Source organism: Eupeodes corollae, chromosome 2 (assembly GCF_945859685.1).
Source record: "Eupeodes corollae chromosome 2, idEupCoro1.1, whole genome shotgun sequence".
Taxonomy (NCBI): Eukaryota; Metazoa; Arthropoda; class Insecta; order Diptera; family Syrphidae; genus Eupeodes; species Eupeodes corollae.
In genome coordinates this window covers 152,297,192-152,369,280 of record NC_079148.1, presented here as the reverse complement: position 1 = coordinate 152,369,280, position 72,089 = coordinate 152,297,192, and the positions used below count along the sequence as shown (strand labels likewise).

General features: G+C 32.0%; 3 protein-coding genes across 3 annotated transcripts; all 3 read left to right on the top strand.

The window, feature by feature from the left end:
- Positions 1-12,763: 12,763 nt before the first annotated feature.
- LOC129944111 (cuticle protein 8) lies at positions 12,764-17,291 on the top strand. Its single transcript, XM_056053303.1, has 3 exons — positions 12,764-13,146; positions 15,309-15,437; positions 15,517-17,291. Exons 1-3 carry the CDS (start codon positions 13,141-13,143, stop codon positions 15,793-15,795), a joined length of 414 nt encoding a protein of 137 aa, XP_055909278.1. The 5' UTR covers positions 12,764-13,140; the 3' UTR covers positions 15,796-17,291.
- Positions 17,292-21,355: 4,064 nt separating this feature from the next.
- LOC129944107 (uncharacterized) lies at positions 21,356-22,716 on the top strand. The gene is made up of 3 exons (XM_056053299.1): positions 21,356-21,488; positions 21,858-21,993; positions 22,092-22,716. The coding sequence occupies exons 1-3, from the start codon at positions 21,462-21,464 to the stop codon at positions 22,664-22,666; spliced, it is 738 nt and encodes a 245-aa protein (XP_055909274.1). The 5' UTR covers positions 21,356-21,461; the 3' UTR covers positions 22,667-22,716.
- A 33,685-nt stretch (positions 22,717-56,401) lies between these two features.
- LOC129944110 (larval cuticle protein A1A) lies at positions 56,402-60,327 on the top strand. Its single transcript, XM_056053302.1, has 4 exons — positions 56,402-56,603; positions 59,761-59,961; positions 60,029-60,125; positions 60,188-60,327. Exons 1-4 carry the CDS (start codon positions 56,592-56,594, stop codon positions 60,316-60,318), a joined length of 441 nt encoding a protein of 146 aa, XP_055909277.1. The 5' UTR covers positions 56,402-56,591; the 3' UTR covers positions 60,319-60,327.
- The last annotated feature ends 11,762 nt before the right edge of the window (positions 60,328-72,089 follow it).

The following is a 72,089-nucleotide window of genomic DNA, read 5'->3' as shown; positions in this document are numbered from 1 at the left end:
GGGACATCAAAAATATAAATTACTATCGCTTAGAAAACGACTTAATGTCAATTGATTGGTCTTTAATTTCTAGAATGTTATCTGTCGATGACCAACTTGCATTTATTGATTTATTTTAAGTTCCTTTTTAATGTTCACATCCCAAATAAAACAAAAATCTTGCAAGAGTCCTTGGTTTACCAATAATGTAAAAATACTAATCGATCAACGCAATACGGCATAAAAAAGATGGTCACGTTTTAGACTTGAAGTGTTTCGGAGAGCTTATAACAACTTGAGAAATAAAGTTGTGCTTAAAAAAAAATCAGGAAATCAAAAAATGTGTTTGTAAACATAAAAATAATTCAGATAATGCAATTAACTGTGACGTATTGAATACAAAATTTACGTCTCTCTCATCTTTTGTTCATCATGATAGCTCCATCACTTTAAATTTGGAAGCTGACATCCTATCTTCTATAGGCTTTATCTTTTCCAATGTAAATGAAGAAGATGTTCTTAAATTTTTAAATTTTTAAACCTTAAAACCTTTTACTTATCCCTTCAATACTATTTTAACGACTGGAGTTTTTCCCTCAATATGGAAAAAAGCAACAATCATTCCTATACCAAAGAACCGTAACAAGTACCGACCAACAGCTATACTACCTTTTTTATCGAAAGTTCTTGAGAAAATCTTTAACGTGTCGTCATCAGTGAAACTAGTTTCTTCATACTTAACTTCAAGGTATCAAGCAGTCGTTGCTAATAATCAAACGTCTTCCTTCCTTCCGCTTAGTCGTGGTGTCCCGCAAGGATCAATTTTGAGACCTCTTCTATTAACCATGTGTATAAATGAACTGCCGTCTCTGGGATTCAGCTTGTCATTTCATATGTATGCGTGCGACGTTCAACTTCGATATAAGTACATAGCTTTATAGGTCTAATTGAAAATGGAGGTTATGAGTTAAATGAATACCTAAATGTGGTCCTACACTGGTCTCAATCTAATGGGCTCTGTTTAAACCCAACCAAAACAAAATGTCTTATTATTTCGAGAAACCCATTAGAAACGACATATTTTCCTCCAATACTGCTTAACAATACTCCAGTTTAGTTTGTTGAATCTGCAAAAAACCTAGTATTTAACAGAAACCTTACCTGGACAAACCACATAAATACGACAATTGGAAGAGTGTATGCAGGCGTACAAATGTTATGGACCACTCAAAAAATTACCTTCCATCCCCCTATTACTATAAGGTTGTGAAATTTTTAGTAATTGTGATTTCAGGGACAAAAGAAAGCTTAATGTTGTTTATAACAGTGTGGCAAGGTATGTCTTTGGTCTGCGGAGATATTAACATATTTCTGCATACTAGAAAATAATACATGGCGTCTCTGTCGAAAATGTATTTTCTTTATGAACTTTATTAATGCTTCATAGCAAAATTCAATTTTCTCGTTGAACTAGAAGTTATGATCTGACTCCATGACGATATTTTTACCTTGTTTCTTATCGTCAATTGGATGTAGCACGCTGTTCAAGACGCGACTTAGACAATACGTTGGAGACTCTCGATAATAAACTTTTTCGATTATATTTTCATTTAATTTATTATAATTTATTTATAATTATGATTTTGCATTTTTTCATTAGTTTTTGAATCTTTCTTTTGTAACGTTAATCAGTTTTTTTTTTTACTTAACATCATACAATTTTTTAAAAAGTATGTTAATACTGAAACCTGTGGTATTTTAAAAGATATTGTATCTTTGTGTTAGCTAATTCTGTAAAAATAAATAAATTACCTATACAAACAAAATTTTATAAGTATCTGTTAAAAGAATTGTAAGCACGCCATTTCGGTAGCAGTTCCAGACATTTCTTGGAACAAACAATCCTATTTCAGAGTATACATTTGATTTACTTCTTCAGTGGTTTGATCTTATGAGACAATTAAGTTTTAAAGAAGTTGTAACTTCAAAGTAGGTTTCAATTTGACATTTTTTGGAATTGTGTTTCTACACAAAACTAACACTTGTCTGTACAACAGTCTATTGGCATTGTTATTTTATGACTCAATTCATTTAAGGAAACTTTAAAGGCTTTGTCAATCTAATCTAACAACACTCGGTTTACATCAGACGGATTAAATTATGCAACAATAGTCACGATTATATATATGTTCTATAAGTCTCTGCATATAACCCAGAGACTAAGTCCGTTTTGTAAGAGAGTTGTATTAAAAGTTCCAAACTAAAGTTCCTCTAACTGACATCTTGAGCTTAAACGAAACGAAATTGTCTTATTGGATATTGCTTCGATTTTTTCTTCAACAAAGTATATCCTCTAATTTACTTTGGTATACCTTACTCTTTTACCTACCTCTTTGAATCACGACCACTAAAAGTCATGATGTTTATTTTTGGTCTGTTGTATTTTGATACTGTGTATAATTACACTACACTACATAAAGTTCACAAGTTGAAGAGTGGTTCCTGCTGGCATTACCAATGTCATCATACTGATCTAACAAGAATCATGAAATTGTAACAAATAAGTTGGCGATGATTATTTTGCATACAGAATTAAGTTTAAAGTTTTACATGTTGGTTTAGCTTTGAAGTGCAAAGCGTGACTTAAGTTCCATTGAAAAGTTCAGATTGAAATCTTAACGAGTCTGTTCTTTAAAAATAAATAAAACCTTCTAAGTTCTTTAAGAAATCATTTGGTCATTTGAATCATTTTAATTGAATGCATAATTTTTCATTTTTACCGAAATTTAAACTTCCAAAACAAACTATCAGCTTCCTTAAGTAAACTCTTGTAAGTATAATACAGACAATTAACCTCTAAGTGCAAATTTTCAAAATTATGGTTTACATAATAATCTTCTTCACGCATTCGCATTTCTACTTAAGTTAAGGAAATATTTAAAATAATTGCCTGTTATTAAATATTGACTTCTGTAAGTAATTACCATACCTATGAGCACAGCTATTCAAAATTAATGACAGCTAGTTACAATCGTTTGGCTTCTGGTCTTTTGTGAATTTACTCGCTTTAAAGCTTTATAAACCTGAAAGTATGGGCAATCAAAGTTAATGGGAACATCATTTAATTTCAATTTTGATACAAAATTTGCTGCATGGATGTTAGAAAAATAAAAGAAAATTTTTGTAATGTCAATAATAATTTCAATGATTAATGATTTCAGTGATTCTACTGATGCCACAAAGGATTAGATACGTACGGAAAATAAATGATTATCGGATACGAAAAGGAATTGAATACGGTCAGGACATGATAAAATACGGATTCGATAGGATTGTGTACGGATAGGAAAACACTGGAAATGGATGATATTAGAATATTAGATGTAATCAAGAAAATGTCTGCAATAATTTTAGACAAAGCTGAATTTTGGGGGAGAGTTTCTTCTGTACGTTCCTGCCTCTTCTTTAAAAATGCTTTTATGTTGGAGCAAACAAATGAAATGGAGCAAACCATTCAAAAATTCACTTTGGTACGATTTGTGATATTAAAAATTTGGAGATTTCTCGTCGTTTCAAGCTCTTAAGAATCTAAGCTCATGAAGGGGTTGGTGGAGGTCTTCCCAATCATTGCAGTGTGTGCCATGCGGAACTTTTAGCGATAAAAGAAGTCTTGTCCTGGCTAAAAGAAAACGTGATATTAACATCTGATATCCGTATCTTCTCAGATAGTCAGGCCGCTATCAAATCTCTGGACTCTGTCTCTACAAACTCTATAACAGTCCATAGCTAGCGATCATCTCTAATGAAGATGGAAAAACAGTTTAATATTCACCTTTGCTGGGTGGCGGGCCATAGAGACATTCCAGGAAACTGGAATGTCAAATGCTGGCATACCAATCGCTACTTGTAAACTGTTGCTAATGCAAGACGCTATGAAGAAGGGAAACATCAGGTCGAACAACACCACCACGTGTCAGGTCATAAAAAACATCTTGCCAACAATAGATTCAAATCGATCAAGTTGCTTGATATCTCTAAGCAGATCGGGCACTATGTAATAGAAAAGCACGCCACGCGGCCAGACGTATTCTCAAATGACTTTTGCAAAAGCTGTATGGATGAGGAAGAGGAGGATACAGTTTTTCACCTTCTCTGTACATACCCTGCTCTAGCTCAAAAACACAAGAATTACCTAGCAGTATTCTTCTTTAACGATCTAAACGATCTAAATCATATTAGCATTATCAGCCTCTCACGTTTCGTAAGGGACTCAAACTATTTTTATTGAGCTTAGGAGGAAGTCTCAAGATTCGTGTGGTATCACATTGGACCATTAAACTGTCCTAAGTGTGTCCGATTCCATCATGGACAGCCACTTTAACCTAACCTAACCTAAGCCCATGGTTTTTATAAAAGATTTCGTAAATCGGTACATCTGTTCGAGATACGTTTTTTAGCTGGACATATCTCAAGAACCAGTGAAGATTTATATTAAAACAAAGCTGAATATATCGTCCATGTTTTGAAAGCTCTGGTTTTTTATCGTGAGCCTTCGATTATATTGAAGAAGTTTGAACCTATTGGACCATTGATAAAATGCGAATCGTCTTTGTAATCTTTTGTGTTTATTTATATGAAGTGAATAATAATGGATCCGAGTGTCTTGTTGGCTTATTTAATCATATTTTCATAATCATCAAAGAAAACAGAGAGTTTAGGCAAGTATTTTATAATTGGAAGTCAAAACATTATTTTTGGGTGTAAAAGACATTCCCTTACATTTGTCAAATAAATAGTAAAGGTCCTAAGTGGCTTCCTTGTGATACGCTAGACTTGGAGTAAAATTGTGATGACTTGTTATATAAGTAAAGAAAAACCCACATACAAAATTGATTGTTAAACACAAAGGTCTTCATTTTTTTATCAAAGGCCTTACTGCAGTCGTTTTTTGAGCGAATCGAACTCATGTTCACTATCAAAAATTATAAATTTACAACTAAACGAAAGGATTTTACAAATAATGGACTTAAATAGCTTAGAAATAACGAAGAGTCTTACAATGGAACGAAAGTTTTGGATTTCATTTTTACTTCCATTTTTATGGATTGGCGTAATGTAAGAACTTCTACGAAGTTCTGGAAAAATTGAAGATCGGACCGATTGATTTGAAAAGAATAAGAAAAGTGTAGGATGAATTGGACACTCATCTGGTCATCTGTACCAAGGCTAAAACGAACGTAAAGCTTTGAATTTGTATGTAGCTAAAGTAGAAAAATATGACCTTACAAAAATAATACTAAATGTTCTTTTTCGACTGAATAATCTTAAAAACAAATTGAGGCATTGACTTAAAATGTATTTATTTTAAGAAAATATTGGCTTTAATATTTGATTATTTTAAAACAAAATCTGATTGACAGTTTTTCAATAAAAAAAGTTGTTAATTATTGGTACACTTTTTAGAAAATCCAATTGACGGGGTTTGTTTAAAAAAAAGATTGACTGTTTTTGTTACAAGAAAGTATGGCTCGCAAACACATAATTAAGGTTCAAGAGTTTGTGATGTTCTTGCAGAAACATTATCTACACTTAAATTGTGACATTTCACATAAAATTATGAAAGGTTATGCTAACGCATTGAATTCAATAAACAATATTCAATAATAAAAGTATTAACAACAAATCTAACCTTTTTTTCTTTCACAGCTTACAAAACCATTCTCTTTTATCTTCATAATTAACCATTTAAAGTAAAATAATCTTCGCCATATTTTTGGCATTTAATTTAATAATAACACTCATTCATTCGTTTATTATTTTATAGTGAAAGAAACATGCGTCAAAACACCAACCATCAGCTGCTGCTAGGATGTCTTCTCCATCTTCATACAAAAGATCTTTCCAACTTAAACAGATACATAGCCTTCACTATGTAGCCCCTTGTGATCATCTCAAGAAGAATTTCAATTGTTATGAACAAAAATTGATCTCGGTATTGATTAGCACTCAATCGGATTCCAAAAGTCGATGTTGTAGTTTCATTGATCCTCTTGCCTCCTACTTACTTATACGAGTATCTCAGGTCTTGCAACCATCATCAGCACAATTCCAATAAAATCTTCAAATGATGTTCTTAAGCAGCTTTTGTTTGATTTTATTGCCATTTTGTGTATATTTATATGCATGCATAAAACTGTGCAGTGCAGTGCATAGCGTGCTGATGAAATTTGTGTTAAGACCTTAAAATAAACAAACCAGACGAAGACTTGTTGACTGAACACCTACAACAACTAACCTGAGTACTAATGCCACAGCTAAGCTACAGCCAAAGCCAGAGCTGGAGTCGAAGCTGGAGCTCCTCGATCGATGTGAAAACTATTCGCAAAAACTTAGCAAAAAGAAAAAAAAAGATCGAACTCTGGAGGTTGAAGTAGGTTGAATTACTCCGAGGTGCTGGCGTTGAGTTAACCTCTCGCTGTCTCAATATGCGCGATTCGATAGTTATGCAATATCTTGCTGTGGCTCTGTGGCATAATTTCTCAGCACCACCATTGAACACGGAGGGTACATCATCTTGTAGAGGTATCTTGTGGATACGTATTTCTTTTTATCTTTTTGAGCTTGCTCTTTTGTAGATGCATATACATAGATACTTGTTCGTGTTGTTTCCCTACTTGGGAGTTGGAAATTGCAAGTTGGGAGAGACGAAGAAAGACCATGCACCAGCATGCAATGCTTATAAAAAAGTGGACAACTATTCTTGCCCCCAACAACAACAACTGGATTTTTATAGACGAACTAGGTACATTCACCCTAATGCAAATATCGCTCTGGGGCACTGTTACAGTGGCCTATTATAGAAAGTAATAGTAAAATTGGAACAATCCCGAACCCGAATGTCTTGAAAAATATAATATTTTTATAATTTATTGTTGCTTTGGAATGTACCATAAGTAAGGTATACCTGATCTGCCACTGGCACCCGCCATTGTCGCCATGTTTGTATCTCAGAGGATAAATATAGAGGATTTTAAACGGTTGCTGCCTTCGCAGCGTAAGTCGTCGTCATGATCGTTGACGAAGTCGTCGTCTTCGAACGCGGCTTGGCGTCGTCGATTAAAACGAAAGATCAATCAATCGAGATAAAGACACATAATCTCATTGGGTAATTAAAATGACATAATAAATTCTGTGTGTTTGTCATTAATGGCGCATAGTATGATGTTATGAAGCTGATAATTTTAATCTTTGAGCGCAAAATTGTGACAGATTGGGTTTGATGGAGATCCTCGATAAAAAAATCGTCAGGATTTTAATACATCTTATGCTTTGTTAGAGATGCAGGTCAATGTTTAGTTGATACTGAAGGGGACATTGATCAATTAATTTTAAAAGTTGCATAAAATGTTATTACTTAAAGCACGTTTGAATTACAGCTTAGAGCAGCAAATTTTAGTGTCCAATTATATAATACCAACAAAAAAAAGACCAACACGCACGTTTTTTAAGTTGTATTTGACATCGAGGGGACAGAGAAATAAGGTTAGCTTACAAAACACTACTCTATAGCTTTGATTCCGTCAAAAAGTTTATGAGAGTTTATGATTTTCAGAAGTTGACAGCAAAATGTCACTTTGACATCCTGTTTACGGGATTGAATGGTCTGAGATTTTAATTTTCTGAATATGCCTAAGCAAACATTTTACAATACAATTTACAAGTTAAGACTCAAGAACTGTTTTAAACAACATTTTTAATTTATGAGATTTTGATAAAAAATGGAAAGTATTTTATTTAATCTCCAAATCTTCTTCTTCAACAACAATAATTGACTTCATGAAGGGACAAAATTCCTTGGAACGAGATATTCTTGAGATTCAGTACAAGTTATGTTGTTCCTTAAGGTTGTGGGTTAGTTTCGTCAATGCTTGGGGTGTTATAAAAGAAAGACAAATTGTGGAATAGAAAATGACTTCGCGATATTACTACAAAAGTATAAATGCTTGGTAAAATTAAAAAAAAACATTCCTTCCAGGACATTTAGGAACATGGTTTGAAAACAGTAAAAAATGTCAAAAACTAGAAGAAACAAATATATTTTTATAATCTCTTTAACATTAATTAACGTTTAATGTTCGAATTAACAAGAATATTACCAATCAATTTTAGGATATTACCAAATAGTTTAGTTTATTTTTAGGAAAATACAGACTGTGGCTTTACATTCGTGTAGTACGACTTAAAAACGAATCTCTGTGTTTCACAATAGGACTGAGGGTAAGTTGATGAAGTAAAAAAGAAAAATATGGTTAATCTGTTTAAATAAAGGAATGCTGAGGGCTTAAAAAATGAGGACTGCAAATGATAGCTTCTCTTTTTGTGCCCTTTCGAAGGTTATTTTTTTTGCAATCTTAATCTTTTATTTTAAGCTGTTTTTTGTCGAGATTTTCGGGAACAACAACTTTGAATTCAGTTTTTAAAACAACAATGCTTTCGAAAGATGAAATAAGTTTGAAGTGAAAATCATTATTTGTTCTCAAGACATTCGAGTATAAAATCGATTTCTACCAATTTTTTCAAACTGTCTACTGCATTTTTTTAAAATTTTGTAAGATATTGAAACACCAAATTGGCGCGTGAAACTGAAGAAAATACCATAATTACTTCACAAGATATTTGAGTCGAAAATCAATTTTACAAATTTTTATAAATATTTCACTTGTCATAGTAAAAAACAAGCTTTTGTTTTTCAAAATTAATTTTTGCATTTTTTTAAGTTGTTATCTGTAAACAAAATTAATTTGAAACTTATGCGTCGCGCACTTTTTTATTATTTATTATTTATTTTCATTCCATACTCTATGTACAATTTTAACAATGTTAACATAAATATTTCTTTAGAAAAAAAAGTAAGTATCATTCTATAGTTGAAAACTACAGGCGAATAAACCATATCATGAATTTCAAAGCATATGTATAAAACGAATGATTATTTGGGGTATTTTGCTACATGCAAATAGCAAAAAGTTTTAAAAAAATTATTAAATGAAGCAAAACAAAAATTGGAAAGAAAAGTAAATACAAAGCTAAAAAGTTATGGTATATTTAAAAACAGATTTTTGACCATCGAACTGTTCATTTCAAAGAGTCATCTTTTTACTGGTTTCAAAAATAAATAAGGATGTCGCAGGTTTTTTAGTTTCAAAAGGCAATTGATTAAAAAGTTTAGGTGCTGTTGCAGTATAAAAATTTGAGAATTGATTTCTATTAGCCATTGGAATATTAACTAAAAAAAGAGTATTAATTCTTAAGCTATGCGTATTTGAGTTTCTGAGTACCTGATGACCAGATCCACTTCTCATGAAATGAACTTTAAGAACTTTATATACATAAAGGTGTTTCAACGGCAAGATACGACGATCTTAAAATAAAGGCCAACTACTACTACGGATAATACAGGGTCCGGCAAGAAAAACCTCCCGTATTTTTAGACGCTATATTTAATGCTATTTACAGATAGGATGGTATTCCTGGTATAGATAGGTAGGGGTCTTTATGTCGGTTTCAATAATCATAATGGCGTGGCACGGTGAGCATCGCGCATATGTCTAAGAGGAATATATCCGTAATGGCGGTTCTACGATTACTTCACAGCGTGCATTTTGCATTCGATTTCAACTTGGATGATATGATCCTGTTCCGGATAGAAAAACAATTCAAGTTTGGTTATCAAACTTTAGAGCAACGGGTTTTGCGCTAAAGATAAAATCTTCTGGCCGACCTTTAACCGCAACAACGCCAGAAATCTCCGAGGCGTTCAGCACTTATACATGCAGCTAACCTTGGATGGTCTGATAGGAGTGTAAGACGAATTTTGCACACACATCTTCATATGCATTCCTACAAAATGATGATCGCACAAGAATTAAGTGTTTTAATTTCGTCTGACGAGGCCCATTTCCATTTATTGGGTACTGTAATTAGAAATTCATCAACGACCACTTCACAGCCCTTATGTGACAGTTTGGTGTACTGTTTCTCAATTTGGTGTGTTAGGTCCGTATTTTTTCAAATAAAATGGGCAAAAAGTTACAGTTAATGCGGATTGCTACTGTCACATGATTGAGACCTTGCTTCAACCAAACTTAAATCAGTTTACTAGGAACCACAAAGAAGTCTGGTTCCAACAAGATGGAGACACAGGACACACTTCACGGGGTTCACTAACCATTATGAGAGGAATGTTTCCAGGGCATCTTCTTTCTGTACGAAGAGACATTACCTGGCCACCAAGGTCCCCCGATTTATCACCTTGTGATTTTTTTCCTTGGTTATATTTAAACGCCCAGGCCTACACTCATCGCCCACCATCTTTGGCAGCACTTAAGGAGGCAATCACTCAAGAGTGGCAGCCATTAGACCACAAATGACTCGACGAGCAATGAAAAACTTTTGTCGGACTCTGTATGAACGAGCCCAAAGTCTATTGTTGTTAATAGATTTTTTGTACAAGTTCGTTTTAATAAGAACAATTTACGTGTTACGGACATTAAGTTTTTTTTTTAATTCCCCAGTATGTTGTTTAAAATTTAAATTTTTTTCAATTGTAACTTCTAAATATTTAAAACTATTGACGAATTCGAATTCGAATAATTATTGGAACAAGGTATCATATGTTCAAAGCTTGAGCTTAGCTAATTTTCTTACATGTTTCAGAACGGAAGATAATATTACAGTCCAAGATTGCAACTGTTTGTTTTAAATTGCAGACCATAATTTTTGTTTTTTTCACTTAAAATGAACTCATGCCTAGAAAACCATTGTCCTAGTACATTTAAATCTTTTTGTAACATAGCGATCAATTCAAATAGCGAATTGCTAGCATATGTCAGAGCCATATCATCAGCGAGAGCTGTTATTTTGCTAATTGATGATTGTTTGATGACAGAGTTTATGTATATAAGAAACAATATTGGACCTAGCACAGATCCTTGAGGAACACCGGTAGTAAGCTCCTGAACATAGCTAAACATTCCATCGATTCTAACTCTCTGATATCTTGGGGATAAATAGGAAGCAAACCAATCGAAAACCGGACACCTAAATCCAGATTTATAAATTCTTCCTATAAGGATCTGATGATTGACCAAATCAAATGCTTAAGTCAGATCAATAAACAACGCTATAACACTCTTATTATTGTTTAAACTTTCACTCACCTCACTGCAAACATCTTTAAAAAAATTATGTAGCTAGTTTCTAAGGTCAAAATTTTCAAATTAAATAAATTGGATCGATTACAAAATAAGGGCCTTAAAACATGAGTTAACAAAAAAATTTAAAAAAACCGCAAGCACTTGCGTATCTTATTTAAAAAAATTTCTTGAAAACGGTCCCGTTTCACATGATTTTCGGAATCGGAAAACATGAGTTGACGAAAAACTATTTAAAAAGCCCCAAGCACTTGCGTATCTTATTTAAAAATGGTCCCATTTATCACAATTTTCGTTAAAATAACTAAAATACTTCAAAATATTCTCCATACTTTTGTTAATTAATTCACAAAAAAAACTCTTAACAAATTGAGATATACTTCATGTTTATATGTGCTCTAAGAAAAATTGAAAAAATAAAGTTCCACATACGCCCGGGTGACCACCCAGGGAATACTATCAAAATTCACGAATAGTTTTCTTACATTGTAATTAAAAATCTATGCACACGTCATATTATGTTATTTTACTTTTCTTAAACAAAAACAATCACCTTAAATGGTTAAGTACGTATCAATACGTATCATAGCTATGCCAATAACAAATTTCATCGATACAAAAAAAAAAACAATTTAAGTAAACAAAATTCACAAAATTCTTATCATCAAAACTAGAGCACGTAAACAACTCATTAAATCTCGCTCGATATCGGTTTGATATGGTCGCTTACGCTTATCCATTACGGTTATGACTATAAGGCAATCTCATGGAAGGAATATTGCATATTTTTGCTTTAAACGATCTTGGTGACACCACAATTGGTTATGAAAAAGAGTCCACCAACAAAGGCAAGTCGGACCCCAGCACGAACCACGATCGATGCTTCCAAATACAATATTTGCGATTTATGCTCCCTATGCATTGCATATACATAATATGCATGCATATGTAGGTTAACATAGTTACTTGGTTTAATTTTAAATAAATAAAACTAGTTCAAAACATATCGCTTAGCAAAATATATGGCAACTTGAAACCGATGACAAAATGAAGAAAACAAAAGTACACGTTAAGGTATCTCGCGCAGCGCGCATGTGCAGCGGATCCCATTTACTCAGCGTCAGCTTCAGCATCCCATAAAGTGGCAGAAACCTATGCCCACTATAACCACCTAACATGCTCTTCGACATTACAACCACGCTGCAACAGTGGTGCTGCATCAGAAACGTGTCTCTGAATCTGAAGTCTCTGAATTGGAATAAGGGTGGGGATTCGTAGCAAAGTCGGTCTTGAGGATTATGCTGCTGCTAGTGATGGTGCTGTAGCATGCATTCAGGGGAAAAATTGAAGATAAAAATGAATGAAGAAAAGCATTAGGATTTATAGATACATTTTTATCGAGGAGAGTAGCGAGGTATAGATGCTGTGTTGTGGAGGGATGTCAGGTATATCTCAACAGCAACCATACACATTGCACGATGGCAATTTACCTTACCTTTGCATGAAATGAACAAAACCTCGCTCGCAAGCGATGATGGTGTATTCGAGTGCGGTGCGTATAGTTTTGCAGATACTTTAGTTAGTTTATGTTGAACTTTTATCCTCCCCTATTTTTGTATTTTCTAACTCCAAACAGCTGGTGCCCCAAAAGATTTGTTTTTGTTTTTTAAATTTTTTTTTGCAAAGAATTTGAAAATTTCGCCTATATAAATGGTTTTGGACATCGAAATAGGCATCAGTTCAACAGTATCTTACAAACGGATTACATCAGGTTCACAGTTCGAGAACTATAGAAGATCACCACCATCAGTTAGAAGGAAGAGATTTGTGTAACTTTATAAAGTCGTACAGTGTAAAGTGTGTGTTTTCTGTAGTACTTGGGATCGGTTTATTCTATTCTTCTCTTTTTTTAAATTCTTTGTTATAAACCAACAACAAAAAAACCAATATGAAGGTACGGAGTTTTATTTCAAATACTCAAATATTAATATTTAGCTTAAAAATAGTGTGTTTTATATGTGAACTTTTGAACTTCTTATAATGACTCTTTAAAAAAAAAACAGTGATCTTGCAATTCATTAACTACCAAATTTATTTATTACACTGATAATAATTAAGTGGTTTTAAAATTATTCTTTTGACTTAACGAGTTTTTAATAGTGAAATAAATTTGATTTTAAGTGCGTTTTATGAACTTATTTGGGTTTGAAATTGTTCCAAGATCATAATTTGGGAATTACTTAAAAGATCATAATTGCAATTAGTTAAAAATTACCATCTCCTAGTTTTTGAAATTAATTTTGGCTAAAAAATTCAAAACCCGTATATTCAAAAAACGCTTTAAATTTTGTTTAACAATTTTAAAACTTACATTTTTAGCAAGTTTCAGTTCCAAAGTAAACACATATATCATTATTTGTTTAGATAGTTAGATAAGTAAAAGGTCGTGCAGTTCTGAGAATAAGATAGCGAAAAGGTCATAAATTTAAGTATATTTTTGTTTTATTTATGAGGAACATAGTTGATTTTTAAAAAGTTACGGATGTACCTTAAAAATATTAGTCGTACTTTTACCCTATACAATTTAATTTGAAGAGACCTTTTGGCTCATCTTTATTTTATTTTAAGCTCTTACAGCCAAATTATTGATTTTCTTTAAAACTAATCGATCGGAACAACAATTTTCAGAAATATGATTTAAATGTCAATACAATTAAAAATATTGAAAGGATAATTACTTTTTGACATTAAAATGGGCAATTAAATCCCTGAACTTTCTTTAAACTAGAATTACAATAAATTTGGTTTTGAGTGACTTGAATGAAAAGGTATAGCTGTCAGATTATTTTTGCATCTTATTATAAAAATATCATAACTTGTTAACCAAAAAAACACACGTTTAAATTGCTCTGTTATAAATTAAATTCAATCTTTTAAAACTGAAAATTAATTAATAATATATAAAGCTATAAAATCTTGTAGCGGTTAACTAAAGTACAAACTTAAGTGACTTAAGTGATCTAAAGACTTTTTTAAAGCTGCACCAGATCCCTGAATTTTATTTTTATTTAAAATTTTCAAAGCAATACATTTTGTACCTTAAATTCAAAGAGTTTGGTAAAGGGAATTGATTTTAAAATTCTGTCTGAAATTCAGTACTTCGAGAAAAAATCTAACTTTAAAAAATTGAAGCAATATTTCTTTCAGAATTAAAAATTTATTTTTGGTACTTATTTTGCCTCTTAAAGACGAGATTTTGAAATTCAAGTTGCATTGCATATATAACACATTCCTTTGAATTCTTATGTTTAAGTAGTATTGAAACAATATCCTCTAAGAATTCTTCCAATCTTCCGAAATTCGCAGCGTGAATAACTCCAAAATTAAGTTTGTAGGGCACTTTCACTGTGACTCTTTTTTTCAAGAAGCAAAATTTAAGTTGAAAAGAACCGTCCAAAACTATTGGCGTCTACATTTTTTTTTTAAATAGGACAAATTCCAATATTTAATAATCTAATAAAATAGAGGCAGAATAAATAAGTTTTTTAGTTCTTTTTTCAAAATCACTGACTGTTTACGATAATTTATATAATTTGTAGCAAAATAGCGGCTGGACAGCTTTTTTTCTGTTGACTTCTTCTTTTTTTTAGGAACAAGTCCGTACTTCTATAATTTTGTTTTTATTATATTTAATAGCTGCTATAAAAGGACGTACGATTTTTGTGATTAGAGCCAAATTTGTATGTCTAAGACATCTACAAATATTTGTCAAAAACCAATGAACTTTATTTTAACAATTGTTCTACTTAATTCGAAGATAAATTTATTTTACTTGATATGTTTAAATTTCAAAACGGCTTAAAAATAAAATATTGAGATCAATACGTTTTGAATTTCGAGTCGTAGCATGTCGGGAATAATTTTGCAATTGCTTAAATACTTAAATCCAAGAACCGAGTACTTGAAAGTTTTTGTATTTTGTGTTCCTAGGGTTGTCTTACCCCTTAAATTAGTTTAACTTCCAATTTTACTACATTATTCGCAACTTAAAACAACAATTTCTCATGTTCCATCAAAATTTTCCATTTAACATAAAATTTATTTCTCCATTTTCAGTACGTCATTGCTATCGTTCTCTTCGTCAGCGTAGCACAAGCCATTCCCATTGAATTGGGTCATTATGGTCATCCAGCGTTGCTCTCACATGGTCCTGTTCTTGCACATGCCGTTGCTCCTGAACCTGTGGTAAGTCATAAACAACATTCTAAGTCAACCCCCTTTTCTAAGTAATGTTTGTTTTTTTATTCCTAAATTTTAACAACAGGCCTATCCCAAGTACTCCTTCAACTATGGCATCAAGGATCCCCACACTGGTGACATTAAGTCTCAAGCCGAAGAACGTGATGGTGATGTTGTAAAGGGTCAATACTCCCTCGTGGAACCAGACGGTTCAGTGCGTACAGTTGACTACACCGCCGACGATCACAACGGTTTCAATGCCATCGTTCACAAATCAGCCCCAACGAAGGTCGCTGTCCCAGTCATTGCCCATGCCCCAGTGCTTTCCCATGCCCCAGCTGGTTTATTGCACCATTACCGCTAAGGAGTTACACTTTCATCGTTTAACATCACTCTGACCCAATGAAAACATTGCTTGCTTTTTGTGTGAGAATGAAATGTCAAAATCAAAATATCAAGCGGCCACAAAACTCTCATTCACTTAATAACCGTTCATCAATCAAATCATTGTAGATTATTATTATTTTATTTTATATCATTTTGTTTGTTTATTATATAATAATTTTAATTAATTGATTATTATTATATTCTTCTTCTCGTTCGTGTGTATCTTGTATAGTGATGTAAGTAATAATTTTGTTTCATATTCTAATCACTTTCTATGTTTTTTCTATGTTTTTATTTTTATTGCATGACACCGAGAAAGAGTTCGTATAAATCGTATGTTATATGTACCTACGTAATATTGTAAGTGATATAAAATTTATCAAAAGAGAGTCTCATAAAACACAATCTTTTTATTCTCTTTCACTTCATCTTTCTTCTTCTCTATATTTTATAGATATTGTATTTCATAATTTCGTATATGTATTTTTATGCGAGCGCGCGATTTCTCTTTACCACTTTTGTTTATAGTTCTTCTTTGCTTTCTTCTACTTTTCTTTTTTCTGCTTCTTCTTATATTGTGTGCTTATTTATTGTGTCCATCTTTGTTGTGTAATGTGTGTCACTTTGAGACATCAATACGAATGATAAAAGGAAAAAGAATATGAGAAAAATGTGTAGTAATTATACAATAATGCAGTATTAATGTTTTTCTTTGCGTCTTTTTCTTTTCTAGCCATCAGACCCCAGGCCCCAAGCTTCGAGGCTTGCAGACTTGCATCACCACCGATTTAACATAAAATGATGAAAAATTAAGCATTTCGCGTAATCTGACAATCCAACTGTCATTTTATTGCAATCGAACAATATTAATTGCCACTAAGTGCCAGTGTCGCTAGTGTCGCCAGTCATTGTTTTGTTTGTTTAATGTTTGTCTCAAGCGGGCATAATTCTATATTCCTTTGCGATGACCGAACGACCAACTGACGCATAGCGACATTGAGTGACGACGGAGCTAATACAAACTATTAAAAAGTGTGTAGACATCTTGTGATAGTTTTTTTTTATCGGTTTGTATGAATAATTCTTTGCGCAACTGTGCCGGACATTGTGCATTATTATATGGACAACAATTATTGAGAGATTTTAATTTATCACTCTTATTATTTTCGTCCTTGATGTTAATTTAAAACAATTTTGTTAGTATTAATAAATAAAATGTCTACTTTCTATCGTTTTTATTTTCTTTGTTCTTAATTTGAGTTGACACTTTTGTTAATAAGTTTTCAATTTTGTTGTTGTGTGTGTCTCAGCTAATTTGCAAAGAAATTTATATTGTTTAAACAAAAATAAACATTTTTCTTTTTATTAAAATGTATTTCTTCTCATTTTCTAATTTTTTCTTCTCTTATGTTTTATTTTTCTTAAATTAAAACATAAACAGCTTTTGTCTATGATTTCATCATTTTGAAAGAAAAACAAAACAAACTTCATTTTCATTTTCATATTTTAATATTTTAATATTAATAATATTAAACAATATTGTATTATATACATATTTTTATATATTTTGTATTATTTTTATATAAATAATATTTTTTATTTTATATATTTTGTACTTTTCAATTTAATTTTTCCTCTCAATTTGTATAGATTTTTATATGAGGCTCTATGTCTTTTAATGTTTTTATATAGACCCAACTGTATGCCCGGTTGTGGTGTTATATGAATACAGGATGTGCCTTTTTTGTATAAATAATTGTATATTTTGATTGGAAAATTATGTAATGTATTCTTTGTATTGTAAATAAATAAACGACTTAAAAAAAAGTAAAATGAATAAAAAATATTGAAAAAAATATGAATTTCTTTAAATTATTTAATTTGATTGAGGTTGCTTGTTCTATTGGCTCGTTCGTTTTTGATATTTGGCTTTGAATATTTTCTTCAAACTCGGTTTTTAACAAGATATATTCGATTTAGTTGATTACAGCACAAAATTTATTAAAAAAATTACCAAGCCTTTTGGTTACTTCCTTTACTTTGTTTCCTTCGTTAGTGATGTTTTAAGATTCTGAACAGTAATAATATTTATTTTCAATACATCAAACATATACAAATTAGTACAGTTTCAAAACGATAAAATAAACTAAGTATTTAAAAACAAATTATCAAATCTCAACTTTCAACAGTTAGTTCTGAATTAGTTTTGAAAATTCTTTTGTTTATATTCGTTTTGTAACATTATTTATCATTAGCAATGATTGGTGAAAGATTTCTACTACTGATTTAAGAAAAAAAAATCTTAAGAAGATGCATACCTCAAGAACTTAGATTACATTAATCAAAAAAGTCAAAAACTCCTGAATCGATTTCCATTACTTCTAATAAATTGGACTTAATGTGACCTGCAGATTAAATATTTAAATATTGGTAAGATTCATTTACAAATTCACAAATTGGGACAAATTATTCATAGGTCTATTACTTTACGATGGTACACTGGGCTTATACTCATTTTAATTACTTTGAAGATATTAAATAATAGTCCTTTCATCTTTATTGAGGAGTTTCTTTATTGCTCCTCTGTTTCGTAGGCTGAAGAGCATGTGTCAAGCCTTTATAAATAGGTGGATGGAACATTCAGTTTCTATTTCAAAACTCTGAAAAATAATGACATCCCCATACAAAGTTATATTCGTCTTCTTTTCAGGTCCCCATAAAAGCCGCAAAGAAAAAATAGAATTGATTAAATAAGAAACCATTGTCGGTACGTAGACATATACGGCCGTTTTTAATGTTCACTAGAAGTTCCCTGCTTTTACAGATAGTTCTAGGCGGAATCAAACATTTTTAAACTCAGAAACTGTAGCTATTTTGTAGTAAGGTTATTGAGTAATTGAAAAGTCCACTGATTCTGAAACCAACGGAATAAAATTGCAAACACTAAACTTTTAAAGGCCCTTTTAAAACTTAAAATTGATATTAAAAGTAACTACAATTTTAAAAATTTTGACTGGCCTTAATGTTATTTTACTGGAATTTTGATAAATAAAAACATGATTGGTCTACAAAATCGATGTTTGTCGGTTTCATTAATTTTGAGGTGATTACAAATTCTTGGAAATAGGTTTTTTAAATACCTTACTATTTTTGAATTATGGAAGCTCTTAATTTCTTACCAAACAAAGTAAACATTTCTTAAACTTAGAGATACTAAATTCAGGTTTTAAACGCTAATTGTCAATTTTTAGGGAAACCAACAACTAAAGAACTCTTTAAATAAAAAAATCTCCACTCAATTGGAATACAAAATTTGTTTACAAAATGAAAAATAACCCAAAGGAGGTAGTTAAAAATTTTTAAAGTAACATTTGAAATCCTAGAATTTTGGGCATCACTACAAAATTGTTACTTTTGTATGTTCGTCTGCTAGGAGCCAGGTCTCCACGGGGGAATTCTTTGGAGTACTGGAAGAGCTAAGTTCGTCGCGTAGGGTGGTTCTTGCCACCTCCCAGTACACCTCCTGCTTGACTAAACATTTTTTTATATTCGTGCCTAAGGTAAATACAAGATGTAGCTGAAACAAATCTGAGAACATTGACGATATGTAAGAGAAACTAGAAATCGATGCTTCAAATTAAGTTAACCTAAGAAAATACTCAAAAAAAAACTTTAAAAAAAAATGATTATAATAAAAAAATTAATAAAATGAAATGATAATAACAAAATAAAAGAAAACTAAACCTTAAACTAAAGCTTATTATAAACTATAAAAATGTAAGCTTTTTATCTAAAGCTCCTCTTTCTTACCCCTTTCCATACCGTCACACCGAATCCCAAACGTTCGTCTGGTGTTATCGACGAAAGTCTGACCAATCCACTCAAGTATCGTGAAGATACTTCCTTCGCTATTTAGATGGCCGAATGCAGTGCAAAAAGCCCCTGAAATTACTCAACCAGCCACAAATTAGTCCGTTTAGAAAGTTAGTCTGTCATGTCCCAAAAAACCTTCACATACCCTTAGCTATTAAATTAGTACACCATTTTTGTTTACTACAATACCAATTCAAATCATAACTTTATTTTCCAATTTCAAATTCATAACAAAAAACTCAATCGACTTCTCCCACTTGTTTCTTTACTTATCTTATAAAAATAATTAAAATAAAAAAAAGTGAAAAAAAATAATCTAATAGATTTAAACCACACCTCACTAATAAACTGACCTTGGAGGCTTTTTTTAAGATCTTTTATCCACAAAAAAAAATTTTCTTACTCATAGTTTCCTGGTCCCTCGTCGTCCTGCCGGCAGCACGTTGTTAAACAGAGGAAGCACATTCGCCACCTTGAGTATTTTTATACTTTTTTTTGTATGCTCAAAAAAAATTATCAAGGATAATTTGTACAATTTGGATAAACGAGCTATAACATTGATAAGAATTTGCGAGCGTAGAAGGAGCTTTGCTTAGGTATTTAGTTAAGTTTTAAAAAATATAATTTTTTAATATTATATCTGAGGCTAACATTATAAGTTTAATTAGTATTTAATGATGCCCAGTAGCAGATGGTGTGAACAGTACCATGCGTCCTTTCACTGTATGAATTCAATTTTACATAATAGTGAAACCAATTAATGAGAATCAACGAGAACGAAGTTTTCTTTAAAATGAAGAATAAACTTGAATATTCTCTTGTGCGTTCATTTTCTTGTGGTAGCTTCATTCTCCACCCTCCAAGGAGTTCTAAAAAGAACTGCAATTTTTCCAAACTAACAGCTCCTTAAATACTTTCCATTTGGTTAAATATAAATCGAAATTTAAATATTTTATCAAGCAAACCCAAGTCCTAAAAAGAGTAGTGATAATAAATAGGTACACATTTTTAAAACAAATTTTTTAAGGAAGAATATGATTTTCTTAATGTTTTACATTTTCTCGACTATTAAAACTCTTAATGTCTCATCTTGTTTGATTCGTATTTTTAGTGTTTGGTTGGATTTTTGGAAAATTTAGAAATTATAATGGACAAAAAACTGTTTTAAATATGAAAAAGGCAAATATAGGTCACCAATAAATTGAAATACCTACTGCAAACATAGTCAAGGTTCATATCTAACGTCTTTTGCAATCTATCTATATTTTGTACAAAATAATTAAAATTTTTAATGAAAAACATTAAAACACTGAGTCACAACATTATTTGAATTTAAAAGACCATTTTAGAAAAAAATTTCCGACAACTATTTTATTTTTTTGCCAAAGTAGAACGCTCTAAACAATCTCAAGTACTTTTTGGTGTTAATTAATTTGTGACTGTTTTAAGATTTTTCAAATTGTTTTTTCACACTCCCATGAGTCTATTAGAATTTATTTATACCTTATTAGATACTTTATTTGGGTAACCGAACCGCATGTCTGTACAGTACACAATAATCACATAGGTATTTTAATTTTCTATTTGAGAAGCCGACGAGAGACGAGTGACGGCCGGCGCGACGCACAACACGCTTTTTCACGCCGACAGATATTTGTTTCCAAATAGGTTTTGAAGGAAGTTTTAAAGAAGTGAATCTTCAGTAGAAAACATTCATTATTCAAAGTTTGTATAAGATAGAAGTGCCTTATCAGCTTTAAGAAAACAACTATGAGCTTCACATTTTTAATAATTATTGTGAGTTGTAAACTTTTTTCGCTAGTTTTTGTCTAAGCTTAAAAAATTCAACTAGCTGACTTTGAAAATCGTAGTTGATATTTTTATTTGTAATTTAAAAAACGGTCTCTTCTTAAAAAAATCAATCTTGCAATACTTTGCTATGAACTTAAGAATCCAGTGGCCATTTTGAGACTTCCTGCTATTTTAAAACTAACTAACAGTGATTCTTGACAGGTCCTACGCGCGCTGTTGATAAGCTTAGTAGCTTCAATGGCACATATAAAATGATTAATTTATTAAAAAATCAAGTCTAGCTTAGCTTTTAACTAAGCCAATATTCCATAGCTTTTGAAGTGTAACTTAAGCATAACTTTTCTCTCTTTGTAGTTTATTTTAACATCATCGCCTAACTTACTTCTTCAAGTCTGCTCCAACTCAACAACTGCAGCAGCTTTAGAGGAAACAGTAAAGTCAACTTCAATTCCTCCTAAGCAGACATCTTACTTTTACCAAGAGCCAAAAGGTATGCATGCAAATAATATTAATTTTAATGAAATGAACTACAGTAAGTGCCACAAAAATTAATCTGCTTACAATTAAATATATATTTTCTTTATTAAGGACCTGGAACATATGAGTTTGGTTATTATCTAGAGGACAAACCAACAAATAATACTCAATTTCGAAATGAAACTGGATCTTCAAATGGAACTGTTATTGGATCTTATGGGTTTTTACGAGCTGATGGATTATTTACTGTCATAAATTATATCGCTGATATAAACGGCTACAGAATTCGAAAGAAGAAAATTGGCTTTAAGAAGAATGAGCTGTTATCACCGTCGTCTAAGATCTCAAATCAAGCAGCAACTTCTAATTCTAAACCAATAACCACAACTTCAGCTACAACCACAGAAATTCCAGGCTTAAATCTAACTTCTGGAACTCTACCACCAATCCTTGTGGATACAGTTATGGATAAATTTCAAATTGATCTAAGTCCAGATGCTAGTCCTGGTGATATTCTTCATCCAAATATTTCGGAAATTATAAGTGGAGACCTTCCATCGATGAAGACCGATAAAAAGAAATCACAACTTGGCTTTGATGTTGTACAAAATTTTATTCCAAGCAATTTTCCTATAGCTCCTTTTCAATTGCCAACTGAAATGCCAAGTAAATTGAAGGATGATTGAATTTAATATAAAATTAAGTAATTGTAATTAAAATAATAGTCGAAATATCAATGAACCACTTTAAATATATATAAAAGTTCCTGTGTTAATTTAAAAAAATCCTGCAACTATTTTAATATAATCAACTTCTTTTACAGCTTCATGTTAAAAAGTTAAGAGACTTCATATAAATCTTGGGCTGTGTTCACATTTGAAACTTGTCACAGTGACAGAAAAATGGGAAGCAGACATTCTATTAAAAACTTAGATGATCAAGATAAACTGATGAAAATTTATCACAGTGTCAAAGTCGTTTTAAAAAAAGTCCATTCAATTCTTTAATAATAACAAAATTTGGATAAAAGTAACAGCAGTGATATACATATTTCTAACTTTGGGAGGTGTTCACATTACGCTGTTTTAAATCACATTTTGATGTTTCATAATTGTATCTTCTTTTATTTAATAGTTAAAAAAAAAAACAATTGAAGAAGACATTTTTAGATTTTAAACCGAGTGAGAGAGAACGTAAAAATTATTATGAAATGTCAAAATGATGTGCTTCAACAAATAACGAAGTGAACTGAACCCCTTCTTGAATAATAAAGACATAAGGTTCAAAGTGACAGCAAGAATATAACTATCTCTTTTTTACCAGTTTACTTTAAGTTCATATAAGGTGAATAAAGTGATTTCGAGTGACTAAAGTCAATGAACCATTTGATTGTATAAAAATTAATTTAGAAAATGACTAAATCAATGAAAAACTCACAGAAAATAGACTTAGAAACATAAAACCTCTTAAATGGTAAATTTCAATCAATTTATCACCTCCGCCAAAAAATACGTTTATAAATTTACAAATAAAAAAACGTCACTTTCATTCGTGTCACGTTTGACATTTTACATTGGTTTTGAAAACTTGAACACGGGCATGTGTCTTGTCGCTAATTTTATCACCCAACAAAATCTGTCACTCGGCCAAGAAATGAAATGAAAAATCGAGTCCAATGTGAATGCTAATGTCTGGGCGTATCCATCTTTCTTATAAGTTGTCTGTGTTTTGCGAAAAGTCAAGACTAAAAAAGTGGAATTAGTTAAAGAAAAAAAAAATTTGAAGCTAATTTTCTTCTTCCTCATAGCAGCATCAGCATTCAGGGTTCGAATTACGCGTTGAGGCTTTGGCGATGTTGTGTTCAAAATTAAAATGGAAATGCACATAATTTAGCCGCCGCGTCGCACTTAAGTTTTTTTTCCACTCATTCGAACTTTAATGCAATAGAAAACAGAAACGGAAGATAAACTGAAGCTCTTAAGACATATCGAGGAACTCTCAACAGACTGCATTATTTAGATTCCATTGTGCATGGAAGGGGTAATCTGTAGAGTTGAAAGTGAATCTTCTTCACGGTCGGTGGTGGACGATGCACGGTGGCTTGGCGATGGCTTTAGCGGTGGCGCTGAAGTAGTGATGTTGATGTCTGATGTTGATCTGCATCGTAATTTGTTTGGGATTTTCCCTGAAGATTTGCATAACTTTATAAAAGCATTTAATTTCCAATACTCTCAGTTATAATGATGAGGATATACAAAGATTACCACTCTTAGTCTTGATGTGATGGCTACTAGATGAATGTGAATATCAAAATACTTGTTGCACTTGACTACGGCAGTGGCAGTGTAATGTCTGTTGCAAAATAAAATATAAAGATGCTAGCAGAATGTTTTGGTACTAAATTTGTTCCAGACATCAATTGATTCGGTTGAATTGTCAGTTTCACTTTGTGAATTAAAGGTATTTTTTTACATCACTTTCAAAACTAATTTTAAGTAAAGTAAAAGAGATGATTTTAACAAAATGAGTTACCGCTAAAAGAAAAAATATTTCAGACGATTTTTCGCCAGTGAATATTTTAAAGACAGGTTTTGAAAGGATACGTTTTGTTTTATTCAAGATTTTTTTGTTGGATTTTCGGTGAAGATATGAATTTCTATAAAAGAAATTACTAGGGATTAAAAAAATACTATAATGATTGTTTGAAAAAATTATGTTTTGTTATATTTTCTCTCTTAACAAAACAATGCTAAAAATTAAAATAGAAGGAATCTGAAACGTTTTTTTGAATAGCGTTTATAGCAATCAGTAAATTTAATTAGACATATTGAGTAGCCACGAGCTTCGCGCCTTAAACCATTATTTTTTTTGTTTATACTTGTGACATTGGTAAAAGTTTCGAACTCGAGATTTAGATAAAATATGACATTACGTCTATCCGTCCCTCTGTCCTCACCTCTAAAGCCCAAAGCATTTTGTCGATTGACTTCAAATTCGGAAATTAAGGTTTTGAGTCGATTTGCGTTAGGCGTTTTTTTTTTGTTTTTTTAAAGAATAAAAATAACAGTACCTCTTTTATTGTCTCAATAATATTTAATGATCAAAATCGTCATTGTTTTTATATTTGATTTAACAAAAATTAACATTTTGTTTTGGAAATTCAATATCTCGAAAATGGGTCATCATTTATTTACTGATTTCATCAGTAATACATATTTTAATTGATGTCACAGTAAGAAATTGAAACACCATATGTAAAAAATTGAATTTCATTGGAATTCGGAAGTCTGAATGTTTGATCAAAAAAATTATTGAAATTATAATTTATTAATCCTTTGTTTAAAATAAGTCTTTATGGAGCCAATTACAACTATCATTGGTTTTCAAAATTGAAACCAATCATTGGATTTTTTTCGACAGTTTGGATATAGCTTTTATTGAAAATGGAACGTTTTCAGTAGAACAGTTATAGCCATTTCACACCAAACCCAAAACAGGGTTTTCGGCAAAAAGTTTTCGAAACCCAGAAATCATTTACACCGAACATTTAAACCTTTCTAATTTGACATTTAAATTTGTTTAACATCGGCTGTCAAATTTTCTACTGATGAAAAAAACATTTCAGAATGAGCCGCGGAACTTTCGATATACTCTGCAACTCTGAACTAAAGGATCTGGAAATGCAATATAAGTAAAAGTAAAACGCTTTTATAATTTCTAAGTATAGACTTTTATTTAACGATTAAAGTAAAGAGACACTTATGCTTCGAGTGGCGGCTTCCAAAAAAGTAATCGCCGATTCCCCAACCACTAAATACTTGTCCAGCAAAAAACACAGCAGACCAGCGATTATACAGTTGATGTCAAAAAAGAGAGCATGACCGTACGGTTTACTTATCAGCTTCTGCGCATAATCCAGCAATTGAATAATAAAATATGTCTTTGCTGTAACTTTTATAGCAAATAGCAAATTACAGGGTGTTAAGGTGTTAACTGCTCCCGCTTCAAACTCAGCCGTCCTCGGTAGATTCCGTAGATTTAATATTATTCAAAAACAATTTTCAATTTAATATTTTGTGACATAATTAGGGTGTTGGTATTGTGTCTTTCAATTATTTTATTTACATGATTTTATATAATATGATGATTAATTTTATAATTAAATAATGGAATGATTAATTTAAGCAACTAAGGAATTATTTTCATTGATAGAATTAACATATAAAAAACATAAAAATACCTAGGAGAATTTAATAACAAAAGTCAATGTTTTCATTTTAACATTTATAAAAGTATTTACAAACATTATCGATAATACATACCTACAAATTATAGTTATTTTATAGTTCAAATAATTCATGTTTTTAAGTACAATTAGTTCAACATGTTGTTTTGTTTTTTACACATTAGAAAATAGTAAATTTAGATTTAAAACAAAAAAAATCCCATTCAAAAAAATTAAGTAGAATGATGTTTGCGAGCATCAGTTACAAAATAAGTTTTATCTTAGATTGCTTTTATGTACGATTCTATCGTCGATCAAAACCGTAGATCCTCTATCTTCTTGGATTATTTTTTCTACGAAAAGCTTCCTAAATTTATTTCCTATACGTTTATTCGTTCTCACCTATACTTTTTCACCAGGTTTGTATGCTTTTGTTTGTTTGTTTCTGTTATGGTATGTTAAACTTTTGTTCTGTCCCTCTAAAAGCCTTGTCTTAATTTCATTTTTTAACTCCAAAGAGTTTGAATGAATTACTTCGATAGGTTTGTGTTTTATAATTGAATGGATTGTCCTGTTATATTTAACTGTAGAAAGTAAGATAAGTTCGATTGTGTCATTTATGCCCTGTTCTAATTTCGTACATCTCGCGATTTCTGTCAACGTGCTATGAAATCTTTCAACCTGTCCATTAGATGTACTATGAAATGGAGGTATGGTAAAAATTTCGATTTTAAAATGGTTTCTTAATAATGTCTTTATAGTTTGAGAATTAAAGGATTTTTCGTTGTCGCAGACAATTGTCTTTGTATCTTTGAAAAAATTTACAATTTCTATCAGAGGTTCTTTAATGTCAATGATTGCTCGAGATTTTATTGGAAAAACGGCTGCAAATTTTGAATATTTATCAAGGCACGTTAAAAAATGCAACTTATCCGTTGAATAAATATCAACATGCAATATCTCACCTGCATAAGATGGAATAGGTGTTTTTCCTATTTCAACTCTAGGTGGATGCCTTTTGTATTTTGATTCATTGCATACTCTACAATTTGTTATCATCTCCCTAAGCTTTTTTCGGATGTCTGGAAAAAAATAATCTTTTAAGATTTGTTGTAAGTTCTCGCGCAGGGATCGATGGGCTCGATTGTGTTCTACAGCGAGAATCTCCTGTTGATCATTTTCATTGAAAATATCTATCACAAATTTTTCCGAGTGGATAAATTTGGTAGATGGAAATGATTTGAGTAAATTGTCTTTTACAAATGCTAAAACATGAAGTTCGCAGTGCAAACCATTAATAACATTTGGATTAACAACTTCGTCAAGAATTTTGAATAAATAGTCCCGATCCGAAAATGTTATGACATATCTGAACTTCTTTTGAAATAATATCTTCCTAACCATTTTGTTTTCTGTCCCTTTAGTGATAAAAATTTGATTTCTAAAGCAGTTAACTGGATTGTCAACTGTACGAATAGCTTTTGTTAAAGACACCTCGCTATGTCCAGTTACCGAATCTGAGTCACCTGAATGGTCTATGATGTTAATATTTTGTCGAGATAAAGCATCTGCAACAAGATTTTCTTTTCCAGGTTTATAGTGGAACGTTGGTGAGAACTCTTCCACAAAGGCCATCCATCGTTTCATTTTAGTATTGGGGTTTTTGTCGGAAATAGAAAACGTCAACGGCTGATGATCGGTAAAAATATTAAGATTCCTGCAGCCATACAAATAATTGCGAAGCTTCCCTAAAGCCCACACTATAGCTAGAAGTTCACGCTCGTTTGTTGCGAAGTCTTCTTCTTTGGCAGACAGAGTGCGAGATATCATCGTTATTGGTCTCCCATTTTGCGACAATACTGCACCTAATGCATGAGAAGAAGCATCCGTTGTTAAGTCGAAAGGCTTAGTATAATCAGGGTAGAGGAGCAAAACATCTTCTGAAGCTAAGATATTTTTGATTCGCTTGAACCCATCAATAGTATCTTGATCAAATTCTATAGCTATGTTTTTCGATTGCCTGGCACTAACATTGCCATTTTCTCCACGTAAAAATTTTGTAAGTGGCTTGGCTATTTTGGCGTAGTCCCTTATAAACCTCCTATAGTACCCGGAGAGTCCCAAAAATGCCCTTAAACTACGTAATGTCTTAGAAATTTCGTACTCAACTATGTCACTTACTTTATTTGGGCAGGTTTTTATGCCCCTTTCGGAAACAACAAAGCCCAAAAATTCGACCTCTCTCTTAAAAAAATTTGATTTTTCTTGAGAAACACGCATATTGGCATCAAAAAGTTTTAAAAGAATTCTATCTATATCGCTAATGTGCTGTTCTTTTGTTTTTGAAAAAACAATCACGTCATCGATATAGACGTGACAACATCTTCCAATTTCATCCCTAAGAACATCATCAATGGCTCTTTGAAAAATGCTTGGCGCATTTTTAAGGCCAAATGGAAGCCTACAAAATTCAAATTTGCCATTATTGACGGAGAAAGCTGTTTTTTCTCTATCTCTCTCACATAGCCGTATTTGGTGAAAACCAGATTTTAAATCTAAAGTGGAAAAGAAAGAAGACTGTCCTAAATTTGAAAGTATTACGGTTGTGTCGGGAATAGGGTACTTATCACTTACGGTTTTGGCATTTAATTTCCTAAAATCAATTACTAGCCGCATTTTTCGACTTCCATCCTCGTTCAAACCTTTCTTATCGACAACCCAAACAGGGTTATTGTACGGCGATCGGGATGGTCTTATGATACCAGTGTTAAGGAGATCAGAAACTTCTTGATTGACAAATTTGACGGCCGCAATTGGATAAGGATATGCCTTTGAATAAACGGGTTCATTGTCTGTCGTCTTGATTGTGGCTACTACTTTCGTATTATAGGGTAATGCTTCATTAGGATCGGCAAAAACTGTAAGTCTATTACCTAAAATTAAGTCAAACTGTTTGCGTACATCCGGAGGTACAGAATTATTGTCAATCGAAATGTGATTAACGTTTCTGCAAAAAAGGTAAAAAAGTTTTTCATCTCTACCGTCATAGCTTATAATTCCTTTTTTCAAATCTAACTGCGCTCCTATCTTGTGTAAGAAATCACAACCGATGATGCCATCAAATTTAGAAAGCTGAGGAAGAATGAAAAAAGGTGTATTCTGGTTAAACAGATTTATAATACACTTAAGTTCAATTTGGTTCGATCCGTGTAGAGATTGAACAATAAAAGGTCTTTCGACTGGTTTTATGCCTTTCAGATGACTTATGTTCTTAATATAATTTTTAGCCGCTCCAGTGTCGATCAAAAATTTTATTTCTCTCCCTCCTAATGTTCTCCTAATGTATGGTAGGAGGGACCGTTCCCTAAAAAATTAATTTCATCTTCAATTTCGAGTTCATCATATTCATTTCCCTCGCTTTTGCGAGAAAATGAATCGTCATCAAGATAGCTGTCATTGTCATAATCATTCTCATACTGACCATGATTGTTTTGTTTTTGCTGACTCTGGACTAGATTGTTTACTCTTTGAATTTTAGGTTGTGGTCGCTGTGTTGATTCATTATTTTTTATGAATGGTCTATTGCGAGAGTATTTATCGGAAGGGCCTGCTCTTTTATTGGGTAGTCTATTGTTGTTATTGGAGTTAGAAGTTGAAGGTTTTTCGTTTGCGTAAGTGGAATTCTGAGTTGGAGATCTGTAATAAGAAGTTGATGGGTCTACTTCCATATCTTGCACTTGGGATTGCGGAGGTCTAAAATGCGTGGAATTCTGTAAATCATATTTTTTGTTTGATTGAGTCGGTAACCTAATTGGACGCTCATTGTAGTTGGCAAATGAGTTTGCGAAATTATACCTTGTCTGATTAGCCTCCAGTTCTTGTGCAAGAGCAAGAGCAGTTGGCATATCCGTAGGCCTTGCTGAAAACAAAATGTCACACATTGGTTTCCTCAACCCAGAAATAAATGTTCTAAGCGCATCCTGCCTATATTTAACATTGAATGAATGTATCAGTTCGGCGTTACCCTCATTGGTCATTAAAGTTTTATTGATAAGCAATGTAAGTTTGCGCTCAACTGCCTCATAAAATTCAAAGATGGATAATTTTCCCTGTTTAAGAGTTGACATTTCTTGTTCAATCAGGTAAATCGGTCTCTTGTCCGCATAAGTGAAATCAAGACGACTAATTATTGCTTGAAAATTAAGGATCGTGTTGAATGAAGAAAGCACTGCGTCTGCAGATCCCACTACTTTGTTCCTGATCAGAGCTACAGCTTGGTAGTACTTTGAACTGCCTTCATAGCCCTCGAAAACTTTATGGGCAGCAAAAGCAGCCTGCCTCCATGAAACATAACTAAGGTGGTCGTTCTTAAATTCTGGAAGGGATTTAACTAGATCTAAGGTCTCTTCACATCTTATTTGGCGGTCAATAACTACAGGTTTCAATTCTATGGCCCTTGACGGAGTTTCCAAAAAAGAGATTCTATTCGTTAGATCGGCGATAGAACTATCTAAAGCTTGTTTGGTCTGTAAAGCTGCAGTCTGAACAGCAACATTAATAATTGCACGAATTTGTACCTCATCCATTTTAAATTTCTCTTAAAGTTCTTTAAAAGTGGGATATTTTATACAACTCAACGAAGAAGGAATTAAAACCAAAAATTAACAAAAGAATGTCGTGTGAAATAAAGGTTTTATAAATTATTTAGAAAACAAAGAACATAGAATTTTAATGTTTCAATATAAAAGTAGGTATTATAATCTTAAATGATAATTTTAACGAAATTCAAAACATAGAAAAAAGAAAAATATTATAAATTCACAAATAAATTCAGTATATAATAATAAGATTTAATAAATGTATAATAAATAGTAATTTATTATATAGATAACAGTTTATTTTTTATCAGAATTTTTAACGCAAAAAAGTATTATAAATGAAAATTTTTATCTTAACTCAGAAGATGGCGAGATAACAGTTAATTCGTAAATAAATGGAATATGTTCCTATATAATAATAATTTTTTTAAATTTTACAGGTTTTATAAATTAATTTAATATAACAGTATTCTTCTTCCAAGATTTTTCTTGCACTGTCTTTAGGAATTGATGAATTGGATATGCTTTTATAGCTGTATAACTTATACATATGTTTTACCGTTTTTTTCTTTGTTGCTTTTTTATTGATTTTATTTATAAGATTTCATTAAGTACGTTTTTCTAGGAATTGTCTTTTGGTGATTAGGATGCACTTTTTATAGCATTAGTTTTTAAGGTTTTTTTATACTCGTATTATTGATTTTAATACTGCACTATTGGCTTTCAAAATTTCAATTTTCGAGAAGTCTAACTTTGGGTAGCGTTTTTTCGTTTTAAATTTTTTGTATGCACTCTTAATAATTTCTCACAAATCGTTCAATTTAGTTCTTAATTGCGGAGTTTTCTAGTTCCTTTTGAAATAATTTTAGGAAAAAGCAAAAACTTCCGTCAGAGCACGTTGGGCGCCAGTAAAAGTAAAACGCTTTTATAATTTCTAAGTATAGACTTTTATTTAACGATTAAAGTAAAGAGACACTTATGCTTCGAGTGGCGGCTTCCAAAAAAGTAATCGCCGATTCCCCAACCACTAAATACTTGTCCAGCAAAAAACACAGCAGACCAGCGATTATACAGTTGATGTCAAAAAAGAGAGCATGACCGTACGGTTTACTTATCAGCTTCTGCGCATAATCCAGCAATTGAATAATAAAATATGTCTTTGCTGTAACTTTTATAGCAAATAGCAAATTACAGGGTGTTAAGGTGTTAACTTATACAAACTGTAGCCTTATGTAGGTACTTATCAAGTTGATTTTCAGGAAGACAAAGATCTATATGAGCTCCAAAAGAACAAATGGGATTAAGTCATTGAGTGGTTTAACAAACGTTTCGATACTATCATACAAAAAACTCCCATAGAGCAACATGGCAGAGCAGACAAGGCCGTAACACTAGCTCGTAACACTAGCTCGTCCCGAAGAAGAATTTCAACTGAAGTACTGGTGGATTGGTCTCACGACATGAACCAAGAAGAATTACAAGCTACAAGCTCGCTTGGCTGGAGCTAGCCTCTTTGTTCACGTCAACCGTTCCGAACAAGAAGATTCGGAACGATTTCGTGTAGGTCCTTGTGGCCTGATCAGAAAAGTTGAATTCCAAGTTCCAAATTCGTACCAAAATCACACTCATCCAGAGCGATCAATGAAGCTTTTATGATGGGCTGCAATATTTCCATGACTATCTCTTTGGCTTATTCCTTTGAGAACTCGCCTGGCTTGTCCAAAGCATCGCTGTCCATCAAGGGGCGATAGTCCACTGTTGTGGTTTTATTCATTGGAACAATGATTCCCACATTGTGGAATGTTTTGGCACAAATTTTCTTAGTTTGTCTCTGCAACAAATAACACAATTATTTTAATAATCAAATTTGAAAGACATAATCTTATATAAAATTAAGTTTTAAATATTTCGAAATTTTATTATGTTCCGAAATTAACATACAAATTTTTAACTTCCCATTGGAAATGCCGTTTTTTGTCTTCCAAATTACAAGAACTAGCAGAGATATTGACTTTAAGAAATATTTTCCTAAAGATACTAGCATCAAAATGTGCCAAAAATTTTTCGTTAAGTTATATTTTTCTTATATATGTAAATACAAAAAAAAAAGAGGCTGGGATGCGACCCACACTGATAACTTCCCATCCCGTCTGTCGATTTGTCTTGCTTAAAAGTTTGTCTATATGTACTAGTATCAATTTTACCAAATTTGCGTACTATTTTTTATAGATTTTATTTTTTATGAAAAACGGACTGTTGGGTTTTTATATAAAAATCATTGAATATCGAAAACAATATTTTCTGTAAAATAAAATAAGTTTGAAGACAATATATTTAATTTTTGAAAAGCTATTTGAGTCGAAAGTAAATTTTTACCAAGTTTTAGTATTGTTTTTTTTAGAGTTTTATTTTTTGTAAAAAAACCGTCAATTCGATTTTCTTCAAAATTCTATCGAATGTTGAAAACAATATTTCTTATAAGATAAAATTAGTTTGAAGCCAATATTTTACAGTTTTGAAAAGATATTTGAGTCGAAAACCAATTTTTACCAACTTTTGTAAATTTTTTTTTTAGGCATTTAATTTTTTGTACAAAAACTATCAATTCGATTTTTTCAAAATTTTACTAAATGTTGAAAACAATATTTCTTATAAGATAAAATAAGTTTGAAGCCTAAATTTCAAGTTTTTAAAAAGATATTTGAATCGATATTTAATTTTTACGAACTTTGAGTAATGTTTTTTTAGATTTTTATTTTTTATAAAAAAAAACTGTCAATTCGATTTTTCTCAAAATTTTATCAGATTTCAAAAACATTATTCTCCGTTGCTCAAAATTGTTTTGGAGATGAAATCATATATTAGTCGTTAGATTTAAGAGGTGACAAATTTTTTTTTCAGTTTTTTTTTTGATTTAGAAAAAAACGGTTAGATAGATTTTTTTCAAAAAATATATTTTTTTGAGATCACCTTACAGTTTATTATATAAAATTAAATTCAAGTCTCTAGCGTTTTTGGTTCGTAAGATATTTAGGGTTAACCAAAATATTCACCTTTTTTTTAAACTGCTATGGTAAAAAAACCACCCACGCAATTTTCTTGAGATCCCTTTCTGCATCTTTCTACCTTATTATCTGTATAACAAAATTTATTTGAAGGCGATATCTCTTCTGGTTCTTGAGCTATGGACGACGAACGTACGTCGCGCACGTACGGACGTACGAACGTACATACACACGCACGCACAGACATCTTTCTAAAAATCTTTTATTTCGACTCTAGGGACCTTGAAACGTCGAGAAATGTCAAAATTTTCAATTTGACAAATCGGACCCATTACAATAACTTCCTATGGGAAGTTAATAATTCAACCAAATATTGGCCACCTCGAAAAAAATCTTCTAAGATTATAATGTGTAAAATGACAGAAAGGGTCAAACGATGCATGTTAGGCCAGCTTGTAACAAAAGTAATTACTATTAAATTATCAGCTGTCGCTATGAGCAGAGCTCAGACCAAGCCTATCGGAATAAAAATTTAAATATCTTCTCAATTCGTCTTGTTCAAGTGGTTTTCCATCAAACCTCTCTATTTTCTTCTGTTTCCGAAAAGTTTTAATTTTGATATGAACTTTTTCTAAAAAAACGCTCACAATATTTGGCAACAGGCGTTTCTGTCATCAATTTAACTTACTGGTTTCTTTTTACAACAATATTATTATTAGGAACTCTTTTTGCAACGCTCCACATCAAACTATCAATCTGCTCCTCCTCAAATTCCATAAGCCACACAAAAACACAAAAGCCTCGATGAATGCACTAGAAACATGAAAAATGAAAAATCTAGACTGACTGCGATTTCCCACATTCCTTATTGTTATTATTAAAAACCTATTATGCATTATCATTATTATGCTAATATTATGTAATTAGAAAAACACTCTCACATTACGACGCTATTGGCTGATGGCTTGACTTGGCTTAGCTTCTGGCTGTTAAGCTGTTGTTAGGCTCTCTTTTGCTTCCATTCACCTTAATTAGACTATACGAAAATAAAGTACAATGTAAAGCTGTTCGCGTGTGTACGACTACTAGACGACGAACGCTCGATTGAACACACGTCATGTCAGTCTGGAGCACTATTTCTGACGCTGCTCCCGCTATACACTCTCTGGTGCATATTGTAGCCAACATACCATCAGGAGTAAAACTGCTTTACATTTCTGCAATCGTGTATTATTCAAACACAGAAAACAAAGAGTTCCGTCTAAATTGCTTTCTATTTCATTGTTGATTGTTGGAAGTCTTAAAAAACCATTTGTGGTCAAACAGAGAAAAAAGAAAAAGAAGTATAACCACAAGACGTTTAGTCTCGATATCTTTCTCCAATTTGCAGCTACCTCTATCTAAATCTCCTACCAACTAGCCTAAGCTAAGTTACATATGCCACAGAGACAGTAAAGTACTGTGCTCTATCTCTGCCTCCAACTGAGATATATTTAAAACTCCACATCGACTATACAAGATCAGATCCCTTTACTCAGCGTCAGCTATGTGGCAGCATGGTCGGTAGAAAACCACAACGAAGGCGCCACACAAATTGCAAACCAATAAATACATTTTGGCCTAGTAGAGAAAATAATTTGTACGATCTAGGTAACGAGGCAATCACATATGTGCACGAGTTTCTTCAGCTAGCTGGTAGTTAATCTTTGAGAAGAAAAATTATTTCCTGATTGTCATCTATTATAAGCCAATATTTTCGAGTGTCGACAAAAATTAACTTCTGCTTAAATTACTAACAGACACTTTGTTTAATCTCTGGTAAGTCATGGAATTGCGTTCGTTCGCAACGCACTAGGCATGTGCAACAGATCCTTGAGAAGTGGGGTGGATGGGCACGTATTGTGCTGAAATGTATTTAATGGTATAACCACCTATCATACCTAAGACTTGAAGGTGACTTAAAGTGCGTGTTTTCCCACCTAAAAATCCATCCATGACCAATTTTAAAAAATCATTGCATAAAGTTATAATTAGGAACTTATGAGTTCAATCGCTTCGTCACGCAATCTTCAACGAAAACTGCCTAGCGTCTTTTAGCATTTTCACACTTTGTCACCTATTTTTACGTGTTATCACGCTTCCTGATTAATTCTCATAAAGCTTAAAAAATTATGTTTTGAAATCAAAAATGCTGCTTATTTCACTTTTCAATATCTTCAAATTTGACCGAATTATCACTTCTTTTCTGGTGGTACACCACTTCATTTTAGTCATATAGTTGATCCACCAACTAGACAAACTTTATTGAGCCTCTAAATATGATTAGCACATTATAGCCATTAATTTACACTGTGAGTGGTAATATTAAGCCTCTTGTATCGGCTGCTTTTTTTAAGAGCTTAAGACTTTAAATAAATATAAGAGGCGAAAATATTGTCCGAGTGAAATAATTAAAATTGAAGGTGTATAAGGCTTGAGGATTGTTCTTATTGCACATATAGAAATTCGAAAAAAATGTAACCATAAATAAGATTCATCAACAAACTCAATTCTTCGCGTGAAGAGTTCTATGAATTCCGTACATGAATTTATTTGTTTTTAATATTTGTACATTTCCAGTATTGCCAACTCAATCTTTGTATTCCCTAATGTCAAGCTATAGACAACAACCATCGAAACTCATCATTTAAAAAAACACCCTTTTTTATTATATGTCCTTCTTCCTATGTATCAGTGACATAACCACCGAGCCTTAAAATACAAAAATTAATTGGTGATTCAAGTATGACGTAAATATCAACAGAAATGAGGTTCGTAATTTTGTACCAAAAGGTGAAAAAACCTCCCAAGGGTACCTACCAACCACGAAGCGAAGCCTGTAAGGACGATCAGTTAAACATCGTAATAGAACCGCAGTCTATGTTGAGAATATGGAAAAACCACTTCTCCAAATTATATAACGACGATGACGAACCGAATTTCGCTGTAAGGGATATAGAACCACTCAACCTAGGCGACGCAGATAAACAATTCCGCCAACCTGACCTTGACGAAGTGAAGATAGCTATATCTAAACTGAAGTCAAACAAAGCTGCTGGAGCTAACGGAATCGCTGCCAAACTATTCAAAGCAGGAAGCTTTGACTTGATAGGGAGCATCTACCAACACATCTGCAAAATATGGTCGGAAGAAAGCATGCCCGATGGATGGAATGAATGCCCGATACATAAAAAGGAGACCCATTAAATTGCGCCAATTTCAGAAGCATCAGTCTCCTTCTCTCTGCAGTATTATGTGAAGCCGCTCGTCAACAACCTGATAGATCCTTGTAAGTGTGGCTTCAGACCAGTTTAGTCCACTATCGACCAAATATTCACACTACGGCAGATCTTGGAAAAAACCCATTAGCTTCAAATCGATATCCACGATCTCTTTATCGACAGCATCTACAGGGAAGAGCTCTACAGAGCAATGTCTTGTTTTGGCATGCCTGTCAAACTTATCGGTTTGTGCAGAATAAAGATGGAAAATGCAAGCTATTCTATCAAGGTCAGAAAAGATCTCACCGATGCATTTGATGTCAAAAAAGATTTTAGACAAGGCGATGCATTGTCGTGCGACTTCTTCAATATCGTTCTGGAAAGAATTGTACAAAACTCAACCCTAGGCACAATCTTCTCAAGGTCCATCCAATTACTCGGATACGCAAATGATATTGACATAATTGGAAGATCAAAGCGTGATGTCAGTGGAGCGTTTTTGAGCATTGCGACGGAAGCGAAGGAGATGGGTTTAGTGGTTAATTTGGGCAAGTATATGCTGTTCTAAAAAGGACAATGATCGTCTACGTCTTGGAAAACAAGTCACCATGGACAGCTATAACTTTGAAGTAGTTGAAAGCTTTGTCTACATAGGCTCCGGTACAAACTCAGACAACGACACCAGCGCTGAAATCAAACGAAGAATAACTCTTGCAAGTCACTGCTTCTTTGGACTAAGAAGGCAACTGAGTAGTAAAGTCCTCTCTCGAGCATCTTAAATCACCATCTAAGACACTCATCATCCCGGTTCAGATTTATGGCCCTGAGGCCTGTAACCTGTCAAAGATAGATGAGAGCTTTGAGAGAAAAATCCTTCGGGTGATTTTTGATCCCGTATGCAATGAATGGAGAATGGAGGAGAAAATATAACGACGAACTGTACGGGCTGTACAACGACACTGACCTAGTTAACAGAATTAAAGTCCAACGGCTAAGATGGCTAGGTCATGTAGAACGGATGGACATCAACGCTCCAGCCCTGAAGGTCTTCGAATCCAATCCCGAGGGACGGCGCATAAGAACAAGACCGCGACTCAATTGGCGCACTCAGGTGGGTGAAGACCCCAACCAACTTGGCGTGCTAAACTACAGACAGCTAGCTAGGAACCGAGCTGGATGCAGACGCATGTTGGTTGAAGCCCAGTTCTATCCCGGCTTGTACAGCCACCTTAAGCAACCGATAGCTTAATATTAAAAAATATTTTTTGATAATACCTAAGATGCTTAGACTACCTACACACCAAGCGTTTGATGCTTTTAATGAAATTTTAACAAATGTTATACTGTCTTATTTTCTTCAAATGTTTTGGATGTAAATATAATCGTTCGGATGAGCGAAAATCAATACCCATAATATTGAGTTTCTTCATAACCAATCTTTCTGTAAATCTAGTTTTAAAATGGTTTTGAGTTTTAAGTTTTAGTTTAGATTTGATTTGTTAATAAAATATTGATAAAATTATTTTTACTCAAGAATATTTAAATTTGATTGACATTTAAATCAATTTTTTGAAAAACGTATAACTAGAAAGTATTAACATTTAGTTTTGATCTACATAGAACTACATCGGCATAAGACTTCAAAACTTTGATACGTATTTAAATTTATATATGTTTTAATTTGTTCAATTAAAACATCTATAACTTTCTTATAGTTTTTTTTGTCTGATATTAGTAAGTGAAATATGGCCTAATTGCCTCGTAGTGTTGCTATTAAATCTAATGTTTTTCTGTTTGATTACGATATTATGCATTACTGCTCTACTTTCAATTTTTCACCTAAGACCATCATAAATGCCATTTAATCATTATCTGTCGAATTAATTTGCCCATAACACACAAAATCACTTCATATTATAAATATTACCACATCATAATAAAATTTTCTTTCTCAACGGTTAATTGATTTTAAAGTTAAATTAATTTCACTGGAAAACATCAGGAAAAAAAAATAATTATCAATGCTTGAGTGAGTGGTTTTAAAAACAAAAAAACTAAATCCATAAAACCTTCCTTTTTCTTTGGCTCGTTGAATTTTCTTACTTAACACAATTACCATCATGGAACCACTTTTTACCAGTACTTGTGGTTTTGTAAAAACAAAAAATTTCCCATCTCCACAATATTTACTGCTACTGGATAACTAGGTGAGTAGGACTCCCACACACTTCATTACAAAAATATTACAAGTATGGATACTTCTCTGTCCATGTCCAGTCAATTCATTCAATTTGGATCACATAACAATTTCCTTGTGTCAGACCATGTTACTTCTGCAACTTTGGCCAAACCGTACCTGAGTGAAATAGTGCTCAGCTTAAAGGTACCCCATCCATCCAGCCATCTGTAATGTTGGTTTTCGACTTGGATTTGGATTATAAGATTCAGATTTGGAATTCAGTCTATTCAATCCTTGTCTGCTTTGGTACTTTGTGGTGGACAAGTGAATAGAGATCGGAGAACTCTTTAAAATATCGTGCTTCTGTCGATGTTGTGGTTGCACAAAGATGTGTAATCCAGCGGGACAATTGTGTCACAAAACCGTAGACATGATTGTTTGATTTAGAGCAACATCAGAAAAGGAAAACTTTAATGAACTGATTTAAAGGTTTTTTTTGAAGACATTTCTGTGTGTTCACTACATTTGCATTGATTGAAGGAAAATGGAAAAAGATAAAGCGTGGGATTTCGGCTTCCCCAGATGGTTTGAAGCTCTAGAAAAGAGAGGCATTCACGTCAATGATTCCCTTGCGATTTCTTGTAAGAAGTTTCACGAAACTTGAAACATTGTTGGTGTAATCTTTAAGGATTCCCAGAATAACTTGTGCTTAAAACCAAACGATGTAATAATCACCTGATACAATTAAAATAATTGAAGAAATTTATCGATAAAGCAAACAACATTAAATCCTCTCTCAAAGAAACCGCAGCAACATTAAATTATGGTCGACTTGACGACGACGACGTAGTTTGTGCAGATCAAACAATCCAACAAAACCAATGTCCACCATGTCTACTGTGGAGCCAGTGTTAAGTCAGAAGTGTGGTAAAGCAATGATTAAAAGCGAGTATAGGCAGGTAAGGTATATAACCTACAATGAACTAACAAGCACCTTACTCACGGAAATACCATCGCATCGAGCGCATGCCCCATTGGCACTTCAAACATTTTTGTGCCACTTGACTGCGATTTCGTTCAATTATATACTTAACAAGCCTTCATTCTTAGCACACCACGTTTAGACGCAGACTTATAGTATGAATATACAATGATATGTATATAGTTCTGAGGCGAGACTTACCATAAATGACCAGAAGCAGGTCCATTTTTTTGTATTGTGTATAGGTTATGTAAGTTTTTAATTTCATGCAATTAACCACAAATTAATATTTACATAAAAAGTTTATTGGACTTTTGAGAAAATGTTTAGGTTGCAAGTTAATAATGTGGCTTTTGTGGTTATTTGAGCTTGCGATACATATCATGGGTAATTGATTGAGTGATTGTTGCTTGTTAATAGGAAACTACTTTTATTCTACAAACTGTAGGGTGTTGTTTTTAATAGCTACGTGATAAGTTTCAATGGTTGTTGTCTATGATTTGACAGTTGAGAATATCAAACTGTTTTGACATTTCTATTGATTAATATATTTCAATTTACCATAAATTCTTTAATCTGTTTTCAAAGTTCATATAGCACTTTTACCGAAGAATTGTCTTTATTATTTTAAAAAGTAATACCTCAAAAATCTCACGCGATATATTCATTTTTTGAAGAATGATTTAAGTTAAGACCAAACCGAATAGTGTTATTAGAGCTTGGTGATTTTTCAGAAATATTGAATATCTTATCACATTCCATTCACTTAAACATAAGTGAAATATTTGCGAAGGTGCCCTAAAAAAATGTTTAAGACTTTTAGATAGAATCCAAAAAAAAAGTGTAAAACGATAGAACCTTTACATCGCTCGATTGCAATATTTCATGTCTTTGATTGTTTTACCAATATTTTTACGAAAAATGTTTTCTTAATTTGGCAGTTGCATCTAATACAAATCATTCAAACAATTCAGCGGTAATACTCGCACTTTCTACATGATCATCTGTTTACTCTTAAGCTCAGTTCCGAAAGTACTGTCAAGTATAGCGTTTCTTTTTTTAAATGCATATCGAGAATGTGGAATGCTTTATAAAAACTTAATTCGTTACTTATTGGTGACAATATTATATAGAACAAAATTATAAGAGAAATAATATCTAGGTTTTACTTTTTCAACTTATTTGCAAGGCAGTTCGCCGAAAATTCCACTTTACCAGATAGTGTCATGGCTCCCCCAGTTTTTGAATGTATAAATGATTCTATTTGACCTTTTTTTTCGTACTCGAACTGTGTGCGAGAGTTCTTAAAGATCTCAACCTTCATAAATCCGCTGGTCCAGATGGTATCCCCACTGTTATTCTGAAGAGGTGTTCTTCCACGCTAGCAAAACAACCACTGCGTAAGCTTTTCCATCTATGCTATTCTTCTGGGCACGTTCCGAGTAGTTAGAAAACTGCATTTGTTCAGCCAATCCCAAAAAAAGGCGAATCTTCTTCTCCCACAAATTATCGACAAATAGCACTAATCTTTCCAAGAACATGGAAACGCTGATTATTTATCAGTTAAAGAAATATCTTGAGGAACGAAAGCTTTTTAATGACCTCCAATATGGCTTTTGTAGCAATAGGTCTACTGATGATCTCATCGTTCATCTCATCGAAAAATGAAACAAATATTTACATGGTTTTGCAGAAAGTAAGATAATTGCACTTGATATTTCAAAGGCATTTGATAAAGTCTGGCTCTTGCTCTTTTATCGAAAATGCGTGATTTTAGTATTGATATCCCTTCTGCGTTGGATAAGAAATATTCTTTAGAACCATTCATTTCAAGTTGTTTTCGATGGATTGAATTCTGAAACCCATAAAATAAATGTGGGTGTGCCCCAGGGCTCCGTTTTGTCTCCGACCCTTTCCTTATTCCTGCTATTTCTTATCCAATACATTAGAGCGTAATACCCGCGCTCTTAGGAATCCTCATCAGTTTACCCTTGAGCGTAACTTCGGCCGTGCTATGAAGAACAGAAATTAATTACTTGCCACGCTCTATCCTTCCCTGTCTTTGGAATGTTCAGTAATTCAAAATCAATGTACACCGACACCTCCAATCTATTTATTTATTTATTAATTTCATCAATTGATCAAAGATCTGCTGACTACAAAATTACTACAAAATAATAAAACTAATAAGATTCATACATATTTACAAGGAATTTTAGATTAAATATAATTAATTATTCAATTACATATTTCAAGAATTGTTTTCTTAAAACAATCTTTGTTCATAAAGGTCAATTTCATTATAAACCATATTAAATAGATACAGAGAACGCGTTATTGGTTCATTAAGACCATAATAAGTCCAATGAAGAGGAGCATAAAATAATACATTTATGTTGCGAAAAACTCGTGATGGAACATGGAATGGAATTAGTGAAGCAAATCACAAGAATTTATTCTGTTATCAATAATATCCTTGATAAACAAAACACTTTGAACTTCTATCCGACATTTAAGCGTCTTTAAGGGAATAAGAGCGCTCCCTGATTTATAATCTGGTAAAGGCCCAACCCAGTTAAGTTTTCGAAGTGCATGACGAGTGCATCTGTTCTGAACTCTTTCTATTCTCAAAATATTATTTCCATAAAAAGAAGACCAGACAACAATATTCTAAAACAGGGAGAACAATAGACATAAATAAGGTCTTCAAAGTGTATGGATCTTTAAAATCTTTGGAGTTTCGCTTCAAGAAACCTAAAAGTGAATTACCTTTATGTACCATATAATCAGCACGAGATCTTAAGTCAATCTTTGAATCAAAAATCACCCCAAGATCATTTACTTCAATTACCCTCAGAAGACTAACATCATACAATTTATATTTAATGTCAATAAGTGATAAAGACTTAGATACACTAAAAATTTTACACTTCGAGTAATTCAGCTGAAGATAATTGTAGTTGCACCAGTTAAGAAAATTGTTTATATCCAGCTGCATTAATAAGTAATTTTCATGTGAAGATGTTTCTGTGAAAACTGTTACATCATCGGCGCACACCAAGCAGTTACAAAATTTAAAAACAGAATTTAAATGATTTATAAAGATTATAAAAAGATTTGGACCGAAATGACTGCCTTGTGGAACACCCGAGACCATGTCTATAAGATTTGAAACACAATCATTTATTTTAACAGCTTGTTTTCTATCAGAAAGGTATGAATTTAACCACTGTAAAAATGAAGCATTCAATCCTAACATCTTAAGCTTTTGTAGGAGAAGACCATGATGCACGCGGTCAAAACCTTAACAAAATCAGTATACAGGACATCAACTTGTCTACCCTTGTCAACATGATTATAGCAATAATTGGCAAATAGATTTAAATTATAACACGTTGAACTAGCCTTTACAAAACCATGTTGTTTTTGAGACAAGAAATTCTTGACAGCAAAATAAAGTCTTTGGGTGACCATTTTTTTCAAAAAGTTTGGGAATAACTGAAAGTTGTGATATTGGTCTATAGTTCTTCACTAAATGCTTAACACCACTCTTATAAATGGGATCTATATAAGATATTTTCTAATAATTAAGAAAAAGACCAGTTTGAAAAGATTTATTAAAAATAAGGGTTAAAACACTACAAAGTGAATACGAATATTTTGACAAAAGAATAAGAGGAGGAGACATCAATTTCTTTTCTGTTCTGAAAAACTCTGTAGTTTAAAACTAATCAAAGTAGTTATATCAGGATACAAACTTCTAACATTTGTTAATATATCACAATTATAAGAAGTTTGAAAGAATCGAGCAAATAGGTCACATGAGGACTGAATATCATTGGATGTAATTTCATCGTATTCCATACATTGAGGAAAAGATGAACATATTTTTTAGAGTTCAGAAATATCCAAAAAGATTTTGAATTATGTTTTATATTTGATTCAGTATTTATAATATAATGTCTACACAAAAACTTGTTTCGAAAATCAAATTCTTTTCTTAACTGAAAAAATACTGCACGATAGTCCGAAGAATTTGTTACTGTATAACGCTTAAATGCCTTATTTTGAGCATTCTCTACATTTTGTATCCTTTTGTTAAACTATGGAAGCTTAAGCGGCTTTTTCTAAGTTAAGGTAGGAACAAATCGTTCAATGCCTTCATTAACAATACCTTTTAAACTTGCTAACATATCATCTAAAGGCTTGCCTTCCAATAAATCCTTTCAGTTGACAGTATTATACAAATTATTTAATGCCGTGAAATCTGCCTTTGAAAAATTATTAACTTCCCATAGGAAGTTATTGTAATGGGTCCGATTTGTCAAATTGAAAATTTTGACATTTCTCGACGTTTCAAGGTCCCTAGAGTCGAAATAAAAGATTTTTAGAACGATGTCTGTGCGTGCGTGTGTACGTACGTTCGTACGTCCGTACGTCCGTACGTTCGCGACGTTTTTTTCGTCGTCCATAGCTCAAGAACCAGAAGAGATATCAACTTCAAATAAATTTTGTTATACAGATAATAAGGCAGAAAGATGCAGAAAGGGCTCTGAAGAAAATTGCGTCGGTGGTTTTTTTACCATAGCAGTTTAAAAAAAGGTGAACATTTTGGTTAACCCTAAATATCTTACGAACCAAAAACGCTAGAGACTTGAATTTAATTTTATATAACAAACTGTAACGTGATCTCAAAGAAATATATTTTTTGAAAAAAATCTATCTAACGGTTTTTTTTCTAAATCAAAAAAACTGAAAAAAAAAATTTGTCACCTCCTAAATTTAACGACTAACATATGATTTCATCTCCAAAACAATTTTGAGCAACGGAGAATAATGTTTTTGAAATCTGATAAAATTTTGAGAAAAACCGAATTGACAGTTTTTTTATAAAAAATAAAAATCTAAAAAAAACATTACTCAAAGTTCGTAAAAATTAAATATCGATTCAAATATCTTTTCAAAAACTTAAAATTTAGGCTTCTAACTAATTTTTTCTTATAAGAAATATTGTTTTCAATATTCAGTAAAATTTTGAAGAAAATCGAATTGACAGTTCTTTTACAAAAAATAAAAACCTAAAGAAAAAATTAATAAAAGTTGGTAAAAATTGATTTTCGACGCAAATATCTTTTCAAAACTTTGAAATATTGGCTAAAATTTACTTTTATCTTTCAAAAAATATTGTTGTCAACATTCAGTAAAATTTTGAACAAAATCGGATTGACAGTTTTTTTTATAAAAAATTAAAAACCGAACAAAAATTAACAAAAGTTGGTAAAAATTGAATATGGATTCAAATATCTTTTCAAAAACTTGAAAGTTAGACTTCAAACTTATTTTATCTTATAAGAAATATTGCTTTAAGCATTCTGAAAGATGTTAAGAAAAATCGAATTGACAGTTTTTTTTACAAAAAATAAAAACCTTAAAAAAAAAATTTATAAAAGTTCGTAAAAATTGATTTTTAACTCAAATATCTTCTCGAAAATTGTAGATATTGTCTTTTAACTACTTTTATCTTTCAAAAAATATTGTTGTTAACATTTAGTAAAATTTTGAAAAAAATCGAATTGATAGTTTTTGTACAAAAAATTAAATACCTAAAAAAAATTTAACAAAAGTTGGTAAAAATTGATTTTCGACTCAAATATCTTTTCAAAACTATAAAATATTGGCTTCAAACTAATTTTATCTTATAAGAAATATTGTTTTCAACATTCTATAGAATTTTGAAGAAAATCGAATTGACGGTTTTTTTTACAAAAAATAAAACTCTAAAAAAAACTTGGTAAAAATTTACTTTCGACTCAAATAGCTTTTCAAAAATTAAAAATATTGGCTTCAAACTTATTTTATTTTACAGAAAATATTGTTTTCGATATTCAGTGATTTTTATATAAAAATCCAACAGTCCGTTTTTCATAAAAAATAAAATCTATTAAAAATAGTACGCAAATTTGGTAAAATTGATACTAGTACATATAGACAAACTTTTAAGCAAGACAAATCGACAGACGGGATGGGAAGTTATCAGTGTGGGTCGCATCCCAGCCTCTTTTTTTTTTTTTGTTTTTCGAGAGGGACAGAACCATTATTATAATTTTCAAAAGAGAGAGAAATAACCTTTTGATGAATAGAGTTATTTAAAAGATTAAAATCAGAAATTTTTAAGGAATACTTTAAATAATTGTTAATAAAAACTAAATCCAATATTCTGTTTAAACTGTTCTTAACATTATTAATTTGAAACAGGCCCATAGAAGAAAATGAATCAACTACTAACATTTCTACATCTCTATTTGTATTGAAAAGCGTCAAAATATTATCTTCTTCTATGGAGCAACAATCGATACCACCAATGTTGAAGTCGCCAAGTAAGCAAGGAAATTGGTGACGTATTAATTCACTTACTATTGCTTGAGCATTAGAAATATGTTCGGTATATAAATCTACTCCGCTCGTTGGGCGGATATAAAAAATAAATCTTTATTTTCAGCAGAATCTTCAGAACTTACACAAACACAAAGCTGCTCAATATCATCTGCATCATTCTTTAATTTGTATTGAGTACTGTTGAAGGTTTTTAGGATGACAATCAAAACACCACCTCCTCGATCCCATCCTGTCTTTGTACGAAGAATCAAAGAGCTCAAACGATGCAAAATTTGAATTCAGCCATGTTTCAACAATGATAATGATATCGAACGCATGAAGAGATGATGATAGAAAAAGCTCGTTATTTTTCGTACGTAAACCACCAGCATTTTGAAAACATACGCGAATAGATAAAATCACTTTAAACTTCGGATCAGCTCTTTCAACCCATCCAACCCTTCCCTCTTTTAGAATTCCATTGATAGAATAAATCAAAAAAGTTTAAAGAACATCCATCTCATTCAAAGAATTTGAAAGCATGATTTATGTATTTTACTTTAAAGTGTATTTTCGAATTATGTTTAATTTCATAATTTATCGAAATGTTGAACATTTTAAAAATAAATTTTGTTTTTCAATATCACTTTTAATCAATTTTCAGTCTTACCATAACTATATAATTTACAAATCTTTGATACGTAACACAATTTAAATTGAGTTCCCCAATCGCATTATTCACTTCTATTTTGTCACCCATTTAAATTATCCTTCTTGATAAATTGTCTTCAAATTATCATCATCAATCTTACAAAACTAACTTCATTCCGTTTGTTGTTTTCTTTCTGTCTCCTTGTTTGTTGCAATAAAACATGATTCACCTGAGGCTTTTTGAATGTAATCTAATTTATATTTCATCATAAATTTGTCATTCTTTCTCTTTTACAATCATTATATTGGCAACTGTAAATAATTCAATGGATTGTCAAACCAGATGAACCCTCAAGCAAAAAGACAATTATTTGAATCATTATAAACAATTTGTGAAGATAGAAGTAGCGAGTATTGAAAGAGCTCATTGTGAAATTGCAATGGTATAAACGATTGTAATCAAAAGGTCATTATTTTTATTTTATAACACACTCTTTTTTATATATAAATGGTAAAATTATAATAAATCCAATTAAATGATTTATAAACAATATAAGACTACAAGAAGAAAAAAAAGATGCTAATATTGAGCTCTAGTTTAACATACAACGCTTTCGAAATTTGCTACTGATCATGAGACGAGCACAGAATTACAAATAAAAACAATAGACTTTAAGTCCAAATGATCAAGATTACGGTTAGGGATGTAGAAATCTCTAACTACAAATGTAGTGCATAACATTTATTGGATCGATATTATAAAAGTTTGTTCAACATCCATCATCATTACCATTATCATCATGTTTTCCTCAAACCATCAAAAACTAACATTGCCGACCTAAAGAAAGAAATTACATGATCAAAGCATCCACCACCATCATCATCGTCGACTTATCATGTAGTCCAAGAGCAAGATTTACTTGAAACTTATAGCAATGGGAATGAAAATGATTGAAGATGAAAAAGAAGAAAAAGATTGAAAGATGCAATACAAGATTATGTTAGGTAATCGATTTTCCTCATGTTTTCCAATCAAGCGGGTAGCATTTAAAAAAGATTGCGAGGACGATGCAAAGTGCGTGGAGAGTAGTTATTGAGGTCAATGAGCACATTTTATGGGAGATTTAGGAAGGGGGTGGTTATGTCGGCAGCTTGTTCTTGTAGTACTGTAATAAAGTGAAATGTGGTCAATATTTAAAAGAGTCTTGAATGAATTTGAAGCAAAACCTCCTGCAATTGGAGATAAAAACCCAATAAAAGATGCAAAACAAACGAGTGATTCAGACGCACTAAAGGAGTATACCCTTAACATTTTTAAAAACATCGTGAGTGTAAGAGAAAACACAAGCATTTAGGAGCAGATACCAGTGCCCATTAGTCTTGAATATTAAAAAGGACTGGAAAATCACATTTGGATACAGCACTCAATCTTCTTGATGTACGGCTGAAAAAACAATCTATTTACTTTAAAAATTGTCGGAAATTGAGGAGTTGAAGGGTAAAGACATGAAACATTGCGGCGGCGGTGTTCAAGAGGTGTAACATTTTTGGTTATAATGTTCGCCCGTCAAAGCTCCTTATGGATTTTTTCAAAAAGACTTAAGCTTGCTATAAATTTGTAAAGTTGTTCTTAAGTTTTGGACAAATGGACCTTTCTAGCGAGACAAGAAAGGGTTAAGTTGATTTCACCATTTCAACAGTTTTAAACCATTTATGAATGGAATCCTTATAGATTGCGGATAATAGATTTGTATATAAAACTAAAACCCGTGATTAATTAGTGTTAAAACTTTTTACTTGCTTTTAATCACATCCTGTGTCTACAATTCAATATGTGACCAGCAAAACAAAATGCATTCAGTTATTCATAAGCCGATCATCTGTCAACAATTTATTGATTCCGCATCTCAGCAAAACATTGATTACATCAAACAGTTATAGATAGTTAGATGACTTTAAATTGCAATTGAAATCTATCAAATTTTGGAGAAAGTAGACACACGTTTGGTTTTTTCCCCATGAACTGGATTTTTCAAATCAACAAAATAAAAGAAAAACAAAAACAAAAAACAACCATAAACATCCTAACAAAACGGGTACTTTTCATGTTCATCATCTCCTATAAAGCCCGTTTATAGGCAGGCAACTTTTCTTAGTAAAACTCAGCAACGTATATTTCAAAACATCATCATCATATCGACTATTTATAACCAACCTTCGAATGGCACTCCTTACCCCATTATTTCAATAGCAATATGGCGATCGCACTAACCTTCGCATTGATACATACCCTTTGAGCGCAAAGACTAGTACCTACCGAACTAGTATTGAGCTAACTCATTTTATGTTGTTGGACTAAAAAGAAATAAGACATAAGTTGGTTGGTGAGAAAGTCTTTTATTTTATTGATATTCCAAAAATATTGTAATCTCCTACGAGAGATGAATTATGGTGAAGCTGAAAGTATAGCCAAGTATTAAAAACGAGATTACAATACGCCATCACCATCGCCATAGCCATCACCTTCGCTGTCGCTATCGCCCAGGAAAGAGAAATATAAAAATTGTTACGCACGATTTTCAAGCTGCTCTCAAGACTCTTGACAACTTAATAGATTTATTTTTAATTTTACATATATATAGTGCAGTTTACTTTTATACATTTATATATCTTCTTTGGTAGAAAAAATGGAAAAAACGTAGATACGAGTAAACCTAGTTTCATTGAATAGTTGTTAACCAACAAGAAGTAGCTGCTGGCTTTTTGTACACCAAGGAAGTAAGTGAAAGAAAGTTTTTTTTTTTCATTTCTACACACATTTTAATTATCAACCAAAACTTATTTCAAAACAAGTTTTCCATCCAATATGCTCGCAAAGTTTTCTTTTTTAATAAGAAAATAAAATAAATAGAAAAATCAATACAGTAACAAATTTAATGCAATCTTAAAATCAAAAAGGAAGGAAATTGGCTATAAACGAAAGCATTGATGTGTAATGAAAAGGAATAAACCTGAATTTAAATGATTTTATTAAAATGTTTTTATTTTGTTTGTATTTATATTTCTATTGAACATAAATAGGAACTAGTTATTTATTTGTGTATCTATTTCTGAGTATAAAAAACCAAATCTAAAAGTGGTAGGTTGTTAATAATGTTGCAATAAAAATGTTAAGACTTTAATTTGTTGTGCCATTATCGCATAAAGAGTGTGACAAGGTGAATAAAATTATTAAATACAAATAATTATGATAAAATAAAAAAAAAACAATAAAACAGAGATATGGTCTGTTAAATTTTTATTTTTTTTTGTTTTATTTGAATTTTCTAAAGAAATTTTAAAACAAAAGAGTTGAGGTGCGAACCTTAAAATGAATTTTAATCACAATTAAAAGTGAAATGAACTTTTCTTTTTATTAATTGAAATGTAAATTAGTTAAAGTTATTAATAAAACGTTGCTGAATATAAAAATAATTCAATCACAATAATTGAAATAATGAAAACAATTAAAATTGGTCAAGGTAGATTTTTCAAGATTAAAAGGGAATCAACAATATTATCTGACTTTTCTGTTATTAAGCAGTATTTAATAATATTTCTTGGACAAATTATTGATTACGCTGGGCACTAAATTATGCTTGTCTCAAATTCATACTAAATTGGGTACTAAAATGGTTCCTAAGGTCTGCGTTGAGTAGGTAAGTTTGGGTTAATCACTACGAATTTCCAATTTATCAGCACAGACTAAATCTTCTTGAAATAGTGAGGCTTGAGAGCTTTGTGTTTATTATTAAATTCAAAAATGGAAATATTGACTCTTTGCACAATTTTAATATTCCCCAACAAAAATGTTTTCGAAATATTGCAATAGCTTTACTTTACGAGGGCTCTTTGTAAAAATGAACTTCAAACAAAAACTTAAATTAAGGTATCTGATCAATTGCTGCTTAAAATGTGATACAGAGTAAAAAGGTAGCATTTTCCAACCTCAGTAAGATCAACTGACAATGGCAGTATAAAATCTAAATTAAAAAAACTATGTTGCACTTTTTGACTGTCATGCCAGAGATCAATTGAACCTAAACATAGCTCTCTCTTAATAATCTTAATGCGGTTACGTCAAGAGATGTTTCATACTGTCGGTCGTTGGAGACGGTCACGTAATTTTGTGAAGAAGTTGAAAAATTCAACGAAGTACAATTTTTATAATAATACATTTAACTTGGTTTTGTCGTCAATAGGAAGTTAAGAAAAGATGTCCAAGTTTTTCATGATGATTTATAGAATTTGATATGTTCTCAAGAACTGTAAACAGCGTCTATATTGTATTGTCAGTAGTGGTTCAGAAGAATATCAAGTAGGAAAAACAATCTTTTTTATTACATCCAAAAGTACATTGACTTGACTTGACAATCCAGGCTTTATTAAAATCCTCTCACCTTTTCCACTTTCTGACATAACTCACATCTTTAACACAATTACAAAGATCCTTACATATATTCCACTCCTTGAAGGTATTACAAATTATCCCTATCCCAAAATAAGGAAAGAAGAGGGAGTACAAACCCATAGCTATCCTTCTATTTATATTTAAAGCTTATGAAACTCTTATAACTAATCAATTTAAAAAAAATAAATTTAAGACAAGCAACATCTTAATCCTCTGAAGTCTGGATTTTAGTCTTGACATAGTTGCGTTTTTAGCTTTACTTAATGTATAAATGATGATGACATAACCCATTCTTAAGATAAAAAACTTACTATTGTAATAACCCAACTTAACTTTTCAACCACATTTGATTGCGTGAATTCTTATCCTCTCTGTGGTAAATTGATGACTTATTTTAACCTCTTTAACACATCTAACGTAAAACCGTGGCGTGATGGTTAGTGTGTAGGACTGTCATTGCTCCCTGTGCCACATAAAGTTTTGTTTGTCACGGGTACTACCTTTGAGAGGAATCGACAAATTCTCTTGTCATGAAAAGTGCCTTTTCAAATTAGCCGTTTGGATTCGGCATATAAAGTGTAGGTCTCCTCAATTCCTCACATGACTTTCACTTAGAAATGGTTGAGGCCACGGTTCTCTACGGACTGTTGTGCCACCTTATTTATTTTGTAACACATTTAAAGGCCTTTATTATTTATTTTATTGATTTTATTCATATTTGACCATTCGTATACATAACATTTCTTATAATGGTAAACTCAATTCGTTCTTTCTTGTTCATACTGGCGTACCTCAAGGATCAATTATTGGACCTTACTGCCTTCGTGTGATTATCACTAGGCTCAGAAAATAAATGTATCGTTTAATTCAATTATTCAATTTGTTTTTAATCTACGTAGATTTTGTCATTCCCCTTTTCGAGCTTGTCAACTTTTAAATTTCCTTTTTTAACTTATAAGTTCTCTTCAAATATTCCAATATTTTTGTTATATTTTACTTTTAAATTGTATTGTTCAAAAGAGTCTAAGGCCCGTTTTCTGATACTCTTCTTCAAGCTGTGCCATAACTAGGTACATCCTAAATTCTAAGAATAACATAATTTATTTTTGGTTGTCAGAAAATTTGTGTGTTTCACTTTACTCAGCTACACATAAAATGAAATGTAGCTAACTTCGTTTAGATGTAAAATGTAAAAAAAATTCGAATTGTGTGAAAGTATGTGTGATATTTCTAAAACGGTAAATTTATAATAAGATTGTGATTGTGTGACGTTCTGTGTTTGTTCTTAATTTATTAATAATGGCTGACAGAAAAAGACGAGCAATCCCAATTTTTCCCTAAAAGAAAAGCGAATACTTTTAGAATGATCATATGAAGAAAAAACAATAATTAATAATAAAAAACAGATGAAGTTACGTGGAAGGAAAAAGAATCAGCTTGAGAGAGAATAACATCCACAGGATGATAAAGCAACTAAGGATTGGGGAAAATACAAACCCAGTCAACCCAGAAACCCGATCCATTAAATTAAAAAGAAGCCATGAGAATGTATCTGATAAGCAGAAGCTACCTTTGAAAATATTTATGACAATAACCCAAAAGCTAACATTCCTATGTCCAAAGGATTTAAAAAGTAGATCAATAATTCGATCAAAAAAAAAAACAGAAAATAAAAGTAACTGGTGTGTAAGTCGCAGACCAGTTGCTTCAACGTTAGCAAAATAACAGCAATATTCACAGCTATCAGAAATAAAAATTGAGCGATAATATACAGCCTGTATTTAACATGAGTTAAAAAACGTTCTTTGGAATTGGATATTGAAATAAAGACGGAATATCTTAAAAAAATCAAAAGTAATTCGTTCAGAATGTGCGAGACGTGTAGTATCCTTAAGAATTTGAAAAACCTTTATCCTAAATAATAAAATATGAATACTACATTCCCGAAAAAAATTCTTATAGCTATAGATACATACATATGTAATTCTAATTTTTTAAATTTTTATTTTGTTTTAAAATTAAATGTATGTTTTTGTTTTGTACAAGAATTGTTTTTTATTGTGTTTGTTATGTTTAAGTTATGTGTTAATAAAACTGAAGATTGAATTAAATACGGTTCTTTCGAAATAGTTGTTTATCAGGTCTTTGCGCTTTTGCATACCGCCGTTTGATGAGGTTTGGTTATCGTTTCCATTCTGCGAAATATTAGTGAATGAGATCTTTCCTGATTTTATAATGCTTTGAATGTGTTCTGGATCAAGATCTACGCTCTCAGGAGATTCTAATAACACACCATTATATGGAAGTATGTTGTGCAAAATACATGTTGCCACAATAATTATCAATGTCGTCTTTGATTGTAGACAACAGCAGTGTGCCAGTACAAGAAACCTTTTTCCATTCATAAATATTTCCGCGTTGGGCCCCTGACACACTTTTGATTTCGTGTGAAATGAAACCATATTTTATCTTACCTGCAGACTGAATTTTAACAAGTGTTCCGTCAACAGCACCAATAACAGAGGGAAAAGATGCTATATAAAAAAAATTCCTTTTAACTTGTCAAACTTCTGATGATGATGATGTATGTAGATAGAATTTTAATATATTTCCTATACAGCTTTGAAATTCCTGTGGAAAATTTTGAAACTATTCTTAAAACAGTTGAAACATGCATCCCTCCAAAATCAGCAATAGTTAAAAGATGATTGCCTGTAGCTAAGAATCGTAGAGCTACCAATAGCTGGTTTATGGGTGCAATTGAATTATTTCTAGAAGATGGAAAATTTTGTTCAACGATTATAAAGTCATGTATCAAACATGTTATAAGGCCGTTCTAGATCCTTCTCGATTTAGTCTAATATATGGATAGTCATCTTTTTAGTCAAACAAGATCTTTTGTAGAAGGCCAATTCATCGAAACTAAAAAAGTACTCATTCCTATCATTAAACAGGAAGTTCCAAGAAATGTCTTCAAAGCGTTTTTCGGATTTGAACTGAAGTACAATTTTATTTTATTTGTTTTTATTAAATTATATTTGAAATCCATTTTCTAGAAACTATTCTTGATTGTTATTTCTTTACGTAGTATAGTTTGACATTCAATAAAGGTTCAAAGGTTCCAAGGTTTCCTAACGAGTCCGACGAGATGATATAATATGAAGTTTTATGAAAATATCTTTTTTAAAATTTTGAGATTTCTTGCTAAAAATGTTGATTATCCAAAGCATTGGCTATTTTCACTCAAAAATGCCCCAGTTTCTTCATAAACCTATACAACTTAAAAATTGATAACCTATTTTATCTTCCACAGAATTACAAACGATTTAGCTACACAGGAATATAGTGATCTAGTTAATTATTGTTTTTACGTGCTCCTATTTAAATTTTATCATTAAATAGAAATCTCCTAGAGTTTAATCATACATCATCACTCTAAAAAACCTATCAAGCATAATTTTAATATTTTTGTTTTTGTTTGTTTTGGTTAAATTTTTGTTTAACAACAAATACCAATTCTGTATGACCCGCATTCCATGATTTAATTGCTTTGAAAATTGCACCAATTAATATTTTGCAACACGGCTGTCACGTCGTCGATGATCAAAATCGAGCTAGACGACGAACGACGACTACGTCAACAAAGACATGCATCCAAACATTATGTGTTACACCACACAAAAGGAACACGAAACAGTTTTCATCCAGACACAAACGCCACAGTCTAGCGATTCTATGGCAATGTTTTGTTTTTATTCGGACTTTTGATATAATTATAACAATAAAACAAAAATTGCATATAAAAATAAAGAACACATACACTCGATGTCTGAAAGACTGCTGTGATGGTACTAGTGCTGGTGCTGGCCACTCTCCATTATTATGCCTTTATTTCCGTCTCTGGAAATAAGTGTTGTTGGTGGCTCCAACAGCGTTGTGGCTAATCCATAGCAATGGTCTTTTGTATCATAAATATTCACCTTCTCCTCTCTCCTCCTTTTTCTCTCCTGAAAAAAAAATGTAGATGGCGCGCAAAACTCTTCGGCTTTCCACAAATACCCAGTAACATTTGACACGCGAGTATTTTTCACCTACAAAGCGCGAAAAAACGAAAAACGATGGAAAAACGAACGTTTCCCTCTCAATTAAGATCATCCCCTTTGTGCATTAAGTATGTGGTCCCACAGAAATAAAAACAACCTCTCACACTATAACCATACGTTTATACGACTTCTGCAAGCCAAAGCAAAGCCAAGTTAAACCATACCATCGAACGCACAGCTTTTACCATCCATCCATGCAGGTGCGAGTGGACTCATTGTCTAGTGTTTTGCTGTCATCCGTTCAGATAAACATCAATCTGAATTTGAAGGGGGGTGGGAATGGCATAGGGGATCCATACTGCTTCATACCGCCACAACTTATCGACTTGGAGAAGGGGGTTGCATAGACTCGTATGAACCAAAAGTTGCGCTACCAAACGCCGCTACAGCTACGCGACGACGACGATGAACGACGCGCTTACCAATATAATAGTATGGTTATGTTGGACTTGAAAGAATAATTTTTGTGTCTGCATTTTAAAATGCAGATTTGTTGTTGTTGTTGTTTTGTTAGCTTGCGTTCGCTTTCTTCCTAAAAAAATATATAAAAGCAACAAATTTTCGATACTCCATCATTATTCAGTTGTGGAAAGTGCTTTAGTAAAGATCAGCTCAAAAAGTGATCTCGTTTATATTTTTCTATATTTTGTTTTTTAACTTTTTCTTAAAAATTTTATTTAAACAAAAAAAAAAGATCGTTATTCCTATTTTTAATTTTTAGAAAAATAGAAAACAAATTTTAATTTATCTAGTTTATCGTGTGTGGTTTTTAAAATTCAAAAAATGGCTTTTAAGGTAATAAAATATTTTGGATAAACAAAAAGAAAAAAAAACACCAATAAACAAAATGGACACAAAAGGATTACGTGAAAAAGTGACTGAAAAAAATGAGTTATAACTCCATGAACTTATGAAACTTTTCGGTTTGGTGAAAAAAATAAATTGGCAACACTTAAAATTGCGTTCAAAACTATGTGAAGTGAAAAGAGGAAAATAAAAACTAGTGGTTTATTGTTTCACGAAAAAATGGAAAATAAGAAAGTAACACTGTTTGCTATTTGAAACAGATTTTGAAGTGATGAATGATAATTTGCTATATTTTTGAATCTGAAGATTGAAGACAGGAGTTGTGAAATAAAACTGCTTAAAATCCAGACAATTTTTGATAATCCAATACAATATTCAGTCCTGGAAAATTTTTAGAAAACCTTTTACTTCTACAAATTTCAGGTTTACACATACGTAGATAAATACAAAAATGTAGGGCAATTTTGCGAACCTTAATCGTCTTAAAAGCATTGGAGTTAAATTTAACAAAACTAGATTATTAATATAAAAGGTTTTAAAACATCATCTGTACCGTTTTTGAACGAACTGTACGTCAAGCGGTAGGTGCTTAAGCTTTTTACTGAAAGTATTTTTGAATAGAGGCGAAATTTTATATAACTACCATAAAACTTTTAACTCAAAAGTAACTTTTGAGCTTGATTCAATATTTGCGAGTAACTGTCAGATTAAAACAAATTCGGTTCAAAAGATGGAAAGTGAGAGGTTAATTTTTAACACTCATCGGTGCCTTGATAAGTTTTTCGTTTTACTGAAATATTTGGGTTTTTAAATATTTTCTTTTCTTTTTAAGGAGTGATACGGGGTGCAAAACATTATTTTATTTTAAGTTCATTAAGTGTGAGGAACTTTTCAGAATACTGTTGATTAAAATGACGGAATTTATATGTGTCATAGCAGTGAGAACTCTGAAAATTTGGTCGATATTTGGAAATTTTTGTCAAAAAAAAGTACGAAATAAGTTTTTGTTGGAAACTGAGATTATATATACGTCAAAAAACAAGAATAATTAGCGTTATAGGCGCTGTCTTCATCATTCAAGAAGAATGGGTTGCCAACATTGCACAAAACGTCCCTAAACTTCAAGTTGTTTCCTGAATGGTTACCCAAGGTTTTCGAAAGTTATCAATATTTTACTAAATAGAAGAATTTTGAATAAACAACAACTTAGTTTTATTGCATTTGGAATGGTCGTGAATGTTGATAGTGCCAAATTTTCAATTTATATCCAACTCAAAAAAAACCCTATGTTTTCTTAAAGGAAATAAATTAATTCAAGAAAACTCAGTTTTCAATTACAAGACTTTCAGATAATTCTTCTAAAAGTTACAATGTTTGCTAAATTGAAACATTTTGAGTTGACAGAAAAAACTGTGCGTGTTATACCAGGGTTCAGAGAACGATAAAATTTAATTCGTTTCTGATCAAAAAACTTTTTAATTCGTTCGCAAAATTTTTTTTTTCGAATCTTTGAAAATAAAATTTGTATTTACGAAAAATTAGATTTGTTCACGAATTTATTGGACAAGTTCCAAAATAGATCCATTCAAGAACCGATCTTTAATTGGATTAAAACAAACATATATCAACTTTTGTTTGTGATTTTTTATTAAAGTAAAAGTGTGTTGTAATACTATTTTACATTTTTAATTAAATCGATTCTGTTTAACTTAACAAGCAACACATTATTTATTGTGTCTTTTGAAATGTTGCTCCCATTTTACGTAATAACGATTGGAAAAGCAATAAAAGCCCATTCTACATAGACAGCTCTAAAACATTGATAGTAAGTTGAACTTTTTTGTATAGGATACAATTTCCAACACCTGTTTGGTTGCACTGGCACATGCGTTTTCATAATATTTTTGTTTATGTTTCTAGTCTCTTTAGCTTTTAATTTTTTCACACCCCAAACAATTGACGTATTTGTGCCTTTTCTTGTTCATAAAAACATATTTTTTTTTCAATTCAATACTTTTTTTTAACATTTAAAAAATAACTAAAACAATGGAATCAAAAGAATGATTTAATTTTTTCGATATTTTCGTGAGCGAACGAATTTTATTTTTCCGACCTCTCACGAATTATAAAAAAGAGTGAACAAATAATTAGATTACCTAGTTCCGAGAAATAACTGAAATTTTCAGATCTCGGAGAAGAATCTGTATCAGAACTTTATTTTCAGTTCTGATTGTGAGAGTGTCGGAAAAATTTGAGAAGAAGTATCGAAATGTTTCAGAGTGTGAAAGATATTTAACGAACCCTGTTTTTTTCCTGCAAACAGTCGTTCTTAGAAAGGCCGTCATTAAAAGAAAATTGAAGATAAATAAATTAGGTGGCGCAATAGTCCGTTGAGAACTAGGGCCTAGTGACTTACAACTCATTCCTGTGTTCGAATAATTGCAGGGATAGAGGGGACCTACAGTTAATATGCCGAATCCAAACGGCTTATTTGAGAAAACACTTTTTCAAGACAAGAATTTCAATACCCGTGAAAAAAGATGGCATAGGCAGGGATCGAACCCAAGACCTCTCACATTACAGTTCAAAGCACTAATCATTATGCCACGATTACTACTTAATTGAAAATTGAAGATACATCCTTGAAATTTTCACAGAATATTCTTGAGAATATGCACTGTCCAAGATTTATAACAAAGTTTAATTGATCTTTGAAAATCTTACACTAATATGGCCAATTAACAATATATCAAATATATAATCAAACAATTTTAATCAAGTTTGTACCATTTCAGAGTGAAGATTTTTGGACTTTCTGTTTCAAAATCTTTGACTTCTAAACTAAAAAATTGTTAAATATCAAAGAATTAAATTCCTCTACAAACTATAGCAAAATCAGAAAGTGCACTTGGGCGTATACGCACTTTTTTATTTTGTTGATTATGTATCCAAGTTCAATGTAAATCAAATTGAACTTAAATTAAGTTAAATATTTTGAAGGGTTTATGCGAAACTAATTAATGTTAGATTTAAACGAAAAAAATCTTAATTATTAACACAAAATATCAGTCAAATCGGCCTTTACCACATTATTAAAAGAAAATACAAAAATTCATAAAAATATTGCTTGCTTTTCTATTTTCAGTATATAGTATTTGCTTCAGCATTGTGCCTAAGTCTTGCCTATCCATTGGAACATTATCCTTCATACGATGGAGGTCATGAGTACTCAGAAGGCATTCAAGAAGAGAGTCACGATTACGGTCAGCCAATTTCTAGAATTTCCTTAGGAGAACATCATTCTGGTGGATATGAACACGAAGAAGAACATGCTGTAGATTATTATGTAAGTTCTTACAAGACTTTAATGACAGTCAATTTTTGTAATGACTTCTTCTCCTTCTAAACATTAGGCTCCACCAAAATATGCCTTCAAATATGGAGTAAATGACTACCACACTGGTGATGTTAAGTCTCAGCATGAAACCCGTGATGGCGATACTGTCAAGGGTAAGACATTAAAAATATAAATGTTTCTAACTCGTGTAAGTCACATTTAACTCCTCTCTTAGGTCAATACTCCCTCGTTGAGCCTGATGGTTCCATCCGTACCGTTGACTACACTGCTGACAAACACAATGGATTCAATGCTGTCGTGCATAAAACAGCTCCAGTTCACTCACATTCATCAGATCACTACTAAGTAACTTGTTGTGTAAAAAAAGAAAAAATAAAACCCTAAAAGACTCCAAGCCTCCAGAGAGAAACATTTTAAAGTATTTGCCACCATCAAAAAAAGGAAAGATGGACTAATAATACACACGAAGAAAAACAAAAATATTTATTTATAAGATCAAACCAAAAAACAAAAAAAAAATTATTAAAACGCTACTACTTTGCTATTTTTTCCTGTTATAGATATCTACTCCTATAGTACTTTTAGTAATATTTCTAATGTTTTTTTTTACTACTAAATAGAATTTTTGTTTTTAAATGTCAATCTGTGCCAGTACAGAATTTATAAACCACATAACACACTTAACTGTCATCTGTCATTCTTTTTTCTATACTCTTTTCTACAACTTTTTTGTAAGACTCTGTGATAAGAAGACTTTTTTGCTACTAATTTTTAACCTTTACTTAAAGCCTCTACCTGTCAATCTTTTTTATATATTTTTTTTAAGTGCGTATGTGCGTAAATAATCTCTTATATACAGACTGTACTCATTTGTGTAAAACTATCATCTAAGTTAGAAGAAAAACAAAAATCATAACATTTTTCATTTATGCTATAATTTATATAAATAGTTCTTTAAGATACAAATTTGTATCTTTTTTTAATCGCATTCTTATGAATTATTCATTTTATGTGTTCTTTTTTTATTTTTGTAAACGATCTGAATAAAATTAATTAAAAATAGAATTTGCAGATAGTTTTTTTTTCTTCTTTTGATATGATGCAATGTCTTGAGCTCAAGTTGATATCATTGAACTTGGGAGATATGCGTACGACTTGAGCAACAAAGTTGCATACTCGTAGATTGGCCAGGCCAATGCCAATGGAAAGTGAAACCAAAGCAGGCGAACGAGTTTTTCCGCGAAGAAATAGGAAAACCACTGACGCCTCTGTTACTGGGAATGAAAATGGCAAACAGAGATCAACAACGACGACGACGTCGACGACGACAACGAAAAGCAGAGGAAGTGCACCATTAATCGTGAAGGCTTGTCGAATAATTTCTGCGTTCAAACAAGATTTTTTAAGTTAAGTTTCAGCAGCCAAGCACCACCGCCAAAGGCTCTTCAACATGAACAGGCTCTTCAGCAAACAGCTAAGTCAGAGCCAAAGCCAATCGCAGGAAATCGTATCTAACGACCACTTTCGCTTGCTGCAGCAACGGCAGCAACAGCAGCAGCAGCATACCGACCACCGACACCATGTTGCCGTTAATTTACCACGTTAAGAGAGGTTGGATGGTTGGTTGGTAGTGGCGTTATTAGATAATTTAGTGATAACTGCCGTTGCAGATGTTAGATTGGTCGGAATGATTGTGTTGTGTGTGATGTCATATTTTGTGGTGCTGTCACACTATCTTTCGAGTCTTCAATAGTTCGTGATTTTTCTTTTTTGCACGAAATTAATGGGGTTTGAGGATCTTGAAGTTAGATGGCAAAAAAAGAGGGTATTTGTACGTGACAAATCGGCGGCAGCACAGCAATGGTTCAACTATGGGAACAACATTTTTGTGGCACAGCGAGAACTCGAGAGATCGACAGAGTTATCGATAATAATAAGTTGAGGTTTTAACCATAAGAAAAAAATTATTATTCGTTTCCTGATTTTATTTAGTTAATAGTATTTAATTATATGTAATCAATAAAGATTTATGTTGGATGAAAATTGTAAATTGTGTTTATGTTGCCGTTGAAAAAGCCTAAACGATTTTAATAACATTATGTAACAAAAATCAAATTTATTTTGCAGATTATAAGCATTAAGATTTGATGTATGTTAAAATGTATATTTTAAAATAATGAATAGATTTCCTTTATGAAATTGAAATCTCGCAGGGTTGTCGTAATAACATTCAAATGTTAAATGACCACTGAACAATAACTATTTCATTCGATCCGATTTAAAGTCTATGTCATGACGTTATTGGGATACAGAAAAATACTGGTAGAACCGAAAGTAAGTTTGGTCCTTCGAGATAAATTAAACCATTGGCTCGATTGAGTTCAACCTTGAAAATAATGATTCAAAGATTTGTGTGACATTTTTTCCAATTCATTTTGCCTTAAATTTGAAAAAAAAAAAAAAAAAATAGATTGGGATGCGACACACACTGATAACTTCGCATCCCGTCTGTCGATTTGTCTTTCTTAAAAGTTTGTAGGTTTTTTGTATTGGGTTAAAAACGTTGTCAGTTAGATTATTCTTAACAAATTTTAAATTACGAACAACATTTTGTATATAATGAAATTGTTTGATTTCAAAATCTATTTTTGCTAACAAGATTTTTAGTCGAAAACACATTTTTACAAATTTTAGACATTTCTTAAATTTTTACAAAACGGATGAATGAAATTTATTTGAAAGGTATCAAAAACAGGACATTAATTTTTACCAAATTAGCGTGACGTTTTTTTTGTAGGTTTTAGTTTTGTATGAAAAAAAACGGATTGTTGAAAAAAACTACTGAATATCGAAAACGATTTAAAATTTTAAATTTTTGAAAAGCTATTTGAGTCGAAAGCAAATTTTTACCAAATTTTGGTGTATTGAATTTTTTGTCACAATTTTATGTGTCAAAAGGAACTCAAAATTCTCAAACGAATACAAAACGCAAAAGGAATAATTAAAAGCACTAAGTTACTTAGTGGAAATTGATAAATTATATTCATACGTAATAATTTCTTACAAAAAATAAAATTGAGTTTTTTTTTTGAGAAATTAAATGACGTTTAGATTTTTGAAGACTATTTTGCTGGTGTATTTTAAAAATTTTAAAATGTTAGTAAAAGTTCATAGTTGAATTCGTGTTTCGTATTCAAGTACTTTATTTTGAATATTAATAGGCAGCCTAAAATAGTTCTTACTCTTTTTAAAAGAACAAACGCTTCAAAACCAATAAAGCTAGAAATTGCAAACAATTAATGTTGTATAAGGTAATCAAGGAGATTCACTTTTTTAAATGTCCTCTTAATAGAAAAAAATACTTTCTGAGACACAGGACATCGGAAATTAGATATCGGAGACGTAAAACTGTTTAGCATTTTGGGGGGCATGATGTAAGCCCGTTTTTTTGCCTTTATGGTTATGAGCTAAAATTCGAAATGCCCATTTCTATATTTTGGAAAATAATGAATTTTTAGTAAAGCGGTATATGTTAACAACAAACAAAATCTAAGCGTTAAAATAATTCGGTAAGGGACTACTCCTTATGAATGTGCTATCGCTTCTATAAAATATTTTTTTTTCATGAAGAATAGTAAAATTTAGTGTGTGGTAAACAATCACGTTACTTATTTACTATGTTTTATTAGGCTCTTTTGGTCTTTTTGTTTTTTGGAATGCGAATAAATAAAAAACTTTATTCCATTCTTTTACCCAACGTTTCATTAGAATTCCTTACTTCTTCAGGGGATTTTTTTGTTCTTTATTCAATACTTGTATTAAATCACATTATAATTGTTAAAAACTCCGTTTTCAATCCTCCCGACAGCATTGACACAAATTTAAAATAAATAACAAATACAATGTAAAATAAAACAAGCAAAAAAAAATGAATTATTAAACTAGACGAGAAAGACATTTATATCACAGCTTAATTTTCAGGTACTTGATGTTAAAGTCACGTTACTTATTGTTTAATTTATATTTTATAAACTTCAGAATCATTAAAAGTGATACAATTTTGAAATAAAAACAAAATTCAATATTAACAATTCAATATTTGTATTTACAAAGACTAAACTTAATACTCAATATTCAAGTGATGTCGTTTTTCTTTTTGACAAAAAGTTCAATCATACCAAAACTTGAATTTTCAGAAATATATTCAAATATTGCTTTATTAAAAAAAACTCAAGTAATAATCTCTGTCTTTGAAAAAAATTTTAAATAATTCTTGAAATATGCCAAATTCTAAATTTACAAAATATTTACAATTATTACCTTAGCGATTAGCAATAATAACCGACATTGGATTTTTAATGAATACCTACTTACTAAAATTTACTACTCAGGTTTTTTCGCATTACACAGAACTTAGCACCTTCTTTAACATTTACGTGTATTTTTTGGTTTGATCGACTTTAAGGCCTTACGTATTTTTTAACTATTTGCTTTTGAACATAATTAAAAAAAAACGTTAATTCTTGTATGGCAATGCTGTTGATTTGTAAATGGTATAAAGGACATGCCTAGAATTATACCACAAGTTTTTGTTGACTATATGTTTTGTAATATACTTTTAGGTAGTTTATTTAATTTTAAAAAATTATTACTAACGGTAAATTTATTTATTTTTCTTTGCCTATTTTAAGTAAATATATTTCTTTAGTCTATTCTGCTTTTTTCACAACAGTCATGAACACTTCTTTCAGAATTCCTTACAACAAACATTTTATTAATCTGTTTTCAACTTAAAAAATGAGTGGTTCACATAGGCGTATACATACTTTTTTTATTTATTTATTTTCAACTATAAAATGAATAATATTATATTAAAGTAAATAAAGAACTGATATTACTACTGCTTATCTTCCACAAGAATTCTTATATTCTAACGGTTATCCATTTTGTGTTTTGAAAAGTATAGGCCTGGAATTCGACATCTGTCAAGCTAAGTTGTTAAACCAATTTGTTTTCAGTTAAAAGTCTGAAATTTACGAAAGTGGATAACCTTCTACAAAAATGATGATTCCGCCACAACCACATATAGTACTTTAACAGGAGATTATTGTTTACAAAGTCGTCCATTTGAAGAGACTGGATTGGTTACAGATATTGTAAGGCCCGTGCATCATCATTTTTCTCGTACCACTGAAAATATCGCTTGTGTAAGTGAAAGTGTTGCCGAACACTCGAATGTTGCGATTACTCATCGTTTTCAGGAATAAGGACTGTCTTACGGCACATTATAGCGTATTTGGATCTACACCCACATCCATATAAAGTCTATCTTACACAACAACTGAAGCCAGTTGACCATTTACAACGTCGTAGATACGTCGAATGGACACTTACTCAAGTAATTGAATAGAGGCCATTTTATCCACAAAAAGTCACTGTTTGGTGCGTTCTTTGGTCCGGAGGTATGATTGGACCTTACTTTTTCGAAAACATACTTATTATCTGAATGACAGTCACCGTAAATTCGGAGCGTTATGGTCATATGATCACAAAAAACTATTTGAATCGAAAGTTAATTTTAGTAAGTTTAAGCATTGTTTTTTTAAGGCTTATATTTTAGATAAAAGTAGTTTAAAACCAATATCTCAAAGCATTGAGAAGATATTTGAGTGAGATTGGTTTTTATAATGTTTATAACTCATAACTTTAATGTGTTCGTAGGAATGTTTGAAAATACTAAACAGTAAAACAGAAGGTTTAGAACTACTTTGGAAAGAATTTAAAATAAAATGCAAGTGACAAAGGTTTTACATTACTATGGAAAATTAAATGAAAATTAATATTATAAACTTATGCTATATTGTTGCTGGTTGTTACCGGATGTTCATGCGGGGTACGTAACTTACGTGCAGACACCTCTCTAAAAATCTTTTATTTCGACTCCAGGGACCTTGAAACGTCTAGAAATGTCAAAATGTTCAATATGACAAATCGGACACATTACAATAACTTCTTATCGGAAGACAATGTCCAATGGCTATAAGCCTATTTTTTTTAATGTTGACGAATTGACCAAAGAACATGAACATATGTATATTTAATTTAAGGGCCAACGTGTTGAATTATATCAATATTAAATTCGTCTAACTCTGTAGAGGTTTTTTAATCCATCGTTACTTTCGAAAAGCTGTTGTAAATGTTACTAAAATGCAATAACCACAGGATTATGTGAGTCCAACAACAACAACAACTTTCTGTGTAAACTATACATTGGGTCTGGAAATGGAGTCCAATATCATGGACTAAGCAAAGCAACCATCTGTAGAGTAATTTACGGATTGTCAAATATTATCATTGATAAATTTCTCTCTAACGCTATTTGCTGGACAAATAATTATTCAAACATAGCCTCGCAATATTTTTTTCGAGAAGTATTTCTTTATGGAGCTGGATGGGTTGATCTTGATATTGAATGATCAATTTTGTTCAATGAAAATTTGATCTTACTTGCTTAGGTCCTCAGACCTTTTAATCCTTTGGGATGCTGTAGTCTAGAAATGTTGAATTGGCGGGCTCGTATTATTCCATTGGATTTTCGCCCTGTAGCTGTTCGCAATCTTAGAGTAGCTATCACAACGCCATTGGCGTTTCAGATGTCAATGAACCTCTACTTTACTCTGAAACCTGTCTTTGATAATCATTTCAACAAGGGGTTGCCGTTTTAGTAAGGTTCAACCAAACTCCAGCTTCTAGAGCGCATCCGGGATCGTGACCAGAGTAGAGCAGCACAGTGTTACACATTGGTTACTTGTATTTGCCCGATCAAAACCATTGCACTTCCCTAAACCTTAAGATATCTATCCTATGCCACATAAATTAATTCTCTAATTGGAGGCATCTGGCGTTGTGCGGACTTTTGCTCCCTGCGTCCAGAAGCGTCCATTCCATAGCGGGATGGTGTTCAGTTACGAAGAGTGCTTATCTTCGTAACCTATTCTAAAGAGTCAGGAAACTTTGCGCCTGCAGATAGATGGCCACCTCGAGGATGTAAAGCAAAAACTTCGACATGGCAAGAAAGTTGCATTGCTGACCTAAACCAAGTTTGAGGCCATCACAAACTACCCGATCTGCCATGCCATAAGCAGAAAGTCAGAAAAATTGAAAAGTGAAAAATCTCTAATGATAATTCCACTGAATAGAATTTTTTGTCCAAAAATATGTACATAGCTGCTTCACTTTACAAAAATGTTTGTGGAATATCATAAATAACCCGGCATCTAAAAATTAATATTAAACAAAGTATCGTTGGATAAATTTATAGACAATTGAATTGCCTTCAATTTATTTTAAAATCATTTGGTGAAATATAAACTAAAATTTGATGTTCTAAAACATTTTCTCAGATATAACACAATGAAACAAAATTCATCAACTATAAATATGATTTTTGACATCGTTTGACTAATTGCATACTGATCAAAAAAATTATCATGATCTTCTTTATGACAAAATGTGTCATGATCTTTTCTGTGTAGAATTACACTACCAACATGTCTTTAATTTTTTTCAAGAAACGTACAGTTTTCGAGTAATTTATTGACCTTTTTTCAACCCCTCCCCATAATTTGTTTTGATCCAATTAAATAGGGGTAATTACCAATTAATCACTTTATCAATATATATCAAATACACCCTTTCTGTTCGAGTTATTTCGACGAGAATATCTAATTTTTCTGGACTATCCAAAAACATATCTATATTCAACATTACAACCATTATTAGCTACTGATATTTGTAATCCTCAAATTTCACACGGTTTTGAATGTGTCATATTGCTTATTAAACAAATCAAACCATATTTGAATGCGAAGGTTGGAAACTATACACCACACCAATCATTCTACCGACTTATTTCTTAATTCACTGCGGGTGGCTATATGCATATGACTTTTCTCAATTGATGCAGTATGGTTTCAATTTACACCTGCTGCTAAGCTAATGCAGCTTATTTATTATTCGTAAATAACAGACAGTTTATTTGTTTATATTTCCTCGCTGTCCATCTGATCATTAAACATATATAGTTAAACTTGAAATACAAGTTATTTAAAGTTTAAACAAATTATTTCCCACCAACTTGAACGCATCTAATTAGATTATAAGATCACTTGCACAAAAACCTGTCTTAAGACCATTAAAAAAAACTTAACGATGGAAGATGGAATCATTTATATTGATCCACCCACATATAAGTACCAACCACTTTCACACTCATCTTAAAAGAGGCTAACCTTTTCCCATTACTAAAGTCTATCACAACATTATTCAAAAATTGTTATTAAATCAATTCACTTAACCTATAAACGCAGAAACTAGTCATAAATTAAATCGTCAGTATTCTATACGACTCTCATTGAATCTATTTAATTAAATCAAAATATCAACATCATAACATAAGATATGTGATTCATGAGCCGGTTTGATCAACACCGACCGACTGGACGGTCATTCGAGACCGAAAGATATTGCACCCCTGACACTAGAAAATTGGCCCACGTCATTAAGTCCGAGTCTGAGAGAACTTTGTGCACATAAACCTGAGATAAATGTGAGCTTGCGATCATTCAAGTTCCCACAATTAACAACAATAAAAAATAACTACAACAAAGTCGGAAAAGTGTAAAAGTCGACGTAATTCCAAACTCAAAACATATTATTGTTTTGGTCGCGTTAATAATTTCGCTTTGACGATAAATCTATTCTGCTGCTGGTGGTTCTGCTGGCTAATCGGACATGTGTACGCCCATTTAGAATGCACATTGTCCGTTGCCGCCACTACTGCCGTCATCGGCGAAGCGGCAGAGATACTGCTGCACCCTGATGAAGGGGAATTTCACCAGCAACTTATACCAAAAATTAAATATACATATCTGTGATGGTTTTTAAAAAAAAATAATCCCAACTTCATTATTCAGCTTTAGTATTATTCAGTATTAGATTTTTGTTAGTCTTTACTTTTTCCAGTAACTTAGCACTTATAAATATAATTTCATTTATATTTCTTTCAAAAATATTGACACGTTTTGTAGTTGTCGAATTTTGAAAAACAAAAAAGTGTAATATTTCTTTTATGGGTATTCGAATTTTGACTTTAAATATTTATGTCCCTTCAGGTTTTTTATTTTAAATTCGACCCTTTAAAAATGCTAAAGACAACTAATAAGGGGGCTTTGAACCTAAGCAAAGCCACAACGTATATATTTTAACGATAAATCTTATCATGAATTTGTAAAGTGCAAATCTTTGTTTTTTATAAATACAGTTTAAATTGTGTTATTATGTCATTTAGCTTTTGTTATTGCCTATGTTTGAGAAGACTTATGATTCTTTATTTAACTTTATCTAGGGTTTTGAACACCGGCTTCTCAGATGAAAAAAAAGAGAGCATGAGAAGCGCGCGATCGAGGAGATAGAGGATGTCACAACAGAAATGAGGTTCGTAAATTTTACCAAAAGGTAAAAAAAACCTCCCAAGGGTACCAGCCACGAACCGAAGCCTGTAAAGACGATCAGGGGAACATCGTAGTAGAACCGCAGTCCATGCTGAGAATATGGAAAGATCACTTCTCCAAATTATATAACGGCGATGACGAACCGAATTCCGCTGTAAGGGCGACGCAGATCAACAATTCCGCCTACCCGACCTTGACGAAGTGAAGATAGCTATATCTAAACTTAAGTCAAACAAAGCTGCTGGAGCTGACGGCATCGCTGCGGAATTATTCAAAGCAGCAGGCGATGACTTGGTACGGAGCATGCACCAACTCATCTGCAAAATATGGTCGGAAGAAAGCATGCCCGATGAGTGGAATCTCAGCATAGTGTGTCCGATACATAAGAAAGGAGACCATCTTAATTACGCCAACTACAGTCGCATCAGTTTCCTTAACATTGCGTATAAGATCCTCTCTGCCGTATTATGTGAACGTCTGAAGTTATTCGTCAACAACCTGATTGGTCCTTATCAGTGTGGCTTCAGACCAGGAAAGTCCACTATCGACCAAATATTCACACTTCGGCAGATCTTGGAAAAAACCCAGGAGCTTCAAATCGATACCCAACATCTCTTTATTGATTTTAAAGCCGCGTATGACAGCATCTATAGTGAAGAGCTCTACCGAGCAATGTCTAGTTTTGGCATCCCTGTCAAACTTATCCGTTTGTGCAGAATGACGATGGAGAATGCACGCTGCTCTATCAAGGTCGGAAAAGATCTTACCGATGCATTTGATGTCAAAAAAGGTTTTAGACAAGGCGATGCACTGTCATGCGACTTCTTCAACATCGTTCTGGAAAGAATTGTGCAAAACTCAACCGTCAACACTAGAGGCACAATCTTCCAAAGGTCCATCCAATTACTCGGATACACAGATGATATTGACATAATTGGAAGATCAAAGCGTGATGTCAGTGGAGCGTTTTTGAGCATTGCGACGGAAGCGAAGAAGATGGGTTTAGTGGTCAATGAGGGCAAGACCAAGTATATGTTGTCATCAAAAAAGGATACTGAACGACGACGTCTTGGACAAAACGTCACCATGGACAGCTATAACTTTGAGGTAGTTAAGGGCTTTCTCTACCTAGGCACCGCTATTAATGCAGACAACGACACCAGCGCTGAAATCAAACGAAGAATAACTCTTGCAAATCGCTGCTTCTTTGGACTTAGAAGGCAATTGATAAGTACAGTCCTCTCTCGAGCATGTAAGATCACCATCTATAAGACACTCATCATCCCGGTTCTCATTTATGGCGCTGAGGCCTGGACCCTGTCAAAGAAAGATGAGTGCGTCTTAGGATGCTTCGAGAGAAAAATTCTTCGGGTGATTGTTGGTCCCGTACGCATAGATGGAGAATGGAGGGGAAGATATAACGACGAACTTTACGGGCTGTACAGCGACACTGACCTAGTTAGCAGAATTAAAGTCCAACGGCTTAGATGGCTAGGTTATGTAGAGCGGATGGACATCAACGCTCCAGCCCGGAAGGTCTTCGAATCCAATCCCGAGGGAAGGCGCAGTAGAGGAAGACCGCGACTCAGGTGGCGCACGCAGGTGGGAAAGGACCTCAACCAACTTGGCGTGCGAAACTGGAGACAGCTAGCTAGGGACCGAGCTGGCTGGAGACGCTTGTTGGTTGAGGTCCAGGTCTGCCTCGGACTGTAGCGCCACCTTAAGTAAGTAAGTAAGATTTTGAAAATCCTTGAATGTAATTATTCCTTTATGTTTTTGAATAATTCGTTTTAAAGTTTGTTTTTGAAACTGATTCTAAATCCAAATTCCGATTTAAACTATATATCCTGAAATTCAGACATAACCGTTTTCAACATATTTTGTTCACAATAAAGGTATTTCAAAAACTTGATTTTTTAACCCAAAGACTACAAATTCGTTATAACATCGAAAATTGCTTTTATACTGTTCTTTGTTCTTCTGTTAGAAACCGTTTTAGCATTTATAATACAGCATCCTTTCATGGTTTTGAATAATAAGTAATACATTCAAAATTTCTAAACGAAATATTATTTTATTTATTTATTTATTATCTTTATTTTTTCAACATATAAATTCAAATGTTTTAATATAAAAGATTTATGAGCATGGCTTAAAAGCCGTCTGCCGATTATATCTAAAATTATTACATTAAAATTTACATTTATAAATTTTTAACACTGCAAGAAAATTGGAAATGGAAAAGTGTAGAGTATTTTAACATTAAATATAATTTTGCTATTAGCATAGACATATTTTAACAAAATATCATTAGAGTTTAAGACTTTATTTTAATCAGATCTAATTAAAAGTAATAGAAACTAATATAAAGATATTGCAAAAGTTACATTAAAAAAGGACAAATTTTAACTAGTGTATTTAAATTTAATCGATTAAAAAGTATTGGTAGATTAAGAGATTCAATATTAACTGAAAAATGGGCTTTTAGTTTAGCTAAATTACGAAAAATCGCATGAAGAAATGGTTGTATTGCATTTGCCTCCAGATGAGAAAACTGACAAGAATAGTCAAGCAAAACAAACTTGTCTTAGCCTTCTCGATCTA

Bases quoted from the DNA above. Each gene is read 5' to 3' on its own strand.
- LOC129944111 (XM_056053303.1), top strand. The intron at 15,438-15,516 runs GTAAGTCATAAA...TTTTAACAACAG, and splicing joins CCGTTGCTCCTGAACCTGTG to GCCTATCCCAAGTACTCCTT.
- LOC129944107 (XM_056053299.1), top strand. From the start codon at position 21,462: ATGAGCTTCACATTTTTAATAATTATT. The intron at 21,489-21,857 runs GTGAGTTGTAAA...CTCTCTTTGTAG, and splicing joins TCACATTTTTAATAATTATT to TTTATTTTAACATCATCGCC. The intron at 21,994-22,091 runs GTATGCATGCAA...TTCTTTATTAAG, and splicing joins CTTTTACCAAGAGCCAAAAG to GACCTGGAACATATGAGTTT.
- LOC129944110 (XM_056053302.1), top strand. The intron at 59,962-60,028 runs GTAAGTTCTTAC...TCTAAACATTAG, and splicing joins AACATGCTGTAGATTATTAT to GCTCCACCAAAATATGCCTT. The intron at 60,126-60,187 runs GTAAGACATTAA...CTCCTCTCTTAG, and splicing joins TGATGGCGATACTGTCAAGG to GTCAATACTCCCTCGTTGAG.